The sequence below is a fragment of the Anabrus simplex genome, chromosome 1 (genome assembly GCF_040414725.1).
Source record: "Anabrus simplex isolate iqAnaSimp1 chromosome 1, ASM4041472v1, whole genome shotgun sequence".
Lineage (NCBI taxonomy): Eukaryota > Metazoa > Arthropoda > Insecta > Orthoptera > Tettigoniidae > Anabrus > Anabrus simplex.
The window spans coordinates 842,774,218-842,844,226 of NC_090265.1; the positions used below are offsets into that span (position 1 = coordinate 842,774,218).

General features: G+C 40.5%; 1 protein-coding gene across 1 annotated transcript; it reads left to right on the forward strand.

The window, feature by feature from the left end:
• Window positions 1–29,027: 29,027 nt before the first annotated feature.
• Window positions 29,028–42,737, forward strand: LOC136857227 (uncharacterized). The gene is made up of 5 exons (XM_067135708.2): window positions 29,028–29,111; window positions 32,970–33,172; window positions 34,220–34,409; window positions 35,325–35,508; window positions 40,015–42,737. Exons 1-5 carry the CDS (start codon window positions 29,028–29,030, stop codon window positions 40,560–40,562), a joined length of 1,209 nt encoding a protein of 402 aa, XP_066991809.2. The 3' UTR covers window positions 40,563–42,737.
• The last annotated feature ends 27,272 nt before the right edge of the window (window positions 42,738–70,009 follow it).

Genomic DNA, 70,009 nt, shown 5'->3' on the forward strand with positions numbered 1-70,009 from the left:
AAGGCCATGGCCGCTTCCTCCCACTCCTAGTCCTTTCCTACCCCATCGTCCCCATATACCTATCTGTATCGGTGCGACGCAAAACAGATTGTAACAAATATTATTATTAGTCTATTATTATTATATTTTTAAACTAACATTTAGGCATTTTTCGTGGGGTACATTGAATTTTTTTCCATGTGTAAGGGGAACAATCTCATAATAGTTTGAGAACCTCTGCGCTAGAGGATTGAGCAGCAACTTCCCCGTGACACACAGATGATTATAAAAAATGGCCGTTGTTATAAGGGGTCATCCATAAAATACATTTCGCTCAAACGGTGGCGGGGGCTTACAAGAATGTGACAAAAGTTTAAGACAATCTGGGGGAGGTGGGACTGTGCGAAAATAAGTACGTTCGTTAGATTTTCTTTTATCGTTATTACCCGATTTGCAAAATCCAAATGAACTCCCTTTTCGGCACTTTCCATGTACATTTTAATTCCGGCTAAACATAAACAAGTCTGCTTTCTTTCTCTCCTTTAGTTGTTCGCGTTCCTCTCTCTTGGAAAACATTATGACCAGTTTTGAGACAAGTCTACCAAATTCTAAGGCCGGGCGTATATTGAGAAGCAGTGGCTCAGACGGTTGAGGCTCTGGATGGCCTTCTGACCCCAATTTGGCAGGTTCGATCCTGGTTCAATCCGGTACCGAGCTCGATAGCTGCAGTCGCTTAAGTGCGGCCAGTATCCAGTATTCGGAAGATAATGGGTTCGAAACCCACGGTCGGCAGCCCTGAAGATGGTTTTCCGTGGTTTTCCATTTTCACACCAGGCAAATGCTGGGGCTGTACATTAATTAAGGCCACGGCGTTTCCTTCCCACTCCTATCCCTTTCCTGTCCATTCGTCACCATAAGACCTATCTGTGTCGGTGCGACGTAAAGCAACTTATAAAAAAAGAAGTTCAGTCCGGTGGTATTTGAAGGTGCTCAAATACGTCAGCTTCGTGTTGGTATATTTACTGGCACGTAAAAGAACTCCTGCGGGACTAAATGTCAGCACCTCGGCGTCTCTGAAAATCGTAAAAGTAGTTAGTGGGATGTGAAGCACATAACATTATCATTACATTGAGAAGCAGTTGACCGCAGAGCAGGGGCAGAGCAGAGAAGGACAGCGTGGGGCTAACGAAACTGCGAAGTGCATGCAAGCGCTCATTGCTACGCAGTGTCTCGTCGGTTTTCGAAAAGAAAGAACATGTTTTCCTCACACTCGGTGATATTGGGGCATTCAGTGTAAAGGTAATCCCTTAATGAATCCTTATTTTCTTATTCTTCAAGCGTTCGTGATCTTTCCTCACTTTGATAGTCATCTTCTCAATTTTTCTTGTGCTAATGACCGCGCGGTTTTTCACCTTAAGACAACCCCGATAAAAACCACCACCATCGCCAGTTTACAAGACGACACTATTTATATGTTAGCGATGTTCGGCGTTCATGTGGACTAAGCAACAAAAGTCTAAATTCATTAAATTTTTTCGGTTTTCTTTATGTCGCACCGACACAGATAGGTCTTATGACGACGATGGGATAGGAAGGGGCGAGGAGTGGGAAGGAAGCGACCGTTGCCTTAATTAAGGTATAGCCCCAGCATTTGCCTGGTGTGAAAATACGTAATCACGGGAAACCATTGTCAGGGCTGCCGACAATGGGGGTTCGAACCCACCATCTCCTGAATGCAAGCCCCATAGCATCGTGACCCTAACCGCACGGCCAGCTTGCTCGGTAAATTAATTAATACCTATCTCTGTAATCATAGACGGTATGATAAAACAGTAGGAGACATAAATGATCGGAAATTGTATTCTCTAACTTTTATTAATTGGATCAGAGAGCGCGACAGGGATAAAACATTTATTTACTAATGTTCTGCTAGATTTTCATCTAGTTGTCACAAGACACACAGTATACAAAAATCAATCAACACGGATAATGTGTTATGAACACGTTTTCATTAATATTTGACACGGCATGGTAAATTATTTTCCCTATTTATTTCTTCACATAAATGTGATCGTGGATGAGAGCCACGCAGTCGGCGATGATGCTTTCCATAATCAATATTAATCTTGGCGTGAAATACCCAATGTTGCGAGAACTTGGGCCACGGATTGTTACATAGATATTTTAAAACTTCCCCAAAACTACCATTTTACCCAGCGTGAATAAAAGTATTTATAGCCTAGAGCCCTAGACTGTAGTGCCTTATTCACCGAATTTACATACCGATTTTCATGAAATTCTGTTCCGCCATTTTTTCAGGATGCGTTTACATACATACATACATACTTACTGAACCCATGACCTTTGTGCCCTAAGAACATTATGCATAGTGTAACAAAATAATTAAAAGTTGGATTCTTGATAGCATGGATTTGACACGTGACGAGGGGGTGATTACCTTCGGTCCCACGCTCTGGGGTACGTGACGTCAACCACACGTGTCGACGGCGGAAGAATCTCAAGTAATTTTTATGAACTATTTCAAAGCGCGTGTACACGGCGTGACCACGCCAAGTCAAAAAAATATAGTGCCTATCAAAGGGGGTCAATCATCTCACAAATCGAACCCGTAAAAATTTTAAATGTCCATGAACACTACCGCCAGAAATGTAGCAAGCATGTAGTCACTTTCAAAACTCTTGAAATTGCAGTTTAGGTAAGTCAGAAAATTTATAGAAATTTTCTTGGCGGCAAAGGGAGAGATCCGAAGAGAGGGGGTAACTGCTATAAATATGAAGGGACGCCATGACGAAGCTTCCTTCTCCGGCATTTGTGATACAAAGCGGACGAAATTGTTGAGCTGTTCTGCGAAATCAAATCAACGAAAGTAGACTGAGTTCGACTGCAGATTTTAGCCAGTGTGGCTAAGTCTTGACTCCATGGGGAGATAGTTTTCTTGAGAGAAATAAGTGTATCAGATAGGACGGTCAAAGTACTGAAATATTCTAATGTGATTAAGTAATTCGTGTGCCGAAATAATTATAGTCCATCGTGTGCGCCCAGCAAACAAGTGAAGGGTATTTTCTTTTTTTTTTATGCTTTATTCCAGGAAACCTGAAGAAACACAATGATATGTACAGCCATGAATGTAAAAATGGCTAAATAAAATGCCAGGGTCGCAGGTGAGCCCTATGACGAACAATGGTGTGACTACATAAGGTAATGTGACTTTCCATCTTACTACCTCTTATATCTCATCTCGTGATTTCTAAAAGTGTATTTGCATGGGGATATACGACGCAGTGGTCGCCCTACTAAGTTTTGTAAATGTGAGAGTACGACTAAAAGAGTCATTTGTTTTATTTTCCACTTGGATAAATTTTTGAAGTCTTGCGAGTGCCATATAATGTTGTAAAAGGTTATTGAATAGGGTTCGGAAGTGATATCACGTCCAATGTAGATCGTCATCCGTGTGAGTGTACTGCCTATATTTTGTGATGTCAAAGTAAGATGTTCATTCGACGTAATATTCTTCTGTCTGCAATTTGACGTTAATAATAATAATCCATGGTTACTCATTTTCAATCGAGTGGAAGCGCGCTGTCGGATAAGAACCTAGGGTGATGAATTTGGTCACGGAGAGAAACGTTTTTATTTAATGCCCATTTTAAACTGTGTCTGACTGACAATAAAAGATCTAGTAGAATGTTTCAGTCATTTCTCGTAAAAATCAAGTTATTAAATACGATATCATTTATGCGAAGTTATTCATGAGTAATGCATTGTGCGATATTATACGTCGGTATTTCTAGTGAGGATTTTATTCCAGTTCTTTGTCGATGATAATTGTGGAGCTGGGAAACAGAGGTTAGTTTTGTGAATCAGGTTGGACCTGTCATTGAAGCCGGGATACAGAGCCCGAGGAGTGTTTTATATGAGTTGAGATGAGATGTGCGAATCAGGTTAGAGTCCTGTCATTGAAGCCGGGATATGATAACCCGAGGAATATTTTATAATGTTGAGAATGGAAAGAAATTCATAGAAATCCATAGCGGTATAATTGGCGACGCGTATAATTAGTGTGGGCATCTGGAAGCATATCTGTGCATTTTGTTGGTTAGAATATCGTATTTGTTTAATCATGTCGGCAGAGTTTAAAGGGAGCATTTTGAGAAGTCAGTCAGGTAGAACGAACCGGGTGGTTTATGTAACTCCCAAGCGAGCATGGGGTGAGAGACCTAGGCGGACAGCGGGGATAATAACGGGAATAGGAGTGGAGTTGAGATTGTACTGTATTCTCGGCCAGGGGATATGTTAAAATGCTGGATTTAGTTGAAAATTCATAGCCGGTAATGATCTAAGTATTGTGGAATACTGTAATTGGGGACGTAATGAACATTGGAAACCATGAACTTTGAGTATAAGGAACAGAGTAACCCAATTTTAGGGTTGTCCAAAATATAGAGCGATGGTCGTGATTGATCGGTTTGTCTGCGAGGGGTGTGCAAAATTCAGTGATGACGAGATATGACATCGTAATTATATGGCGAGTTGTTTGGTTTGTACGTAGATTATTAGGATATCCAAGTGTTAATAACGGTTAGGATTAGATTAGATTTTAAAGTGTGATATCACGATACGATATATAGCTGGACATGAATGATGTAACAAATTCTTTTCCAGCCAGATAAACATCGCAATATTGAATTCACATCACAGCTGCGTAGAAAGTTGTGAAGAAACCAGAGTCCGCGGAGATAAAATTTACTGTTCTTTAACATTTCGATAAATCATTTAAATTTATTAAATTATTAAATTCAGTGAAACCGCATTTTGAAATAACTTTAATCAAGCGAATAACTTGGAGATGCATTCTGGAAATTTTAGTTTGTTGTCTGGGGAATATTAAAAATAAAGTAAAGATAAAAGGGACATATCCGAAGGAAATGGATTTTACTGCCACAAAGTTTGTGAGCATTGCTATTGTTGTAATTATTGAACTTTGATTGATTGAGCAGTGAATGTGCTGGGGATAGTAAAGTGGAAACTTTGGTCATCAACCGATGTAACTTAATTGTGTTTAGCCTTCAGCCTAGAAACTTGGATGGTCAGGGGGTCATCAACCTCAGTGACTTAGATTAGGGCCATATGCCATTGTAGCATCATTTCCTTGCGGTCATCATCCACAATGACTTTAAAGTAACTTAAAAGATTAGAGGTCGGTCCATGACATAGACGCAGGTCACATCGATTCAATTAAGGGTCCATGCCGTAGAACCACTGTGTGGCACACACCGATTGGACGGCCTTAATTATACTCAGAGTCCAGAGTTCGTGTTACGAGGGCTGGACCATAACGAATCACTATGATGGTACATGTGATCTCACATGGAAGCCGAATTTAAGGATTTCCAGACTTTCCTTTCTTAAATGATTAATAATTGAGACAATGGTTTCTAGTAAGAATGCCCATCAGGCAGTTATGTTAAAGTCTCACACCAGTGTTCTGACATTTATGTAAAAATGATTGTGGTGTCCAGTGGACACAATTGACTATGACATCGTTGACATAGTAAATTACTTCATTTCCCTGAATAAATAGGAATCTTATAAATAGACCTTTCATTCCAGTAGATAGATTAGAATTAATGAACCCTACCTTTACCTCAGCAAGTGACGAAGAACCCGAAACGACCCAAGAGACAGATCTCATGAACTTTGCTGATAGGTAAGGAAGGTAGGTATCCCTCAATATGGACCTAAAGGGTTCAATACATACATACATACATAATCTTCTTAATCTGTTTACCCTCCAGGGTCGGTTTTTCCCTCGGACTCAGCGAGGGATCCCCTTCTACCGCCTCAAGGGCAGTGTCCTGGAGCTTCAGAGTCTGGGTCGGGGGATACAACTGGGGAGGATGACCAGTACCTCGCCCAGGTGGCCTCACCTGCAATGCTGAACAGGGGCCTTGTGGGGGATGGGAAGATTGGAAGGAATAGACAAGAAAGTGGGAAGGTAGCGGTCGTGATCTTAAGTTAGGTACCATCCCGGCATTTGCCTGGAGGAGAAGTGGGAAACCACGGAAAATCACTTCCAGGATGGCTGAGGTGGAAATCGAACCCACCTCTACTCAGCTGACCTCCCGAGGCTGAGTGGACCCCGTTCCAGCCCTCGTACCACTTTTCAAATTTCGTGGCAGAGCCAGGAATCGAACCCGGGCCTCCAGGGGTGGCAGCTAATCACACTAACCACTACACCACAGAGGCGGACACATACATACATAACATAAATTAAAATTAAAAATGGAATTATAGTCCACATGGTTCACATAGTAGAAAACATACTGACACCGAACGGCTGTGGTAATTTTCTCCTCTATTTCTCAAGAAACTTCGCGACACGTGCGCAGGAAACTTATGTTCCAAACACTGTTCAGGACAATGTTCTGTCCTGTTCTGCTCTCACCTGCCTATCAACGTGCGATGATGCAATGAATTGCCTGGATTACAAAAATCTGCTCCGCTCTCCGCTGTGTTAGCTGCTTCTCGTGAGTCCCAATGTGCGCCCGGCCTAGTATTACAGTGAATTAATAAAAATACAATGGATGTACATTTATCTTCACAACGCCCTTCATTAGGAAATTCGCACCACTTTCTCTTCTTTAGTTGTTCGCGTCCCTCTCTCTTGGAAAACATTATGACCAGTTTTGAGACAAGTCTACCAAATTCTAAGGTCGGGCGTATATTGAGAAGCAGTGGCTCAGACGTTTGAGGCGCTGGCTGGCCTTCTGACCCCAACTTGGCACACCCTCACAGTTCGGTAAGAAGCTTTCCGAACGCATATCGAAGTTGGCACTAACTCTAAGTCATATTTATTGGTTTTTTACGTTTTCTCAGATAAGTACTGAGTGGGGGGGGGGGGGTTAGAAATTCACTTCGGCATTGTTACAACGCGTTACAATGAAGAAAGAAGGGGGTTAAATTTGATGGCATTTCTGAGAACGTAGGGCCTATTTTATGGATAACCCCAATAATAATAATAATAATAATAATAATAATAATAATAATAATAATAATAATAATAATAATAATAATAATAATGTGTGTGCTTTCTCACCAAGATCCATATTTTTTTTTCTTTCTCTAAATCTACTGCCGGGATGAGTGGTTCAGACGGCTTTCTGAGCCCAAATTGGCAGGTTGGACCCTGCCTCAGTCCGCTTGTAAATGAAGATTTACTGGCACGTAAAAGCAGTCCTACTTAACTAATTTATGCCACCTCGGCGTTTCCGAAAACCGTAAAAGTAGTTGGTTATTATTATTATTATTATTATTATTACCGTGTTTTAGCGGTAGGTAGAGCTGTAAGAAGGTGCGGGCGTGAATGGGTTTTCAAACTACGGAATCAAAGTTAATGTAAAATTTAACGAGGTTATATTTTCTTTTCAATATTAAGTAATAACAAAGAACAGGTACTTAGTAGCCAAAACACAATTTGAAATGTACAATTACAGGGGTTACAGAGTTTGGGCTTCGAGCCCAGAGTTCACAATTCTTGAGCAACTAGCCCAACTTTCCGATATACAAATTGTAACAAAGGGGCAGAAGACCCCAATCAAACCCTGGAGCACTTGCTCCAAATTACACAGTTAAGCCTCCTCGAGGCACACAACACTCCGTTTCCAAAAGAGCCACCCGCTCTTTAATTTAAGCCTCTCCCAGGCCACACCAAACTCCACCTTCAAGTTGTCCACAACGGACACAAACCCAGGGGTAAAATACCCAATCTACTGAGGTCTATTAAATGAAAAGCAGGTTAATTAAATGACCTCTAAAACAATTTGAGAGGAGGCGAACTTGCACTCCTAATACACTTTGATTTTAAAACCTACCTTGGCACTAGGCCGTTATTACAAGGGCTAATCCCATACTACAGAGGTGACTTAATAGCAATTTACATTACATTACGGAAGAATAGGTTGAGAAACAATAAGTTCACCTCAAAACATTATGAGTGGGAGCTCGAGAGGGTTAGCACTCTCTATCCCAGTATGTAGCTTTTCAAGAGAATAGAAGAAAAGACTAGTTACATTTTAGGAAAAGGTTACATGGCGGAACGCTTCGCACCCGCCCCGAGAGTTAAACTGCTGAGCAAGAAAAGAAAGAATTTATTAATCGGCCATTACCTTATTGTTGACCGCTGCCGAAGAAAGAGGCGGCTCCCGCCTCCTGCTAGGTACTTAACACACTGAAAGATGGAACAGAAGTGGCCCAGAGACCCAAAAATCAGCAGTTTAAATACTCTCGCGGAAGTTTCTAGGCGTTAGGGGAAAGAAAACACCCGCCCACAATGTTTTTATTGGATAGGACCCCGCAACAGATACAAGTTGGGGGAAAATACACCAGATTGGTCAGAAATTACTAAAAGAAATTCGGGATTGGATAAATCTAAAACAAGGGGAAAAAGAGGGGTAAACAGCCAACTTAAACCATAACAGAAAGAAATTTAACAAGAAACAAACTTTTGAAATAAAAATTTCTCCAACAAAATAGTTCTTTGACTCCGCACTAGGGTGCACTATTGTTGATCTTCAGTAGTGTCCTCTAGAAGAGAAAGTTCACACTTCTTACTTCAAGCGAAACAAAAACACATCAAAAGTGACACAGTTCAAAAACTCAAAATTTTCCACGTGGTGACATCTTCTGAGAAAGTAGAGAATTAATAGAGTAGATAAAGTTCAACCTTCCTCCAGAAGAGGAGTTTCAACTGGCGCAACTTTTAAATAAACGGTGTAGAGGTGTACCGCCCGGTACAGACCTCCCCCCCCCCCCCCCCAAAAGTTCCTCCAAGGGGTAACACAGAAGAACATAAACTTTTGTTTGAAAATAAGTTCCAAGTTTTGATGTTGAGATTAAGATAACTTGCAGAAGTATTTGAGAAATTTCTTAAGTCGGTTCCAAAATTTTGTTGTTGCAGGTGAAGTAAAGTCTTTATGTTTATAGAAGTTGAATTTCTGAAGATAAGCTTTTAATACTTAAAAGTGAAGGAAAAATTTGCAATGTCCACCAAATATTGCTGTTGAATTCCCAAGTGTAGTTATCTCTTATAGTAACTGTCCATGTAGTTGATGTTGATGAAGTTGGATGGCCGGACCGGCCGTTGCAGCTTGCGTCCAAAAGGAGGCCGCTCGGACCCCTTAAGTACCCTGAGATACCGCTCGCCCGCACTATGAGGGGAGCAGAGGTGTTGAAGCACGCCGCGCCCGCGGTGAACATATACAGGCTGCGGGCAAGTAGCAGGTCGTGCGCCGCACATCAGCCTTGGCCGGGAGGAGAGCTCCGGCTCGCCGTGCACATGTCGTCCTCGCTGGAGAGGAGGGGGCCCATCCCCCTCCCCAGTTACTGCACGGCGCCGCGCGGCTGCGGGGGCACTGAAACATTAAAGCTAGGCGGCAGAATTGTGTTGGACCATCATGTTTCTTTTAAGGGCACAGGCATGTAAAGAGATTGAGGGGCCAGCGGCGTGCAGATATCCATGGCATTTCATCTAAGCCAGCCACTGAGTGTAGTGGAGCAGGAGACGGGAGCGTGGTAATGGCCGTGGAAAGGACAGAATGGCAGTTTAACGGGTCGGGACAGGTTTTACAAAAATGCTTACATCTGAAACAAAATATTATAGGTAGTGCAGAATGCCTTAAAAATGAAACTCAAAAAAAAATATAACCTTCATATCCTTTCAAAATAATATAAAGCAAGTTAACACAGAAATTACACCGGCTTCACCTGGGACAGGTGAACTCTAAATATCCTCTCGGTGGCTGGATTACTTAACAATAAGGTAACCGGCGTAAGAAAATCGAGAATGATACAAGGCCCCTGAAATCTGGGGGCAAGCTTGCCCGCGGGAACAAAATTTTTGACCATTACTTGGTCACCTACCTTTAAAGGGGTGGGTCTCCGTCCACGATCATACCTTTCCCTAACCTTTTCATGAGATACCTTAAGATTGGCTTTAGCCTTCTTCCAAAGATCTTTAATATTATCCGGATCTATTGTCTCGGGCAGAATGTCACTCAGAGACCAGAGGTTAGAGAGCGGCGTGTTGGGAACAAACTTAAACATCAAGGAAGCTGGAGTAAACTTGTGTGATTCATGAACCGCCAAATTCAAAGCAAAAGCTAACCAATGCAGGGACGTGTCCCACCTAGAATGATCTTCATGATGATAGGCAATAAGTGCGGACCTGAGATTACGGTTAACCCGTTCAGCCAGAGATGGTTGAGGGTAATAAGCAGAAGTGGTTACATGAGAGATGGACAAGTCAAAACAGAATTTACGAAAAAGATTTGATGTGAACGCCTTAGCATTATCAGATACAATATATTGGCACGGACCAAAAGAAGCAAAAATAGAATTTAGACAGGTAATGGTGGACTGAGCGGTAGCCAGCTTAGTCGGAAATAACCAAGAAAATCTGGTAAAACCATCTACACATACAAAGATGAATTTGTTGGCATTTCCCTTCGACTGGGGGAAGGGTCCTACATAATCAATATACAGGCGTTCCATGGGGCGCGACGCTTGATGAGAAGACAAAAGGCCTACTTTAGTGGATATGGTGGGTTTACTGATCAAACAAGATTTACAAGCTTTTACAAGTTCCCGAATTTCACCGTCCATACCTTTCCATATGAACATTTCACGAATCTTTTCACGAGTTTTAAAGATACCCAGATGCCCTCCTAATGGGGTCTCATGATAATACTTGAAGATCATTGGTACAAGAACTGCTGGAACAACAACTTTCATCATCTTATCATGCCTCGAAGGGCAACATAAAACACCATTCCTCAGAACATAAGGGACAACATGTTCCCCAGAAGAAAGGGTTTCCATTATCGGAGCCAGCGTCGGATCTTCACGTTGGTATTTCTCGATATCCCTAAAAAGCATGGGAGCATCTGTTAGGATGGCATTAACCTCAGATAGCATGGACTCGGAAGGTGATGAACTGTCGACCGGTTCGTGGGTCTCGACGTCGTTATGAAACATACGGCTGAGTCCATCAGCAACAACATTTTCGGTACCTCTGATATGTCTAACATCAAACTGGAAGGCGGAAATACGAATAGCCCAGCGGGCTATACGACCAGTACGACGCGGCCTACCTAAGACCCAGCTTAAGGCTTGATTATCTGTCTCCAGGTCGAATTTGACATGTTCCAGATAGAGACGGAACTTTTCTAAGGCAAATAAGACTGCCAAACCTTCGAGCTCATAGATGGAATACTTGGCTTCTTGAGCCGACAATGTCCTAGACGCATAGGCGATGGGTCGCCTCCCTAGTTCAGTCTCTTGAAGAAGGACTGCCGCTACTGCTGACGACGATGCGTCGGTTTGGACAATGAATTTCTTCGAGAAATCAGGCATAGCAAGGACAGGGGCATTACAGAGAGCTAATTTCAGATCTTCAAAAGCGGCTTGTTGAGAAGGTCCCCACTCGAATTTGATGCCTTTCCTACGAAGAAGGTTTAAGGGCGCCGCTCTATTAGCAAAGTTAGGAATGAACTTTCTGAAGAAATTCACCATACCAATGAACCTGGCGATACCTTTAATGTCCTTGGGAGGTTTAAAATCACGGATGGCCTGTGTTCTAGAATGATCGACTGCTACACCATCGGGTGACACAATATGCCCTAGGAATGACATAGAGGGCTTAGCAAAGGCAACCTTGGACAACTTAACAGTTAACCCAGCCTTACGAAGGCGATCAAGAACTTCTCGCAGATGATCTAGATGTTCTTCAAAAGTCTCTGAAAATACTACGACATCATCTAAGTAGTGATATAAGTACTCGAATTTGATGTCGGAGAAGACCCTATCTAGCAGCCTAGTGAGCACAGCTGCTCCCGTGGGGAGCCCGAAAGGCACGCGGTTGTATTCATATAAATTCCAGTCCGTGGCGAACGCTGTAAGGTGTTTAGACTCTTCGGCAAGGGGAATTTGATTATAGGCCTGATTTAAGTCCAAGATGGTGAAGAACTTGGCCTTACGAAACCATGAAAAACAAGAATGAAGGTCGGGAAGGGGCACAGATTGTAACACCACCTTCCGATTGAGAGCCCTGTAATCAATGACAGGCCTGAAGCCTCCTTGGGGTTTCGGTACTAGAAAAATAGGCGAAGAATACGCTGACTTAGAGGGCCTAATAATACCGTCCTTCAACATCTGATCGATGATTTCCTTCAGAGCCTTCATTTTAGGTGGAGATAGCCTATACGGTGGAAAACGGACAGGAATCGAATCCGTAACCTCAATTTTGTATTCAATAAGGTCAGTAACACCAAGAGTATCAGAGAACACCTCGGGAAACGACTGACACAGTTTGCGAATACTATCAGCCTGCTCCTCAGGTAGATGTCTAAGGTCTAACAACATCTCATCCTGGGTAGGCGAAATAGAAGAACATGACACAGAATTACACTTTAATAGTGGTATTTTACAACTAGAAGCAAATTTGAATGTGCACGACCTAGACTTGAGATCGAGCACAAGACCAGTGTGAGAGATAAAGTCAGCTCCCAATATAATGGGGCAAGACAATTGCTTGGCCACAAACAATTTAATTTTCCATGTAAACTTAAAAACACGAATTTTGACCAGTAAGGAACCTAGAATTTCTAATGGAGATGAATTAGCCGAAACGTATTGAACAGGAGAAGAGACATAGTCAGGAAGTTTACAAACCGATTTCAATTTAGAATACCATTCAGCCGCAATAATCGAACAAACACTACCTGAATCTAAGAGAGCTGTTATAGGCTCGTTATTTAACTCAATCTTAAGAAAAGGAACAGGTGCGGGGGTATCCGCCGCAATCCTAAGACATTCTTTAGGGCATTCAAAAGATGAATTTGAAGGCTGATCGTTCTCTGCATTTACAATCTGTTTACTAGGGGCTGAGTCTCGGGAAGATGGATTAGTCGACTCAACCGAAGCCACTAGTCACTTTTTATTATTGGCATAGGTGGAATTTGCACCAGAAGTTGAGCAGGAGGGGGTGCTATTTGAGTTCGGACAATTCTTGGCGATATGTGAGAAGGCCCCACATTTAAAACAGCCTTGTGCTGAACCAGCTCCATTATTTGCCCTACTACTTTTGACCAATGGACATTTATTGCGAAGATGGTCAGGCGACCCGCAAGCATAACATTTACGGGGTGTGACTGGTCGGCGAGGTGGAGGCCGAGTGTTACTAAAGGAAGGCGGGGGTTCTTTCGCTACACGCAAAGAATCGGCGTATCTAACTCCTTCCGCTGAGACGGCCAACGCTTCAAGTTCAGAAAAAGTTTGCGGGCACGCCGCAAAACACAAGTATGACCTATAAGATGGTGAAATGCCTTCCACAATAGCTTGTACAATTTGGTCCTCAGGGAAGTGAAGAGCAAACACCCTGGTATAAAACTTAATGTCTTGTATGAAATCAGCCAAGTTTTCATCCAACCTCTGTACTCGATAATAGTATTTCTGAATCAGAGATGACCTTGCGCGGGCAGGAATAAAGTTAGCAAGTAGATGTGCATGAAAATCTTCGATGGATGACTGTTCAGCTATGGCTCTTACTATTTTGTCGGAGAGAATACCAATAGCATACGGATAGATAATTTGCAAGATTTGACACGGAGACAGAGAAAAAACAAGGGCATGATCCTGAAATTCCACTAGAAATCTTAAAAATGAAATTACGTCACTGGTGGTATTAACAGAAAACTTGGATATACCTCTGAGCAACATTGCCAATGGATGAGGCAAGCTACTAAATCCGGGTGACATAGTAGGTAAAGGTTTCAATGGCAAGGAAGTCAATTCAGAACGGATGTTACTCAATGATGCACGACGTTCAGATTCGTTGTCCAATGGGGCAGGGATAGTTTGAGCAGCAACGGTTATCCTATTAACTTCTCCCTTGGGAGGCGCTTCCTCACTACCTGCATTCACTATGGTGGGTTGATCAGATTTGGGAGGAACTTCCCCAGTTAACAATTGAGTGACCTTACTAGATAATTCAGAAATATTTTCCAGGAGCGTACTAGCTTCCTTCCTCTGAACGTCATTCAGTTTTAGAGACAACAGATCGTTAACCCTATTCGAAAAATGATATAGCCTGCCTTGCACACGCTTAATTTGATTAGGAGACGGATCATTTTCATCAAAAAAACTAACTACAGAAGCTAGCCCAGTAATATTCTCCGTGATCGTGGAAAGAGAGTCGTCAATTTCTTTCTCTCCCAAATTGGGGATGGAAATGGGCAAATCAAGAGACTCTCTAAGCTTGTTAGTGTCTATTGCAACCGTGCCTCCAGATTGCACATTTCTGATAGTTAATTCATAGATCAACTCCTCCTTGCGCAAATAGTTAAGAAGGAGAACATCGCGAGGGCCGGGCATGGTGACAGAACAATTTTGAAAAACTCAAAAAATTCCAGCAACTGGGAAAATAGTTAGAGTTCGGAACAAACAATGTTTAGCCGTCAAAAGGGGCTAAATTGAGACCCATTCAACCACGCTCTGCTACCACTTGTTACCGTGTTTTAGCGGTAGGTAGAGGTGTAAGAAGGTGCGGGCGTGAATGGGTTTTCAAACTACGGAATCAAAGTTAATGTAAAATTTAACGAGGTTATATTTTCTTTTCAATATTAAGTAATAACAAAGAACAGGTACTTAGTAGCCAAAACACAATTTGAAATGTACAATTACAGGGGTTACAGAGTTTGGGCTTCGAGCCCAGAGTTCACAATTCTTGAGCAACTAGCCCAACTTTCCGATATACAAATTGTAACAAAGGGGCAGAAGACCCCAATCAAACCCTGGAGCACTTGCTCCAAATTACACAGTTAAGCCTCCTCGAGGCACACAACACTCCGTTTCCAAAAGAGCCACCCGCTCTTTAATTTAAGCCTCTCCCAGGCCACACCAAACTCCACCTTCAAGTTGTCCACAACGGACACAAACCCAGGGGTAAAATACCCAATCTACTGAGGTCTATTAAATGAAAAGCAGGTTAATTAAATGACCTCTAAAACAATTTGAGAGGAGGCGAACTTGCACTCCTAATACACTTTGATTTTAAAACCTACCTTGGCACTAGGCCGTTATTACAAGGGCTAATCCCATACTACAGAGGTGACTTAATAGCAATTTACATTACATTACGGAAGAATAGGTTGAGAAACAATAAGTTCACCTCAAAACATTATGAGTGGGAGCTCGAGAGGGTTAGCACTCTCTATCCCAGTATGTAGCTTTTCAAGAGAATAGAAGAAAAGACTAGTTACATTTTAGGAAAAGGTTACATGGTGGAACGCTTCGCACCCGCCCCGAGAGTTAAACTGCTGAGCAAGAAAAGAAAGAATTTATTAATCGGCCATTACCTTATTGTTGACCGCTGCCGAAGAAAGAGGCGGCTCCCGCCTCCTGCTAGGTACTTAACACACTGAAAGATGGAACAGAAGTGGCCCAGAGACCCAAAAATCAGCAGTTTAAATACTCTCGCGGAAGTTTCTAGGCGTTAGGGGAAAGAAAACACCCGCCCACAATGTTTTTATTGGATAGGACCCCGCAACAGATACAAGTTGGGGGAAAATACACCAGATTGGTCAGAAATTACTAAAAGAAATTCGGGATTGGATAAATCTAAAACAAGGGGAAAAAGAGGGGTAAACAGCCAACTTAAACCATAACAGAAAGAAATTTAACAAGAAACAAACTTTTGAAATAAAAATTTCTCCAACAAAATAGTTCTTTGACTCCGCACTAGGGTGCACTATTGTTGATCTTCAGTAGTGTCCTCTAGAAGAGAAAGTTCACACTTCTTACTTCAAGCGAAACAAAAACACATCAAAAGTGACACAGTTCAAAAACTCAAAATTTTCCACGTGGTGACATCTTCTGAGAAAGTAGAGAATTAATAGAGTAGATAAAGTTCAACCTTCCTCCAGAAGAGGAGTTTCAACTGGCGCAACTTTTAAATAAACGGTGTAGAGGTGTACCGCCCGGTACAATTATTATTATTATTATTATTATTATTATTATTATTATTATTATTAAATCTTCTCTCCTTGCGTTTCAAGCGAACTACAGAACAATATCATAAAACAAATGGTGTATGGCTTTTAGTGTCGGGAGCGTCCGAGGACAAGTTTGGCTCGCCAGGCGCGGGTCTTTTGAACTGACGCCCGTAGGCAACCTACGTGTCGTGATGAGGATGAAATTATGATGAAGACGTCACATACACATACAACCAGCCTCCGTGCCAGAGGAATTAACCAATTATTAACCAATCGAACCCGCGACCTCTGTGACAAAAGACCAGCAGCTAATCATTTACCCATGGAGCCGGACAATATCATAAAAGGGTGACGCCATAGAGGACTGAGGAAATCGTGACTTCCGCATTAAGCACGGAAATTTAGAACCAGACAGTAGCTTCCTCGGAAATGAAGAGGCACTGCACTCTCCAGGAAATCGTTAGGTAACACATCATGAAGCGAGAGGTGGGACGCTTTAAAGTCGTGCCAGGCAGGTCGCTGGACAATACCCATTATCAGCATTGCCACGAGATAGAAACCATTCCCATGTCCTTGTATACTGCTCACACGGTGAGACCCTGCGCTTATCTAAATACCATGTGACATGATACAAAGTACAATAAGGCCCGGTTTCGTCATGAAAGGTAAAGAAATATACTCTAAACCTGGGTTTGTTAACTTCGGGTTAATATTCTTGTGAGTCATGCGTTTCACCAAGCTATTTCGGCAGAGGGTTAACAACCCTCGCTAGAAACAGATACCGTACCGTACCAATCAAGAACGCTGTGACCGAAAATGGGAGGTTATGAACACTTCCAGTGCGGTTACTTCGCGTTATTATATTTCCTTCCACAGTTCCGTGGTAGCATGTATTATTCTTTCTTAATAGACCTGATCGCAGTGATCGGAAAAATGAAAGAGATTCGGAAGAGAGACAGAAGCACAATTTTTTCTCAAACACTGGGGTTGTACCTTAATTAAGGCCACGGTCGCTTACTTCCCATTCACAGCTCTTTCCTATCCCATCGTAATCATAGTACTTATCTGTGTCGGTGCGACGTACATAAAATTGTAAAAAACAAAAACAGTTGTTCCACTTTGGAAAAAAACATTACCCACTGAATTACTGAGTAGTCAGTAAGTATTAAATCGTTATAGAGTCCAAGAAGACTGTTTGTGTGAGATTAAAAGAAAAGGAGGACACGTGGAGAAAACATTACAGAGGAATTTAATAGCATTGCCCATGTGGCAGGGTGAACTAAAACAGTTCAACAAAAATATTAGTGTTATAGCTCCAGACACTTCTGCTGACCACAACTCTTGATATCCCAACGTTGTTTCCGAACATTATATGAAACAATCTTGTGGTGCAAAATCTTGATGCAATCAATACCTGCAGTAGGCCTACACGAGAGAGAGAGAGAGATTATTACTTTTTTTTCTTTTTTTGCTATTTGCTTTACGTCGCACCGACACAGATAGGTCTTATGGCGACGACGGGACAGGAAAGGGCTAGGACTGGGAAGGAAGCGGCCGTGGCCTTAAGGTTCAGCCCCAGCATTTGCCTGGTGTGAAAAATGGGGAAACCACGGAAAACCATCTTCAGGGCTGCTGACAGTGGGGTTCGAACCTACAATCTCCCGAATACTGGATACTGGCCGCACTTAAGCGACTGCAGCTATCGAGCTCGGTAAAAAAAATTGAATTGAATTGAATTGAATTGAATTGAATTGAATTGAACTGAACTGAATTGAATGTATTGTAAATTGACATACCACTGAGGCTGAAAAGCCCCTATTTGTAGCGTCTTCGTATAATACAATTCAGGTTTATAAACACACTAACTACATTTTATAATATTAAATTAAACATTAGACTAAGAAAAATAAAATACCGATACCGGTACCAGATTCAGTAGAATTAAAACATACATCATATAATAAGTAAGAAAGTAAAACATTCAGATCATTTTTTATTTTGGATTACAAGAACAAGACCCCTGTTCATCATAGCAGGTGAGGCCTCCTGGGCGAGGTACTGGTCATCCTCCCCAGATGTATCCCCGACCCAAAGTCTGGCACTCCAGGACACTGCCCTTGAGGCAGTAGAGGTGGGATCCCTCGCTGTATCCGAGGGAAAACCCGATCCTGGAGGGTAAACAGATTAAGAAAGAAAGAAAGAAAGATTACAGGAATCTGAAGCTAACATGGAGAAACAATTTTCTTAAAAATATACATATTTCTGATTGTTAGACACAAGAATGCCTGATCTCAGCCCCTTGCGTAATTCTCCAAGAAGATATATGTTAAGGACTGCTTTAGTTGAGTACAGTTAGTGTTATTTGTGAAACGGTGAAGATTAAAGACCTTAAAGATATGTGATGAAGTGCAAACAAAGGATTTGTTAAATTTAGTGATACGATGGAAGGGCATTTTAAGAGTAGTTTTTGTAAGCCTAGTATCTCTGTTATACACAGGTTTAAATGCATTATAAAGGTAGGATGGGGTCGTTAGTTTGAGAATGTTGTGCGTAGCAACAGCTACTGAGATTTCCCAATGTTCACGGAGTTTCAACCATTGCAGCTATACGTATGTAATAAGGTGTTACGTGTTCATCACCCCTGGCATTTGCCACGTAACTAACGCGTACGTTTTGTACCCTCTGTAGTTTTATGTTGAAAGTTTCAGATAAGTCGTTGTATACGACTGAACTATAGTCAATGATTGAGAATATAAGCCTTTGAACAAGTAGTTTTCGCATGAAAGTGATGTACATGATACGTTACGTTTCAAAATATGCGTGGATGACATAATTTTTCGGATCATATTTGACGTATGATCAGACCAGGATAAGGTTCTCTCGAAAATTAGACCTAGAGAGAGAGAGAGAGAGAGAGAGAGAGAGAGATGCTTCTGTCTGTTGTGTATTTTAACCTTTCGACAGTCTATACCTCTTCAGAAATTGTACCTCAGAAAGGTTTTGATTATAACTTTTAATAGGTCTATTTCTGTTAGGAACAGAAATTCCGGGCTTTATTTCTTTTACAGTTTGCTCTACATCGCACCGGCACAGATAAGTCTTATGACGACAATGGGATAGGAAAGGCCTAGGAGTGGGAAGGAAGCGGCCGTGACCTTAATTTAGGTGCAGCCCCAGCGTTTGCCCGGCGTGAAAATTGGAAACCACGGAAAACCATCTTCAGGGCTGCCGACAGTGGGGTTCGAACCCACTATCTCCCGGATGCAAGCTCACAGCTGCGCGCCCCTAACCGCACAGCCAGCTCGCCCGGTAATTCCGGTATATCTAGACAAAGCAACTCTGCAACCAACGCATGATTAACTTAAGCCCAACCTTAACCTAGAGTTAAAACTAACCCTCCTTAATGAAACTGAATTAATAGTCAAATTCAGAATTAACGTTGTGTAACAGGAGGTTAAGGTTCAACCCTCCTTGATGAAACCGGGCCTAACTGATACGAATTATACCGAATCCACGACTTGTCCCTCGGCGGTAGCATCCACGGAATAGACACGATTGCCTTCAGGGACAATACAGATTGGTATATCGTCGATCCAACAGTCCGGTTTGAATCTCACGCTATTCAACTTAGTGAGGTCAATGATTCGAATTTATAATCCGAACACCCCATTCTGTCGCCGAGAATATGGACATGCTCATCGGAGCAAGCGGAAAATGCCCACAACTATTCAGAAATTTCGTGTGAGATTCACACTCTCTGCATCATTGACAAAGAGTGCGGTTTTGTCAGCTGTGTATAGCAGTACAAAACTGTACTGATATACTTCGTCCTTTCGGCCAACTTCTTGATGAGGAAAGTGTTTATTCTAGTTTAAAATAAATTGTATACATATCAACAGAAAATCTGATCTCACAGGTCATGGGGAAGATGAGATGGTGAGACGCTCCCCCCATTTTTACAATCTGTTTTACGTCGCAACGATCTTACTGCGACGATGGCATAGGAAAGGGCTAGGAGTGGGAAGGAAGCGACCGACAGCCCCAGCATTTGCCTGGTGTGAAAATGGGAAACTACGGACAACCATCTTCAGGGCTGCCGACAGTGGGGTTCGAACCCACTATCTCCCGAATGCAAGCTGATAGCTACGTGACCCAAACCACACTTCCACTTGCTCGATGGTTATCTTATTGATATCCAACTCTTAAAAAAAATAGACTTCCCATATATATGTGTAGAATTGTAGTAAATAAATTCATACTAATACAACCGACTTTTGTCGGTTTTATGGTACAACTGCGTTGCTGGATCAGTGTTAGAGTGTCCTACTAACGACCACAAGTTCATGGGTTCGATCCCTGCTGAGGTAGGCTTTTTATAGTGAAAGATGGTAAAAAATCTTAGCAGTCTGTAATCTTTTTGGCATTTAACGACCTCCGGTGGCGCATCCGACAAAATAACATTACCGTAACTCAGCCATAGGAACCTTTCAGTAGAATTCCGCATTCCTAGTATACAGCAGCACAATCGGAATATCGAAATTGGCAGGCAGGCAGCCTAGTTGGCACTACTTCTGAAGAAGTACAACTCTGCAGTTCAGATCTCGCGATTATTATTTTTATTACTGTAGTAGTACAGTAAAACCTGCCTAAACAGAAAAGGGACAGTTACGGATTTTTGTTTGCCATTAACGGAGGTTTCGATCTAGAAAACGAAGAATAACGGCCAGGAGGATTCGTCGTGCTGACCACACGACACCTCATAATCTACAGGCCTTCGGGCTGAGCAGCGGTCGCTTGGTAGACCATGGCCCTTCGGGGCTGTTGTGCAATGGGGTTTGGTTTTCTTTTATTAACGGAGGTTTACAAAGAGTTGTATTTTAAAACAGTTCTATAATAGTCTGAGTCCTTGGCTGAATGGTCAGCGTTGAGGCCTTCGGCACAGAGCGTCCCGCGTTCGATTCTCGACCTGGTCTGGGATTTTAATCACGTCTGATTAATTTTTCTGGCTCGGGAACTGGGTATTTGTGATTTTCCCAAAACTCCCCTCTGCATATTCAGACAACACAGTTTACTACCACCATAGAAACAAGCAATACTGAATACATCCCACCACATAGGTTTGGCGTCAGGAAGGACATCCGGCCGTAAAACAGAGCCAAATCCATATGTTTGACACAGTTCGCACCTGCGGCCCCACAGGTGTGGGAAAAGGGGTAGCAGAAGAATAAGAAGAAGGAGGAGAATAAGAAGAGACCTATTACTGTAAAAAAAGAGAAAAATTAGTTGTATTCTCTGAATTCCCTTACATGATTACAGTCTCTCCCACTTTTGTTTCGGGCGTCTTAAGTTTAGAAAATATTTTTACTGTATCACAAAAATACAGTACGAAATTGCATTAAGAATTCACTACGGTTCACAGTTGTAATCCGCTGGCACTTTACTATTGTTTGCCAGCAGAAAACCGAGAGTGAACTGTAAGTCCCTACGATGTCTATTGCAAGAGAGGTGAAGGATTAACGGTACCGTACCCTATTTACTGCTCAGAAGGGCCAGGAACCTTTCGTAATCTTCTGTAGCACGAAAGAGAAAGTACTTGCCAAAAATACTGCGGAATCTTCCAGAGTTCTTGATGAAGGCAGACACCAAGGGTCCGTGTACACTCAGTCTAAAAAATAATGCCACACTTCCTTTCATCATTATACAAGTGCAAATTATTCAGTGGAGTTTAGTAGCAGTTATGCTTAAATTGTTCCGTTTTCATCAGGTTATTTACGCAAATGGTACCCAAAAATGGTTCCGTTTCCGCGTTGGGCAGTTTTGCGTTTTAAAATATTATTTAATATAGGAATTTCCTCCGCTCCGAAATTTATTTTCCGTTTTTGTAGGTTTCTGGTACACAGGTGGTCCGTAGGCAGGTCTAACTGTACTATGCTTCGGTTATTTCATTTTGAATGTCACCAGACATATGAGAGTCCATCGAATATCTTGCTGGGCAGTAGTTGGGTAGTCGTTCACATTCCTTGTTTAAGTTGGTGTGATCGAATCCAAGCACAGTTCGTGGTTATGTACGCGTGCCACAATGCACGAACCCCATTTGGAGAAGATATAGGCCTAAAGTAAAGGACCTCTTTTCTCGGGGCGAAATTCCAGCACTCAGACGTCTCTTAGAACCAGCACTAGTTGACGCGACATATTCACACAATTATTATTATTATTATTATTATTATTATTATTATTATTATTATTATTATTATTATTATTATTATTATTATTATTATTATTATTATTATTATTATTATTATTATTATTATTATTATTCCAACGGCCGTAGCCGTGTTGAAACACCGGATCCCGTGAGATCTCTGAAGTTAAGCAACATTGGGCGTGGTCAGGAGTTGGATGGGTTGCCACGCGCTGTTGGTGGGGTGGGGGGGGGGGGTAAGGGAACGGAGGAGCGGAAAGGAACTGCCCACCCTACCGCACGTAAACTCCGGCTCAGGAACACCTCTGCGGAGGTTCGGACCTGCCTTCGGGCAGATTAACCCATACCTTATTATTATTATTATTATTATTATTATTATTATTATTATTATTATTATTATTATTATTATTATTATTATTCCGCTCCTTTTCCCACACCCTGGTGGAGTAGCGGGTGTGAATTATGGACCTGGCCTTGTTTTACGGCCGGATACCCTTTCCGACTCCAACTCTATGTGAAGGAATGTAACACCATTGCGTGTTTCTTTGAGGCTGATAATGTGGTGTGTCGTGTATGTACGAAGAGGAGTGTTTTGGGACAAACGCAAACACCCAAATCCCGAGTCAGAGAAATTAACCAGATGCGGGTAAAATCCCCGACCTGGCCGGGAGTAGAACATGAATCCCTCTGAACTGAAGGCCGCGATACTGACCATTCAGGCAAGATGGCGAACTTTGTATGATAATTATTAGAGATGCGAATTATGGGCACTAAAAACAGTTAAAATAGGAAGGCATATAGGCTCTTAAAATAGCGAAAATATGCATGTAATTGCCGGCCCCGTGGTGTAGGGGAAGCGTGCCTGCTTCTTACCCGGAGGCCCCGGGTTCGATTCCCGGCCAGGTCAGGGATTTTTACCTGGACCTGAGGGCTGGTTCGAGGTCCACTCAGCCTACGTGATTAGAATTGAGGAGCTATCTGACGGTGAGATAGCGGCCCCGGTCTAGAAAGCCAAGAACAACGGCCGAGAGGATTCGTCGTGCTGACCACACGACACCTCGTAATCGGCAGGCCTTCGGGCTGAGCAGCGGTCGCTTGGTAGGCCAAGGCCCTTCAAGGGCTGTAGTGCCATGGGGTTTGGTTTAAATATGCATGTAATTAGGCACTAACGTATAAAATAGGAAACAATATAGGCATGAAAAAATTACTTATAATTTGATAACACACTCAATTACAACGAGCAACTTTTCAATGTTTTCTAGTAACAATCTTTTTCTCTCCTGTCATGCAGAACGACTTTGTACTGAGTGAAAAATCTCTCAACATTACATGAAGTGGTCGGACAAACCTTCAAAGAAGCCACTTCGTCTGGTCGTACCATCTACCTCACCTCGTAGGACCCTGGCTACTTTTACCATCCCTTTCCATCCTGGATTCTGCTGCAGGACCCTATCGAACTTTTCGCTGACAGCGGCTGCCTTCCCAGAGGTTCGGTCAAATCTTCCCGTGTATTTTCTTAAAAATTCTTTGTATGTTGAATGCTCCAATATATGCTTGGGGATGTTAGCTCCCACCATTGCAGTGAACAGGTCTGAAGACAATTATTGTTGTTGGACACCGTTCACAGTGGACTGGTAGAAAGTCTGCGTTGATACCGCTTTCTGTACTCGTGTCAGATGCATCGCAGTTTTTCTATAATAATTGTCTTCAGACCCATGCACTGCAATGGTGGGAGCTAACACCTCCCTGCATAAACTAGAGCATCCAACATTCAAAGAATTTAAAAAAAAATACATGGGAAGTTTTGACAGATATGGTATTTTTTACATCTGATCTGAAAAAAAAAATGACGTGAAACGATACCTGAGTAGCGTAGAGGAGAGATCTTTCCTTTATGCTTGCCAGGGACCCACCAAGCTGCCCCTAGCGGTATTCTTACTTTTAAAGAAGAATTAAAATGGAGGCACTATTTAATCTCAGATTTGTGAACAATTTATTTGTTGCTATTCGCCAGCTTTGGTCAGGTGGGTCAGCTGTCATGAATGCTATTTTCTGTTGCCTGCAATAGATCCTGCATCATATGTGCTCACAAGGCTGCTACCTTCATTGAAAATTAGGAAACCGCGAACTTTGAAATTATCGTGGCATGCGCCCGGAACCTTACTTTTTGTCACAATTTAGCAAGACTTGACCCTAACCTGGACAGAAACAAGAGATATTAGAAATATTCAAGAAGCAACATCACTTTCGGCCAAGGGGGAATGTCCGTATCCCTTAAAAATCTTCCCATTATGTCCATTGGTAATCACAGTACATCTAATTGTTTCTCTTCACTTATTTCGTATTAGTAAGCTCAGACGGGTGAGGTCAGATTGTTTCTTGTTCTCCTGATGGAGATTTCCCCGAGCATGACTTCCGAGAATTCCCGTTTTTGTTCATGTGGTAAACAGATGTTGAGAACTGAGTAGATAATTATGTCAAGCACACCAGGTACAACATAATGCACTGGAAGAAAACCTGCTTCTTTAAAAGACAGTCAAAAGGCATCAAACGGGCAATTATACTCGAAATAGACACAAATCCCTGAAATAGGCATTTATAAGCACAAAAGCAACGAAATCTAGCTAACAAGACCCTAAAACGGATTTATATCTCATAAGCCTACGTTTCTGAACACAGGAATAAAATAGGCAAATAGTCAAAATCCCATCTCTAATTATTATTATTATTATTATTATTATTATTATTATTATTATTATTATTGTATGGCCTCAGCTACCGTGTACAGGCATTTTTATAATAGGCTATCTACGCTGTCTGCGTGTCAATTTCGACATTCCGTTTCACTCTACCAGGTGGCAGAGAAAACGGATCTGTGCTGGATGATCTATGGGGGAGTTTTAAAGAATTTTGTCGGCGAAACACCGAATGTGTCACGAGAGATCTCTTATACATGCCGACATCGTACGACGTGAAATGTGGAATGAACACTTTTCCGCCCTTCAAAAATCCATCACTGCTATCTTGGGATCCAGTGATCCATAGAGAGAATTTTTCTTCTTCTTACCGAAGAATGGAAAGACAAGTTGAAGCCGAGGTGGAAGAAGATCAGTTTGGCTTTAGAAGAAATGTAAGAACACGTGAAGCAATCCTGACGTTACGTCTGATCTTAAAGGATCGAATTAAGAAAGACAAGCATACATGGCATTCGTAGATCCAGAACAGGTATTCGGAATGCTATTTGAGATTCGAAGAGTGATCGAGATCAAATACCGCGAAAGAAGTAGTATCTACAATATGTACAAAAATCAGTCTGCAATAATAAGAATATGAATAATAATGAATAATGAATAATAATAATATGAATAATAATAATATGAAAAAGCAGCAGCAATCCAGAAAGGAGTGAGGCAAGGCTGCAGTTTGTCCCCTCTCCTTTTCAATGTTTACATAGAACAGGCGATAAAAGAAATCAAAGAGGAATTTGGAAAAGGGATCACAATCCAGGGAGAGGAAATCAAAACTCTGAGATTTGCCGATGATATTGTCAGTCTGTCTGAGTCTGCAGAAGATCTGGTGAAATTGCTGAGTGGTATGGACACAGTGCTGGAGGAGTACAAGATGAACATAAATACATCCAAAATGAAAGTAATGGAGTGCAGTCGAATGAAGTCTGCTGTTGCAGGAAATGTTTGATTAGTTTTTTTTTCAATTTGTTCTACGTGGCACCAACACAAATAAGTCTAATGGCGACGATGAGATAGGAAAGGCCAGGGAGTGGGAAGGAAGCGGCCGTGGCCTTAATTAAGCTACAGCCCCAGCATTTGCCTGGTGTGAATATGGGAAACAGCGGAAAACCATATTCAGGGCTGCCGACAGTGGGATTCAAACCCATTATCTCCCGGATGCAAGCTCACAGCTGCACGTCCCTAACCGCACGGGCAACTCGCCCGGTGAAATGCAGTCTTAAAATGCATATTGTTACTTGGGTAGTAGTAAGGAGTAGTAGTGGCAGAAGTAAGGAGCACAAGCAAGGAAGGCCGTTCTTAAGACAAGAAATTTGCTCACTTCAAACATTGAGCCGGGCTGAGTGGCTCAGACGGTTAAGGCGCTGGCCTTCTAACCCCAACTTGGCAGGTTCGATCCTGGCTCAGTCCGGTGGTATTTGAAGGTGCTCAAATACGACAGCCCCGTGTCGGTAGATTTACTGGCACGTAAAAGAACTCCTGTGGGACTAAATTCCGGCACCTCGGCGTCTCCGAAGACCTTAAAAAGTAGTTAGTGGGACGTAAAACAAATAACATTATTATTATTATTCAAACATTGATACCGATATTAGAATTAGAAAGACGTTTTTGAAGACTTTTGTCTGGAGCGTGGCATTGCATGGACGTGAAACATAGACGATAACTAGCTCAGAAAGAAAAAGAATAGAAGCTTTTGAAATGTGGTGTTACAGAACGATGCTGAAGGTGAGAGGGGTAGATCGAATCACAAATGAAGAGATACTGAATCGAATTGGTGAGACGAGAACGATTTGGCGAAATTTTACCAGAAGAAGAGACAGAATGATAGGGCACATTTTAAGATACACAGGTCTTGTTCAGTTAGCTTTGACCGGGCGAGTTAGCCGTGCGGTTAAGGGCGCGCAGCTGTGAGCTTGCATCCGGGAGATAATGGGTTCGAATCCCACTGTCGGCAGCCCTGAAGATGGTTTTCTGTGGTTTCCCATTTTCACACCAAGCAAGTGCTGGGGCTGTACCATAATTAAGGCCACGGCCGCTTCCTTCCCATTCATAGGTCTTTGCTACCCCATTGTCGCCATAAGACTATCTGTGTCGGTGCGACGTAAAGCAAATAGGAAAAAAAAATTTTTTGAGGGAAGTGTAGAGGGTAAAATCGGTAGGGGTAGACCAACGTATGAATATGACAAAACCGATTAGAGTAGATGTAGTAGTTACGTAGAAATGAAAAGATTACCAGAGGGTAGCAAGGAGAGCTGCCTCAAACCAGTCTATGGACTGATGGTGCAAACAACGAACGGTTGGCCGTGCCACAAACGGCGTAAAACCCAAGGTTGGATCGCCCTTGTTTTACGCTATATTATGTCACGTGTAGCTTCACGTTGTGTAAGGCTTTCTCACAACTACTCAGCTCACGTTTATGAACAAGGAGAGAAACCGAAGTCCAGTTGATAATTTTTATTCTTTCGTGTTTAAATACCATTTGCAGAATAGCTGCTAGTCAAAGGTCAATTTCCATTTCTTTCCCCCCCTTTTTACTCTGCCTCAGATTGCGGAATGTTTAATTAGTTTGACGGTAAATATAATACTTTCATACATAAGGTAAGTAGGTTTGTGCCCTTCATAACGCCCCATACTCAGTTTCACTACAGTCCATTGAATAGTACCATAATTCTTGTTCCAAGAACGGACGTAATGATTACAGGAATTTCCTCGTGTTACGTCACTGGCGCCGTAGTGGGGAGGATCACGTGTTAAAAAGGCAAATATTGATCATGACGTCATGGCGTCGGCGTCGCCGTACTCATCAGTGTGGGAGACGCCTTTTACCACTAAAGTGTTCCACAAGGACGACGTATCGATAAAAAAAAAAGAAGCCATTTCATTACCTTCCTAAACAGCTGTGCACGATGCGGCAGCATTGTTGAACTTGTTGTGTGTTCGAGGGGGGGAAGGGGAAGTGTGTGTAATCTGGCTCGAGCCAGTCTAACAGCTATAAATACTTCTGCACGCGAGTGGATTTGGCTAGTTAGGAAGTATACTCGGAGTGATCGGAAGGACTTTTGGAAAGGGAGGTTGTTTCTACTGCATAGGTTGTTACCGTTGTATGGGTAAGTAGTATCTTCACCGTAATTTAGTATAATACTATACTGATCTTATTTTATTTTCACAATTCTTATGTTTTATTACAACGTTATAGATTACAACACAGGGTAGAAGCATACATTGTGGAGACGTAAGTCACTCTGCACGTGCCCTATATTGTTTTGGAAATCAGATTCTTTTGCGCATACAGATGGAAGTTTTAAATCAAAACATGGCTCCTATGGCGACCACGCAGCACACAGACACAACTATTGGCAAATTCTATTAATCACTACATTACGTCTTTCTTCTTTCAATATGTTTGACAAAATCGATGCACATCTGTTGTTCGTGGCACACTCATTAAAGGTGACGCAGGCATTAAGGACCATAATTGCCCCGTGACGTGGATAGGCTGTTCCGACGTATTATTCCCAGTACGGTACCTTCTGTATTCTAAATTTAATTCAGTATTATCCTTGGTTGGGACGAACACATTTGGTGTTTTATAGATTTGTAGAGATACATTAATATTTTTGTTTCGTTTAACATGCTCCCTTTTAAGAGGCATTTACTAATACTGATTAGTAAAGGAGATGTGATCTACCGTACTCTATTTTATTTTCATTTCGTTTTCTACAGCCTTATTGGTTACTGGGCCTTCTAATTCTTAAATTAGCGCAGATTTTCAGTGTTACTGATATCGCGATAAACTACACTGCAGTATAGGTCAATTTAAATAACTTTCAGGGCTTTAATTCTACGGAAGTGTGTAGGGGTTAGATTGGAGAGCTTCTTTCTTGAAGGAGAGCACCATTGTGTGTTTGGTATCGTACACGTTGTAGGTTGTAGCATTTATCAAGGTGGATTATCCGTATTTCTTTCTTAATCCATTTACCCTCCAGGGTAATGTACTGGAGCTTGAAATATTTGATCGGGGATACAACTGCGATGGATGACCAGTACCTCGTCCAGGCGGCCTCACCTGCTATAGCCAACCAAACAGGAGCCTTGCGGGAGATGGCATTAAGTTGGGTACTATCCCGGCATTTGCATGGAGAAGTGAGGAGCCACGGAAGACCATTTCGAGGATGGCTGAGGTGGAAATCGAATTCAGTTGACCTCGCGAGGCTGAGTGGACCTCGTATAATTTTTTAAATTCGTGGCAGAGCCGGGAATCGAACCCGGGCCTCCAGGGTTGGCAGCTAATCACACGAAAAAGTGGATTATTCATTCCATTAAGTTCACTCCGTCATTGGGAATTTTCTGACGTGACACCCATTGTGGGATATCTGTATATGGGCACAGAACAGGACCTTTAATGTCGAGGGATGTGTCGGGATAGAATATCGGTCCTCTCAGTTGCCGAAATGTACAATGGGGTTTACATTCAACACCAAACCCAAGATAATTCCTACAAATTCCAGACTACTGGATCGTAATAAAAATTAATAAATGTGTATCGCCATGACGCCATACGATGTAATACAGTTCAGATGTTCTTTTCTGTTGACACTGAGGGTAGATATAATATACAGTATCTTTCATTCCAGTAACTCTCTCCAATATAATTTCATCTGTCAGTTATTAATCATTGCCCAGAGTGCGACAGACTTCGGCAGCCGGCACAGTTTCTATCCTCGCCGCTAGATGGGGGCATTCCTGACCCGGTTGAAACTAGAAACAGTTGTAGGGCGGTGGCTCATACGGTAGATCGCTGGCCTTCTGACTTTTAGTTGGCGGGTTCGATTCTGGTTCAGTCCAGTAGCATTTGAAGGTGCTCAAATATGCCAGAACTCCTGGAGGACAAAATTCCAACAGAATGACATCTCCAATTAGTGACGTAAAACCAATATTATTAAAATATTTTTCTTAATTCACTCATTGTTAACTTGTAAATTGATTGCATGTGAGGGTATGGTCAGATTGGAGTTGCGTAGCACCAAAATGGGAAAGACAATTTGTTCACCACCCTGAACATCCCTCCCTCATAAACTGTGCCATATTTTATCTTGCTCCACAGCATGTACAAATTAGTGTAACTCTTGAATTAAACACTGTATCACTTGCCTTTGAACAGTTATATTCAGCCATCACAGTTTATATACTTTTTTATTGATTACCATTCTCTTTGTATTTTTCATTTCTCACTCTACATATAATTATCTTCTGTAGGCCCTGATTCAAATTATTTAGCAGTATGATCACTAAATGGCACAGTAATAATTATTGTACCTTTCATTGTTATATCTGTATTTTCTAGTACATTCTGACCTAAAACATTCCAAAATTTAATCTTGCTGATTTCATATCCCATTTTAAATTTTCCATTAAACTCCCTAACTAGTATAAGTCTATACTATTTGAAAATCTTTGCAGTCTTTTTTATTTCCTCTTGTCTTAAATGCCTTGCTTTTCTCCCCATTGTTCGGACTTTCTTGGAGTCTGGTTATCCCTAATACACATATCTTGCCTCTGTCCCCCTCTTTTCAATAGTATTTTATTCATTGCTGCTAATTTTGCTATTCTCGTGAAACATGAAGTTGTCCTTTGCTATTAAACAGTAAAAGTGATATACCAGTACTGTACAGTTAACAGTAATAGTTTGGTTTCAGTTTCAAACCACCCTGTTTTCCCCCTTTGCTTCCTGATGCAACTGTACCATTTGTGTTCCTTCGACCTTTTTTTCAAGAGCTATTTTGCATGGTTTTTTTTTTTTAAGGTTCACGAACTTCTGTGAGCACTGCTCTTTAGGCGAAGTCTTGAGGGATGACAAAAACAAAAGCAATAGTCTTAAGCATATTTGGAACATCAATTTTGTTGATTTAAAACTGTACAGTAATAATTATTGTACTGTAGGCTTTTCTTTCTGTTTAATGTTGCACATTGTGGTTATTTCTTGATTTTTTTTTTTTTTTTTTTTTTTTTTTTTCTTCCAAATAATCTACAGTAGGGACTATTTATTTATTTATTTATTTATTTGATGAGTGAGAGGTCACTGTGGGAAGAGAGAGGAGCAGAAAAAAGAGATATGGGCACTGTTTCTTCCTTTCCAGTACTTGCCATTGGAATCCTTTTTTCCTGTGTTTCCAGTTTTTTTTACCACCTGCATTCATGTTTATCCTATATCACTTCCCTTTATTTGTATGTATCCAGCTTTCTTCTTATACTAGAGTCGTGTAGCTATGAGCTTGCATTCGGAAGATGATGGGTTCAAACCCGACCTTGAAGATGGTTTTCCTGGGTTTCCCATTTTCACAACTAACTGGTAAATACTGAGGCATCAATCAATCAATCAATCAATCAATCAACACTGATCTGCATTTAGGGCAGTCGCTTCTTAGCCTTCCTTAAATGATTGCAAAGAATTTGGAAATTTAATGAACATCTCCTGTGGTAAATTATTCCAATCGCTAACTCCCTACCTATAAACGAATATTTGCCCAATTTGTCCTCTTGAATTCTAACTTTATCTTCATATTTTGATCTTTCCTACTTTTAAAAAACACCACTCAAACTTGCTCGTCTACTAATGTCACCATTCACACCATCTCTCCACTGACAACTTGGAACGTACCACTATCGAGCACCTCGTCTTCTTTCTCCCAGGTCTTCTCAGCCCAAACTTTGCAACCTTTTTGTAACACTACTCTTTTGTTGGAAATCACCCAGAACAAATTGACCTGCTTTTCTTTAGATGTTTTCCAGTACTCAAATCAAGTAATCCTGGTGAGGGACCCTCTAAATACCCTCATAACATCCTTGCAACGCTGAAAACTTTCAATATGTGAATGGGATGTTAAACCACTGGGGGGGGAGGAGGCTTATCCTACAATTCCTGCATTAAGACTTAAGGTCTGTCAGAATGGCTCCTGATTGAGCTGGAAAGTAAAAACAGGCTTATCAGAGCTGAGAAGGATGTAGAACTGGAACTGATGAGGAGAGAGCCAGTCTATTTGAAGACAGCAGTGAAGTTGTCTTTTTGTGTCTTTATTGTTGTGGTGCCCTTATCGAACTGAATGCCATGCGCCTACATATACATTCAACATGGCAGAGTGCAGCACTGGATAATGATGTCATGCCAATTTTCAGTGTAAATTGGCGTGCAGGGTGAGCTGCAACACATTGCTGTACGCCAACCTGTCTTTACCATACTCCAACCACGTAGGGTATCCCCTTTTTGAAAATGTGGTTTGGACAGGTGGACTGACACAGGTCATGAGGTTTCACCTTTGCATGCGCAAGTGTAACCTAGGAAGGAGCCATTCCCTTTCTCCCTCTCACTGTAGTCTTGTTGTCGAAGCATACTCGTGACATATTCCATCTCCTATTATATATTGTACAGAAGGACTTAATTCCTTACTCTTGATTTTGTGTTCTTTAAGATAGGGTTTCCCTTAATATTTGTGTTTTGGCACCGAGAATATTATTGTGACTTAAAGCACACTCAGGAACTGACGATAGTCATTCCCACTAATAAGTATCACTTTGTAAATAATGTACATAGTTAATTTTCATGGTCACAAGCGAGAACAACCTTTAGTTTCAGGCAATTTAAAGTGAATGAATACTTGTGAACTGGTGAATCAATAACAAATAAGTTCATGTTTGTATAACTGTTTGCACAACATCTGTATTTGTCCTTGTCTCTTATTTATGTTACTCTCTGTTCCCAAACTGACCTGCCATTGTCTTTTGTCATGTTGTATTTACATTTTCATGTTCTCATCTCTCTAATGGCATTTAACACGTGATATGATATTTTTTCCAGAGCGAGAGAAGAGTGTGTTGTTAACGGAACCCCCTGTGGAGCCCATTAGCAGCTGCAGGGATGAATCTGGGTACGTGCCCACGGTTGGCCGCTGGGGCAGCGAATGGCCAAGTTGACTCGAGACAGACTCATGGGCTAAGCTAACAACAAGGGCAGGTGCGTGGCCTCCGGGCCACCCCTTACCACTTCCTTTATGGGGCACTAATGCACCAGCATTTCACGTGCCCTCCGTGGAGCAGTATGAAGAGCTTGCCTCGAGTGTGGAATTGACAGTGCAGCAGCTGCTGCAAGCCCACAATTACAACAGTGTGGGCAACCTTATCAGGTATATATATACTTGTATCATATTAAAAACTATTAAACCGGGCGAGTTGGCTGTGCGGTTAGGGGCACGCAGCTGTGAGCTTGTATCTGGGAGATAGTGGGTTCGAATCCCACTGTCGGCAGCCCTGAAGGTGGTTTTCCGTGGTTTCCCATAATTAAGGCCAAGACCGCTTCCTTCCCAATCCTAGCCTTTTCCTATCCCATTGTCGCCATAAGACCTGTCTGTGTTGGTGCGACATAAAACCATTAGCAAACAAAAAAGTATTAATTTGAGGAAATTTTTAAAAATTTATATTTTGTATTAATCCACACATAAATGGAATAGTACTGAGTGTCTTGCAGCCAATTCTGATTCCTAATAAAGATTAATATAGGTATGTGTAGTCTATTTCAAATGGCAACAAAAAGTTAACATCTTTTATACTTTGATAGTTATACTAAAAGTTTAACTTTACATGGTCTGTGAGTAGTTGTAACTTCCAGATACTGGCTTGCAAAAGTAAGTAGGTACCTAAGTTTGTGTAAAAATCCTTTCATGATCATAAGAACAAATCTGATGAGCAACAGCTTTTATTTTTTGCTGCTCCCACATTTTTTGACAAGTTCTCTATCCTTTACACTGTGTGCTAAAACTCTGTACACACAACATACTAATTACAGTTGCCATTTTATAAAATTCTTCTCTTCTCTAGTATATATTTAAGAGTGCAATTCTGCCATACTTTTTGTTGCGGATTAGCATTCTACATTGAATTTAGCAGATAGATTTCAATTTCAAATTACAATACTGTAGCACATTTACAGTACTGTGTTTCAAACCAGGCTCAATAAAAGAAAACTGATGAGAGATTTATAAATACAAATGTATAAATAGTAAGTATAAACAAGGGCACACAACAATAAACATTCTCTTGATTTGTTGGACAGCCAGGATAAATGTTTACTTCAAAGTAGAGGCAATATGTGCTTATATGTGTGTGTGTGTCTCTCTCTCTTTTAAATATAGTAAGTACAAAGAGAATAACTGGACTATGTTATGTGTTTGCAGGTTCTACCAAGAGTTCCGTGCAAGTGGAGAGAGCAGTCTAGATCACTTCTTCCAGCAGTACTCTCCTCCCATCACTGCAGAGCATTACACATGCGTTGGACTTGCTCTCGAGTTACTGCGACGACTAGTCAGCTTGGAATCAAAGTTCCCTGGAATTTCCTGTTGCATGCACCTGGTCTCCTGTGAGGAGGTAAATTCATAAATGAGCTGTTGCTACCATAATAAAGATAATAATCTAAATGTTACACAATAGGCTACTTGAAGTAGACTTTCATATTATTAGGTCATGTTGAGTATATCTTGATGTTAAATACAAATCAAAATTGAATTCACAACCTTCAGATTACGCATCCGATGATCTCCCAATTGAGCTGCAGTGGTGTTGGTCATTCCTGTTCTCTTGGCAGGTTCCACTGAAATCCAGTTGGACATTTCTGTTCTATCCTTGACATCTTTTTTTGGTATACACCACACATATTTGATATGACTTAATAAACTGACATTCTGTTTCAAGTACAATGCAATCAAAAAGGCTGAAAGATGTTCAAGACATTAAATGAACTTCGCACAACAAAATGCTAATCCATAGAGGCTCTCTTTCATTTTGATATCATTGTGAATATCATTGACAAAGACAGGAGTGAATTAGTTAAAGTATTCCTAGATCATTTTATAAATAACTGGTAAGTAGGATAGGTATGGTAAGAATAAAATAAATACCATTGCAGGAAGGTGAAATTTGGGAAAAGATGAGCAAGACCAAAATTTCTAAGCAAAAACAAAATTACTGTAGTAATATCTTATCTGTAACAGTAAAATAATTGTACTGCAAGTCTTTGTGTTTCCTGGATTTACAATAAACCAATTGATGTAGCTGAGATCTCTTTGAAATGGTTTATAAAAATTTCAAGAAGGGATCTCAAGTTTTATTTCATTCAGGGAAATGTAGAGAGATGGAGCATCTTGATTCAGATAGGTAACTATTAACCTGAGCTGAACTGCAGCCTCACTATTTATTTTATGGCGTTTTATAGGTCATTGCATATAATAAGGGAACAACAAAGGTTGCTAAAAACACTAACCAGTGCCCATCTTATGTTTCTAGTCCATTGAAGATGTGGAGAACTACGTGTGCGACGAACCAAGTCCATCATTCACGGAGAAGGAACATGTCCTTGTTGCAATGAAGGTTGTGATAGCAGGAAGATGGGGCATCTTGTTACTGGATCCAGGCTATCATGTGGCTCGAGTAGTAACTGTCATGGCAGATTGTCTCTACCCACATACAGGTAAATACATTTTCTATATTGTTGCTTAAACAAACTGTAGTGGACATTGAGCCTTAAGTATTTTGATTAGCAGCCAGTAGCCAAGCGAGTAGCTTGCGTTGTTGTCAAGGCTGTTTCATGAGTGACTCCTGACCTCTGCCAGTTCCAGTTCTTCAGTTCGATGGTAGCCTAAGGCTTAAAGTTCAACTTTCTGGTTAAAGAGACAGAACGCTTACTCCGGTTTGATTGTCAGGATCTTAACCTCCTCGTACTCATTAATTCCCCTAGCCCGATGATTGGGTATTTGTGACATCTTTGTAAATAATTTCATCCACATTTGGTCACCACCACGCATCATTACAAAACAAAAAGAAATTATCAAATTAAAATTAGAATTTTACAGCATTACCAGTTGTCGTACCTGTCATTCACTGGTTTATTATCTTACTCGGTATATCGGTGGCAGTGTGTCCCATGTTTTACCCTTGATCATGGGTGCAATTCCCAACAATAAACAACAAGAGAAAACAGTAAAGCTAAACATTTGCATTTCATTTCAGCAGATCCTTGTATAGAAAGAAAACTACTGTATTACTCCTATAACAGCAGCCCTGGAGGGTCTTCCTACATTGATGTTTAAATATAGATGAGAGTGAATTACTAGCTGTTTTCTAAATAATTAAGTCAGAGGTGAGGTATTATATACAGGGTGACACATGCCCTATTTATAAATCTTGTAAGGCTGACTGGAGAAACATGACATGTGTCTTAAAGGGATCTTATGATTTAACATTAAATCAAAAACTGCTCCAGTCACTTTGTAGAACTGTCCTCCTCCTGTTGTCGTTAAGCTCTCTGAGCAGCAATGGTTTTCCAAATTATGCTTCACTGCGAGCGTGTGGAGTATTTCTAACTAGGCAACCATGTTTTGATGACTAGGTGACACCTGTGGGTCAGGCTTTTTTTTTTTTAGGACGAAGTACTTTTACTGATACATTTTTACCAATAATATTAATGGAATGCATATTAACCATTAACCTCACTGCCCAATACGGGGTCGGGGATGAGGTGAGATGATATTTTAGAGCATGTTTTTACGGCTCGATACCCTTCCTGATGATGCCAACCTCAGTTGAGAAAATAATGAAGATGACCTGGAGATGAATGAAACTCGGTAAAGAAGTGGATGAAATTGGCTGTAGCCTATAAATACAAACTGTCCCGCATTTGCTTGGGAGTGAAAAAGGGAAACCACAGAAAACCATTCTCAGGACAGTTGACGACGGGGTTCAAACACTCTCTCCTCCTGAATGCAGAGCTTGGCTCCCATAGCCATAGCATATTAACACGCACTACTACTCCAGTCAGTGATACTATTACTGAAATATAATATAAAATTGGTGATCCGATTGCTGGTATCAAAATTATTACCATTTGGGGGGAAAAAGCATCTGTGGAGGGGTTGACACTTCCACATCAGATTCATCACTACTACTTTGTCTGGCACTTTAGTGTAGTTCAGTATCATCCCTTAATATATCTTCCATCCTCCTCATCAAAATATTTCTTTCCGGAATCACTATTTATGGGGAAACATTCAATTTATTCGTTAATAAGAGATGAATATACTTAGACATCATGATGGCTATACAATGGCAGGAAAGATGTTTCACTCCAGCAAAGCCGAAATACACCAGATTGCTTTCAAAACGCAAAATGGAGTGGTATATCTGCCTTGCAGAACTTCTTTGAGCATTTCAACGGAAATTCAAAGCATGACACTATTTCTTGTACATATGTGAGCTTGGTGAAGACACTGCACCAAAACATACATGTACAGGTTTAGTGGACGAGGTACGGTGTTCAATAATGTGTGTATATATACAGGTTCGGCATTGAATGGGTTAAAGGGCATGCGCTGTGGCTCACTGCTGAGAGATTTTGCCTAAATATGGTACTTAAGCCCTTTTTTTAAATTGGTAAGTTTGTGCTATTTAAAAGTAATGAAAAATACACATAACTAAAATTACTTTTGTATTACATACCTACATGAGAGAGCTGGTTTGAGGTCCTTTCAGCCTACATTAGTTATGACAGTGAAATAGCAGCTGTGATCTTAGAAAGCCAAGAATAACGGCTGAGAGGATTCACACTGACCACACGTTGCCTCATAATCTGCAGAGCAGTGGTCAGTTGGTAGGCCGAGGGCCCTCAGGACTGTAGTGCCATGGGGTTGGTTAATGTTTCTACTTTCTTTTCTAATTATTTGAGATAAGCCACTGGACAGTTAAACATAGTTTCAGTTTAATTTGGGTTATAATCTTGTTTTCATAATATCTAAAGGGGCCCATAGACATGAAATATTATTGCTCAGTATCGGGGTTTGTGCAATATATTTTATGAAATCAAGAAAGTTTGAAATGTATTGTGCAAATCACAAAATACTGTGCTGTTTGTTGGCAATATTGTGCAATATCCCGTCCTCCCGCCAGTTGGTATCAACGAGCGTTGGAGAAGGTATCGTGATGGCAGGCAAAAAGGAGGAGAGAAAGTTTATTTTGGAGTTTATCGAAGTGTACCATGGCCTTCCGGCTCTGTGGGACGTTAAGAGCAAGGTGAGGAGTTCATCATACAATTCACCATTCATGCACAGAAAGTTTCAAAATTCATTTGGTTCCCATTTTCTCAGTTCATTGAGTAAATTTTCATGAGTGTACTTTTCTCTGTCTAGAAACCACTGTTTGGCCCTTATGCTTCTCTTCCGTTTCTGCTTCTTTTTAGCACTTATGCCCACGGCGATAAAAACGCAGCATTGCAACGCATATTGTACGTCTATGACTGCTTTGCACAATATATTGCAGAACTATCAATATTATCTCCACACGATTCTATCTATAGCACACTCTATTTTTGTGCAATAATATTATACGTCTATAGGCAGCTAACAATATATTGTACAATCCATTTTGCGGAATAATATTGCAAGTCTATGGGCCCGTTAAGAGTATTTCATGAATACAAACTGCAGAAAGTACAAAGACAAACTCAGTATTAGGCTGAAGCTTTGTTCAGGGAGTTTTGCTAAATTACCAAAACGTACTTTTGACCCAGAAAGTTTAAAATCTAGTCATCCTTACAAAAGACTAAGAGTAAATGATTCCTTTTGGGGATCATTGTAAGTATCTAGATATTAATATAAGGAAAGATCTTCATCAATCAATCAGTCAATCAATCAATACTGATCTGCATTTAGGGCAGTCGCCCAGGTGGCAGATCCCCTCTGTTGTTTTCCTAGCCTTTTCTTAAATGATGTTCAATCAATTTCCAATGTCATTGACATCTCCCTTGGTTATTCCAGTCCCTAACTCCCTTTCCTATAAATGAATATTTGCCCCAATTTGTCTTCTTGTATTCCAACTTTATCTTCATATTGTGATCTTTCCTACTTTTAAAGACACCACTCAAACTTATTTATCTACTAATGTCATTCCACCGACAGCTCTGAACATACCACTCATTACATGTTATAATTCTCATATTTTCTCATATTTTGTACCGTATTGAAATGTACAATGAAGTCAAATAAATAATCAAGTTTAATTATTTATTTGACTTCACATACCAATGTTGAGCAGCTAGTCTCCTTTCTCCCAGTTCTTCCCAGCCCAAACTGTGCAACATTTTTGTAACGCTACTCTTTTGTCAGAAATCACCCAGAACAAATCAAGCTGCTTTTTCTTTGGATTTTTTCCAGTTCTTGAATCAAGTAATCCGGGTGAGGGTCCCATACACTGGAACCACACTCTAGTTGGAGTCTTGCCAGAAACTTATAAGCCCTCTCCTTTACATCCTTACTACAACACCTAAACACTCTCATAACCATGTGTAGAGATCTGTATCCTTTATTTACAATCCCATTTATGTGATTACCCCAATGAAGATCTTTCCTTATTAACACCCAGATACTTACATTGATCCCCAAAAGGAACTTTCACCCCATCAACACAGTAATTAAAACTCATATGGGGGTAATCGCATAAATGGGGTTGTAAATAAAGGGTACAGATCACTGCACGTGGTTATGAGGGTATTTAGGAGTAGTAAGGATGTAAAAGGGAGGGCATGTAAGTTTCTGGTAAGACCCCCAACTAGAGTAAGGTTCCAGTGTATGGGAACCTCGCCAGAATTATGTGATTCAAGAACTGGAAAAAAAAACAATACAAAGAAAAGCGGCTTGATTTGCGGAATATCTTTACAGCAATTTAAGAAAAGGCTAGGAAAACAGATGGGGAATTTGCTACCTGGGCGACTGCCTTAAACGCAGATCAGTAGTAATTGATTTATTGACAAAATGGATAATATTTACAGGAAATGTCGTCAAAATGGAATGACAGATTAAATTGGTAGCTTAAAGTAATTGTTGGGAGAAAAGAAGTTATTAGCTTGCTCTGGAAATTTAGTACCATCAAATCTTGAATTTGATATCAACACAGTATAGGCTGATTATATGTTTTTGTTTGTCCACAGGTTGGTTTATTCAGTCTGATGAACCTCATTGTCGGAAGGAATACAATTACATTCTGTCAGAAAACTGCAAATACATTGTCTGGTCGGAACGAGAAACACGCGGTGGGTTAGAGAAGACATCGCTGGCGGTAGTGTATGTCGGAAACCCTTTCCTTAATCCAGTTGATGTGACAGAACGACGTAATCTGGTATACAACTTCCGAAGTTTGCTTGCACGGGATACAAAAGGCCACCTTATCTCTGGGCTGTATTTCAAAGTAGATTATGCTGAAGGAAAAACTGAAAAACCATCAGAATTTACCATCTTTCATCAAGCAGAAGGCGCTACGAAACGCCTGAGAGTAGCCTTCAGTCAGTTCTTGACTTCGTCATGGAGGACATCAGAACTGAGTAATATGGTCAAAGAATGTGGCCAACAATTGGGGATGATACCAGGCAAGCTTGAATTGCTATTGGCAAACCTTGCTATTATAATGGCAGATTTAGATTTCAAACAACAGCTTCTAAGAATGAATAAGGCCATTGGAGAGATATCGCAGGACAACTAGGTAGAGCTTCCCCGACGCCACCTACATCAGGAGTGCCGCCGGGGAACTGTCATCGCGACATCAGGATCGCCACGGAAGAATATAATTTACTTCATATCTGCCCTTTTGTTAGCATCGTTACTTATTTTCATGCTTTTGTATAATTTGCTCTAACATTCTGCATATTCATATGATTAATTATATAGCTGATCTATAAGACTTGTTTCTGTTTTATAATTTTTTACTTGATCATTAATTGTACACTTCAATTGTTTTAAGTATTGCAATTTAAAGGGTTATGATGCCTCTTGTTAGTTATGGTTTAGTTTGCAAGTTGTGGGTTATCTGTGGCAGTGGAGGAAATTGTGCTGACGTTTAACACCTCCATTTCATCGCACAAGGGAACTGTTTAGGTTGGCCCATGCAGACGTCTGCGAGACGTGGGTGAACGATCAATTAATACATTAGAAGCTCCGGGGAGGGAGATGCACATGCTTTACCCCATGTTATAGCTTAACAGTGGTAAATGGATATTGACCTATAGGATTACAGAAGACTGGGGAAAGAAATAGTTGGCTACAAGAAAACACAATTTTAAGAAAAAGACACTGTACCTAAAATACACACATGCAACATTCCATTCTTCACATGATCGATTATGTTCAATTTATCATTCACCGAGTATGCTTTTTTTAATGATGTCACAATGCCTGCACCAAACTCAAGATTTAACTAGGAGATGTCTGACAAAAGCTAAAAACCAACACGGTACTCGTTTTTTTTTTTTAAAGTGTAGGTGCAGGCAAACAAGTTCAAATTGTGAAGGGGTTGCAGAAGGTCATCTTAAGTTTCCCCTGAGAACACAAAAGCTTGGGCAATTGTTCATGCCCCGTTATTCTGTGAAGTTCAGTTTAGTGCGAAATCGGTAACAGTTACAGGTTGTAATGCAGTAACCCTCTAATGCAGTTTGTTACTATATTTTTAAAGAATAAGAATTTTATTGATTTTTAAATAGCTGGGTGTCTCGAAGCAGTTCACTGATGACTTATATGCTGTAGAAATACAATACCGATATTTCTATTTTTAAAGTTGCACAAAACACATACAAAAACAGAGTTGACAGGAATTTATCAGTACCGTGTTCTTCCCAGACATTCTCATCAGCTGAGTAGCAGAAATGAGTAGCCGGGCAGGGAATACTACGTAAAAAATTGAATATGATAACATTTCAATCTATTCCCCTCAGGACATTAACAATAATACCGGAGAGATAAACTTTTAACTGCAAAAATTAATACATAAGAGTATTGTGAACTTCATATGTTGTGACGTCATGTGGTGTGCTCACATACACCAGTCGTGCACGACACTACATGATAGTCGAGCTAAACATTTAAACTCCAATGTAACTGATGCAGTTATGCTGACAATGAATTTTTTCATTTAAATAAACAGTTTTACGGTATTTACGCATTTTAATTTTGAACACCCAGCGACTCAAATATGTACATCTAGGTTATGTAAGCCACGCGGCCTGTAAAAATTAAAAGGTCCTGAGGAGAACGCTGAATGCTATGAATTTATCAAAATATTAAGAGTTTTAATACTTCTATAACATTAATAATTGAAACTAAAATATTATATTATTGGTCATCTGTAAAAATGCTTCTATGAATATAATTTTAATCACGCAAATGAGGAAACTGCTAGATTCCCTTTTAGTATTGCATATTTTGTCAAGTCGTGGGCAGCCTGTGGAACAACAGCAGGCATGCAGCGATGTTCTTGATGTCTTAATTGATTATTGTACTAAGTTTAATTGCAATTGTTGCCTTCACTAAATCACTTAAAACTGCAGCAAGAAGTTACTCTTTGCTTTAGGTACATAGATATTATTTTATGCCAGAATGACTGTTAACTTAATGTTAACTATATGATTTGTCAAGTTGCATTGCAGTGGATCTGGTCCAACCCAGACAGTTCCCTACTTTGAGGGAGATTTATTTAACAAGTTCATTCAGTCATATCTTTTGTTAATAATTGTTTTTGTTTTTTTTGTAATTTTCCTCAAACAAAAGATTGATTTGTCCTTTGTTTGAATTATAGCCTCTTTCGTAGTTGGAATTTTTTAACAAAAGGTTCTTGCATGTTTTGTTGAGGTAATTTAATTCTGGAATAAAATGGAATGAATGAGTTTATGAAGTGTTTTATTGAAACCATCTTTAAGAATTACCTACTCACAATATCCTCTGTATAAATACAACTGTAACCTACTTACACTTGAACCAAATACATAATATACTGACCCTGTTCTATCCTTCCATCTTCAAACTATTTCTTGTGAACTTGCATTCAGGAGATAGTGGGTTCGAACTCCACTGTCGGTGTGGTTTTCTGTGGTTTCTCATTTTCAGACCAGGAAAATGCTGGGGCTGTACCTTAATTAAGGCCATGGATGCTTCTTTCCCATTCCTAGCCTTTCCTATCCCATCATTGCCGTACGACCTATCGGTATCAGTGAAACGTAAAGCAACTTGTAAAACTATTTCTTATGTCCCTACGAATTTCTATTACTAGTAGATCTAGAATGATTTGATGAGGTGGGGAAATAATTGTTATATCAGTAATACTTTTTAAAATGATTTAAACAGCCTCACTCAACCAAATTATTAACTGTTCTATTGTACACTTATGTTTTGTTTCCTTGCTAGGTCAGTTACCTCAATGGGGCTGACATCTAATTTGTTCTGATCCATCATAGCTCTTGAACCTATTTTCATGCTGAAAGTGACCCAATATAAGTTCAGCATCCTCTGTCTCTGACCAAGTGGCTACGTGGTCACATAGCTATCAACTTGCATTTGGGAGATAGTGGGTTCGAACCCCACTATCGGCAGCCCTGAAGGTGGGTTTTCTATTTTTTTCTCATTTTCACACCAGGCAAATGCTGGTGTTGTACCTTTATTAAGGTCAAGGTTGCTTTCAGCCCATTCCTAGCCCTTTCCTATCCCATCATTACCATAAGACCTATCTGTTTTGGAGCGACGTAAATCACATTATATATTTTAAAAAAAATTGGTTCTTAGTCTTTATCTGCGGATACATGCAAACTCTACAACTGTGTATGTACAGTCCATCAACAATGCTTATATTTCTGTAAAAGTCCTTTCAAACATAAAGTTCCTAATCAAGAATCATAGGAATAGAACTTGGATAACTTCCAACATTAAGTCTCTCGTAAGCTTTCATTGGAACAGTCAGGTCTTGCATGGAGTGCTGGTAATCGTATATGTGATCCATATACAGTAGAGTCTCGCTCAACCGACCTTCGCTTATCCGACATTCCATGTTATCTGACACTGGTAGGCTTCATTTGAACTTTAGGTGGAGGCAATTCTGGGACACCCGGTGTGGAGGGTGCGACCGTGGGACAAGCACTGGCAGCCATGCGGTAGGATCGAGTTTTTCTCAAGGACAGGTGCAGCGAGTTTTCAGTCATTGTTCAGTGTAGTATTGGTTGGGTGCAGATGTTATAGTTTTCATATCCTCTGTGGGTATGGCGAATAAACGGAAGAAAGTGATTTTTGTAGAAGTCAAGTTGAGTGGGTTAATGAGACTAGACACAGGGGAAACTGTTCAAAAACTGGCTTCAGATTGTAGTGTTGGGCGTGTTACAGTGAGAGACTTGGAAACATAAGAGGGGAGAAATTGAAAAGTGGTGCTCTACCAGAGCAACAAGTGATGCACTGAAAATTAGAAAAACAATGAAAAATGTGAGTACGAAAAAGTAAGTGAAGCACTATTTCTTCGGTTCACTCAAAACCAGGAAAAAGGCCTGCCAATATCTGGCCCCATCCTGCAATAATTTTACTGCCAGTGCTGGGTGGCTTGATCGGTGGTAAAAACGATACAGCATTGGGCAACTTAATATTTGTGGAGAAAAACTGTTAGCTAAATCCGATGAGGTTGTGAAATTTAAAAGGGAATTTCAAGAAATAATTCTTGCTGAAGGATTAACCGGTGATCAGATTTTTAATTGTGACTGGGCTGAATTTGAATATGCTGCAATCAAAACTCTCGCAGCCCAAGCCAAGACGTATGCGCCTGGCTACAAGCGTAGTAAGGAAAGAGTTATTGTTCTTGCCTGTAGTAATATTACTGGGAACTTAAAAGCAAAACTGCTTATGATCGGTAAAGCAAAGAAGCCTAGGACATTTAAAATCATTTCTGTTAATGTTCCTATTCATGTTCATCTTCCTCCCTCCTAATGTGACGTCATTATGCCGCCAATGGACCAATGTGTGGGAGAAACAGTGAAGAGGAAATATCGGCGGAAACTCTTTCCATCCATGATAGAGAAAATGGACAATGACAACGACATGATAGGAAAGTTAAAACTAAACAACATGAAAGACATGGCATACTGGATAACGCAGTCTTGGGAAGAAGTTGAAACGACATTAGAAAGTCTTGGAACATATTGTTGAGTGAGGTTGAACATTGAGAGGAGGTGGTACAAGAAGACATGGAAAACATTGTTCCCTTACTGAATTGCATTCCTGGCTATAAGGATGCTATGACCCAAGATGTAAGTGGTGTGCACAAGATCAGCCGTTTGAACTAACTGACCCTGATATTATTGGTTTTGTGAATGCTACCGAAAATGAGGATGATAAAAGAAGAAGAACGAGGCATTGCAGAACAAAAGGAGAAAACGATGACCCACAGTGAAGGATTACCGTCGATGGCGGGATCTCGCACCAAGAAAACGTGAATCAGCAGGCAAGCAGACATTGTTGACAAGTTTCGTAAGACATTTGGAATGTTCCTCTTTGTTTTAGTTTATTTTCGAAGTTATTCTGTATTATCCGACATTTTCGGTGACCTGACGTACTCCAGGTCCCATTTAGGTCGGATAATCGAGACTACTGTAGCTAGTAGAGATTTTTATCCTTCATAATTTTGAAGTACCGTATTTATTTATTTATTTATTTATTTATTTATTTACCATTCCGCTACAACTGAAGTAGTTTAGATTAGATTGTATTATAACATAGGAGTAAGACATGGCTTCCAAGAGTGGTGGAGGATAGGAGCATAAACACTGGATCTTCTATGTGATCTATACAGGGAGAAGGAAATAAAGTGGAAATGGAAGTGATGTCACTGTTGAATCTACTTGTGCAAATGGTTGGCTTTTGGAAAATTATTCTATGAACACAAAATTCCAGATATAAAATCAATCAAACCAAAGCAAAAATAGGGTAGAAGTTGTTTTCCATTCAGGAAAAGCTGCCAGTTCCTTTCTAAAAACTTATCATTCTTTGAGAAAGGGAATTGAAAGCTTTCGTTCCTTCCTGCATAGAATTGGTATAGTGCATGGCACTCCCAGAGGAGGAGATCAAGAAATTTGTAAATTTATCCTGTCCAGGAATAGACTTACAGAGATTGAAGAGGTAAAGAACACTGGAGGGAAATAGAGAATAAGGAAAAGAGAGCCATAAATGATATATGCAAATTTTTCTGCTACACAGAAAAGCATAGAATGATATAGATGTTGATTCCCATAGGGAACCCTGAATATTTGTCCCGAACGCGTAAATTTATAATACCAATATAAATGATCCGTTATTGGACATTATAAATTTTCTAGCTAACTCGCTCCTGGTTGCCAGCGTTCGATTATTGAAATCTAAAATCTAGCACACTCAGTAATAATAAATAAGTAATAATATTAATTTTTCATTTTATTTTGCATTTATTTAATTACTCTATACAGATGCAACTCTCGACTCTCCACAGATTGAAATAATGTCATATTTTGATGGGTGACCAGAAAGAATTACAATAGCAAATTAAATACATTTTAAAGTTTTTAAATAAGGACGATCTATTTTCACGCAACATTGACTTGTAACGGGAAAAAGACCGCTCAACATTGGGGCACATGTGAAATACATCAACTCATTAAGAGTTCAATTGAGGCTTACTATTCTGTTGCGCTATACGCATCTGTCTCTTTCTATACAGCTTTACCCTCCTAATTCACATACATATATATTTCTAAGAAAGATAATTGTAAAAGATTAGAGACAACAATCAGGCAATGTGAAAAATCTGTCTTTGGGACAACTGCAAGCAAGTATGCAAAAATAGAATTTAAAAAAAAATGACACAAATACAAAAATTTATGGGAAAATATGACCATACAATGAAACATTAATGGAAAATGACAAAAAACATTAAGAAAACCCAAAATATGACTGTGAAATTTGCATAATTTTAGTCACCGCAGATAAAATTATGCTTAAGTTGTACTTTCCATGGAGAGAATATAAAGAAAACAACATGACATGTCATAAACATCCGGGCCCTAGCCATAAATATTCACAAAATAAGTACTATGAGAAAAAATATGCTGCCTTCAGTGACATTACTGTGTGAAAGGGGCTTGTGACCTAGACAAAATGTTAATTAAAGACAGTGGAAACGCACTTAAAACAAGGTGCCATTTGTACCTACTATATGTGGAAGACGTGCCGGCCCCGTGGTGTAGGGGTAGCATGCCTGCCTCTTACCCGGAGGCCCCGGGTTTGATTCCCGGCCAGGTCAGGGATTATTACCTGGACCTGAGGGCTGGTTCGAGATCCACTCAGCCTACGTGATTAGAATTGAGGAGCTATCGGACGGGGAGATTGCGGCCCCGGTCTAGAAAGCCAAGAATAGTGGCCAAGAGGATTCGTCGTGCTCACCACATGACACCTCATAATCTGCAGGCCTTCGGGCTGAGCAGCGGTCACTTGGTAGGCCAAGGCCCTTCAAGGGCTGTAGTGATGTGGAGTTTGGTTTGGTTTGGTTTGGTTTGGTTTGGTTTGGTTTGGTTTGGTTTGGTTTGGTTTGGTTTGGTTTGGTTTGGTTTGGTTTGGTTTGTTTTGTTTTGTTTTGTTTTGTTTTGTTTTGTTTTGTTTTGTTTTGTTTTGTATGTGGAAGACAGTTCTGTCTCACAGTAATAACATGAGGAAGAAGACGAAGATTTAGTATAGGCAGATTACGAACACTGGTTGCCTGGTTACCACAGTGTCGGTTTCCTGTCCACCCCCAGCCGAAAAACCTATCCATGGTAAAAACTTCCAACAGATACAATTAAAATTAATTTTGGGGCGGGCCTCTTAGACAGTGATGTCATCTCTCAGGCCAGGAGATTTATGGTGCTGAAGGAAATGCTTGTTGAAGGTGAGAGGGTTGGCGGCCGTGGCCTAACTAGGAATTGTCCCGGCATTCACCTTTATGCAGGAGAATGGGAAATCACAGAAACTATTCTCAGGACAGGCGATTGTTGGGACCAGCCATGAGGTCCAGCCCTGTTTGGGACACATACATACATTACAAGATTTCATTCATCTCCCTGAAGGGGAGGAGCAGGCCACCTAGTAGGTTATGCCTACTCTCTGGCCAGGAGAGTTGCGGGGGTTCCAGAGAGGTGAGGATTATGGGAGATGGTTAAAGGTTGTGTTGAGATTGATGGTGGGATGATCGGGCGCTTGGCATGCTTTTTTTTTTTTTTCAAGGGTAGCATATACATAATTAGACATGTTGATAAGTACAAACATAAATGTCTCTGGATAGCATTATAAGAGAAACTAGAAGAACAAAATTATATCTTGCTATCTTCGTAACAGCTTGGTAGATGTGGATTAGAACTACTTTTGTTTTACTCTTTTTTTATTATTATTTTTTAAATTTTTTTAAATTTTTTTTGTGTGTAAATGAATGAAAATTCACAGCCTGTTTCCAGTCATTTGACCAGGTCAGGGATGGACTGAATGAAGCCCCCATCTAGCGGCGAGGATAGGAAATGTGCCGGCTGCCGAAGCCTGTCGCACTCCTCTGGGGCAATGATAAATGACTGATAGATGAAATGAAATGTTAATGGAGAGTGTTTCTGGAATTATATATGACAGGGAAAACCGGAGTACCTGGAGAAAAACCTGTCCTGCCTCCGCTTTGTCCAGCAAAAATCCCACATGGAATGACCGGGATTTGAACCACAGTATCCAGCGGTGAGAGGCCAGCGCGCTGCCACCTGAGTCACGGATGCTACGGGTTTTTTTGTTTTTGTATTTGTTTAAAATAATTTAGAAAAAAAACAAAAACAAACACTAGGTGATGGCAGAATGGTCATGCACTTTTTCTGCACTTACCAAGATGAGATGAACTTGAACCTAAGAAAATTTCTGTTAAGAAGTATGCTGAACTTTACAATATATAATGTAGAATATATAAGTTACAATATTTACTTATATACATTTTTTTGAAGACTTGATGGATTCATTATCGTCCATCATTAATGGTTAGCCGAGCTGTGAGATAGCCAAATTAATCCTGTTAGCATCCGAGGTGGTAGCGTTGAGAGGAATCAACTTTGTTATATAGACACAATGGCATAGTATACTTAAATCTATGACTACAGACAGGGGTGACTATATACATAGATACAGGAATTTTTGTTCTAGTGCTGCTTACTATAAATATATTGACTAGTATTTATAGATAGATATAGTTCTGAGATAGGGTGACAATGGGCACATGTTTCAGATACATCATCATGGTCAATGGTGAAAAATACATGATGTTGTGATTGGACTTTCAGCAGTATTTATATTAGGCTGCGGCTAGACTACCGGAGGTAAGAGGAGGGGATGGGAAGGGAATGGGGTGTGGGGAGGAGGTTACCCAGGTTCAATCCTGAAGTGGCAGGGGTTGGTCTGTGGGTTGGATGAGGCTGTGGTAATAGTGAAGCGGGGATAAGGTATGTCGAGGGGTTGTATAGGGTAGTGACCAGAAGGGAGATGTGATAGGGTTGTTGGGGGTCAAGACTTTTTCTAGGAATCTTTGGAACAGGAGGGAGATGTGGGTGTCCATCTTGGGGAAGGGGAATATGTCATAAAGGTCTTTAGTATAATAGTATAATAGGTGGGAGACGGAGACCAATGTGAATCAGGCGACGTTCCATGGATAGGAGAGGGTTGTAAAGGATGGGACGGGAATGGGCAATGGCTGCCCAGGCAGGGTGACTGTAAGTGACAGCGGTTCTGATAAAGGTTTTATTGGTAAGGAGGAGTAGTTTTGTGTTGAGACCCCAGCTGGTAGTACCAATATAAATGGTCCGTTATTGGACATTATAAATTTTCCAGCTAACTCATTCCTGGTTGCCAGCGTTTCGCCCTAGTGTGCTAAGTTGGGCTCATCAGTTGGTAAATAGCACACCCACCAAGACGTATGGCTAGTGCATACCGTGGAGGCCACTGCGTAGGATACTTGGAGCCACGAGCAGTGCCAATGCACTATGAGAGACTTACCACCGGTTTCACTAAGCTTCGTCCTAATATGCTTGGCGCCTGTCAAAAATGAAGACCTGTTTCCTTTTGACGCTTCGTCAAAACCTTTTACATTTCATCATCACTAGTGAGCTGGAATAGACGCTCCATTTATTTTGACACAATCTCGCATTTCAAAACAACGTTATATCGCGATATATCGAGTAGTTTTATCGTACGTTCTGATTGCCATTTCTCGATTAATAATTGAAGTACTGAGCCGTGGTTGAAAATAGACTTGGTTTGTAATTCAATTTTCTGTTATAAGAGTGGTCTCAAAAATGGAAGATGATAATAATAATAATAATAATAACAACAACAATAATAATATTATTATTACAGACGAGAATTATAGGCACTAAAAACAGTTGAAATAGGCAGGCATATAGGCTCTTAAATTAGCCAAAATAGGCATGTAAATAGGCACTAACATGTAAAATAGGCAACCAAATAGGCATGAAAAAATACTTATAATTTAATAACACACTCAATAACTATAAAAGGAATTTATAACAAGCAACTTTTCAATGTTTTCCAGTAACAATCTTGTTCTCCTTTCAGGCAGAATGTTTTCTACTGAGAGAAAGATCTCTCAGCACCACAGGAAGTAATTGGACAAAACTTCAATGAAGCCACTTCATCTGGTTTTATTTCAGCTGCTTCATCTGCCTCACCTCGTAGCACCCTGGCTACTTTTACCGCCGCTTTTCATAATGGATTCTGCTGTAGGACTCTTACGTAACTTTTTGCTGACAGCGGCTACCTTCCCAGAGGTTCGGTCAAAAACTTCTCCTGTCTTCTTCCACAACCATAAATGACTCAACCAGGGAAAGCCACTCTTATCCAACTCGGTGATTGCTCCCGGAAGCTTGTTGAAGTTTGAAGATGCTCCAGGTTATGCAGGCGGATATTAGCTACCACCATTGCAGTGCACAGGTCTATAGAAAATTGATCCAATAATCGGGAGATAGTGGGTTCGAATCCCACTGTCGGCAGCCCTGAAGATGGTTTTCCGTGGTTTCCCATTTTCACACCAGGCAAATGCTGGGGCTGTACCTTAATTAAGGCCATGGCCGCTTCCTTCCAATTCCTAGGCCTTTCCTATCCCATCGTCGCCATAAGACCTATCTGTGTCAGCACGACGTAAATCAAATAGCAAAAAATATTTGTTGTTGGTCGCTGTTCACAGTGGACTGGTAGAAAAGCTGGGATGACAACGCTTTCTGTACTCGTGTCAAATACATCGCGGTATTTAAATGTTGATCTATATAGTATCTTTTCACATTTGATCTGAAAAATAATAAAATTTACTTAAATTACAATGTTCTTATATCTTAAATTTCTACAGCTAGGCTAATTGGCAACTCTGCTTAATATATAACATGCATTTGTTTCATTAAAAAAAAATAGGACTGTTAGAGGTGATGTTTCTAGAAGTACAAAACTTTAAAGTAGTAACAAGAGAATTCGTAATTAAGCGGAAATATGTCCTCAGAAATGTTCAGTTGTAATCTGACGTTTTCCTGTCGAGTTCACCGGGTTAAAAAATAATAAAAATGACGTGAAACGATACCTGAGTAGCGGAGAAGAGAGATCCTTCCTATATGCTTGTCAGGGACTCACCAACTCTCCCTAGCAGTATTCTTACTTATATAGAAGATTTAAAACAGAGGCACTATAAATCTCCGATTTGTGAACATTTCTTATGTTACTATTCGCCGGCTTTGGTCAGCCGGGTCAGCTGTCATGAAAACTATTTTCTGTTGCCTCCAATAGATCCTGCATCATGTGTGTCCATTAGGCTGTCACCTTCGTCGAAAATTAGAAAACCGCGTGATTTGAAATTGTGGTGACATGCGCCCATAACCTTAATTTTTGTCACAATTTAGCAAGATTCAAATGGGATGCTAGAGCTTACGCACCCCAGACTCTCTTTGCTTGCCCCCCTCCCCACAGCACAACGGTTACTAACCGGACATCACCAATCAAGATCAACAGTCTTTTCCCTGGCCTGGTCTTGTAAAGATAGTCTTTGGAGCCTTGCAAAACATGCTGTGACATCGTCCTAGCTGCACCACATTTGATCTTCAACCTATGTTTCGGGAAGGCTTAGCGGAAGCGTAATAGAGTTCACTAGAGCCTACACGTAGCGCTGGTGAAAGTTACTCAAAATTTTTAAAATGCCATTTCAGTTGTAGTCCGCTTCCGTGGTGTAGTAGTTAGTGTGATTAGCCACCACCCACGGAGGCACGGGTTTGATTCACGACTCTGGCTTAAATTTGTAAAGTGGTGCAAGGGCTGGAACGGGGTCCACTCAGCCTTGGGAGGACAACTGAGTGGAGGTGGGTTCGATTCCCACCTCAGCTATCCTCAAAGTGGTTTTCTGTGGTTTCCCACTTCTCCAGGAAAATGCCGGGATGGTACCTAACTTAAGGACGCGGCCACTTCCTTCCCTCTTCTTTGCCTGTCCCTTCCGATCTTCCTATGCCTTCATAAGGCCCCTTTTCAGCAGAGAAGGTGACGCTGTCTGGGCGAGGTACTAGTCCTCCTACTCAGTTTTATTCCCCGACCCAAAGTCCAGGACACTGCCCTTGAGACCGTAGAGGTGGGATCCTTCGCTGAGTCTGAGGGAAAAACCTACCCTGGAGGGTAAAGAGATTAAGAAAGAAAGAAAGGAAGAAAATATTTCAGTTGTAAATCTCTATTTTCAGAGGAAATGAATCGGAGTTCAAAATACTGATTTTTCATTCTCATCCACTCTGTGACAAGAGACCACCGGCGTTCTAACTCCTCGTTCAGTAATTAAATGATTATTTACATTTTAGCAATATAAATTATTGAAAATTCACGCCTAATACAGCATTGCAACAAAACAACTTTCCACGATACGTAAATTAATAGGCCTATAAATGCCACAATGAAATGCAGTCGTAGTTCAGTCACAAAAAAAAAAATATAGAAACAAACCAACTTACGTCCTTACAGCAAGCTTGACAGAAGACTGCCCTTCCATCCGTAGTGAAACTGGGATCCCATGTGACCCACCGCTTCAGCCAATAGGACGATGATTTTTCTTTGCAATACCGAGCTCGATAGCTGCAGTCGCTTAAGTGCGGCCAGTATCCAATAATCGGGAGATAGTGGGTTCGAGTCCCACTGTCGGCAGCCTTGAAGATGATTTTCCGTGGTTTCCCATTTTCACACCAGGCAAATGCAGGGGCTGTACCATAATTAAGGCCACGGCTGCTCCCTTCCAACTTCTAGGCCTTTCCTATCCCATCGTCGCCATAAGACCTATCTGTGTCAGTGCGACATAAAGCAAATTGCAAAAAAAAAAAAAAAAAAAAAAAATCTTTGCAATAACATTTTTTTTACGTCACATTGCCATTGTGTCATTGCCACAGACAAACTTCTTCACAATAAATCGCAACATGTCCTGAAGATAAAGCGTACGCGTACAACAGTTCACATCGAGAAAGAGATATAAGGGATATGGGTAGTGCAACGTACTTCGTAGTACTCGCATATGTCTTAGAAGGTTGGAGGGGTTGAAGGCTTCCAGGTCATATTGTTCCTTGTTTCTCCTGACGGAAATCTTCTGGTGACTTCTGAGAATTTCCATTTTTGTTCATGGGGTAAACAGGTCTTGAGAAATTAGAAGATAATACCGTCGAGCACTTCAGTTACAATATAATGCCGTGGAAGAAAATCGACTTCTTTAAATTAGATTCAAAAGGCATCAAATAGGCAATTATACTCCAAATAGGCACAAACCCCTGAAATAGGCATTTATAGGCACAATAAAACCAACGAAATCTAGCTTAAAGAACCCTAAAACGGATTTATGTCTCAAAAGCCTACGTATTTGAACATAGGAATAAAATAGGCAAATAGGCAAATTCCTGTCTCTAATTATTATTTTGTCAAAGAAGGGAGGATCCAAATTCTCTGAAGACGAGAAGGGTTTGTTCGTGAGTCCTTTTGCCAAAAGGAAAGAGGCAATCGAGAACAAGAAAACTGATGGCATAATGTTGCGTGATAAAGAGAAAGCATGGATAGAACTTGCAAATTGTTTTAATTCTCATGAATTTGTTTGTAAGAGGTCAGTGAAACAATTGAAAATGTTTTATGATAACTTCAAAAGAAGGGCTAAGCAAAAAAGATGCCAGGATAAGGTTAATATATTTAAAACTGGAGGTGGAGTTGCTGTAACCCCTTCATTAGACCAAACATCATCGCAATTGCTAGAAATAATCAGGGACCAAGTAGAGCCTCTTCCCAACAACTTGGATAGCAATTCTGCATACATAGGCCTAACCGCATCCAGTAGCAACACTATTGAACCATGCAATGTACTGGTGACGTTTGGAGAAGAACCAAGTACAGAGATCCTTATCCCTACCAGTGAAGAAACAGTGCCGAATACAATCCATGACCTTCCACCATCAACTAACGGTAGCAAGGTATCGTGGGCGTCAAGAAACCTGCCTTCTTTTAAGAAGATAAAGAAATCAGAAGCATTGAAAGCTCGTGAAAAAGTCATTGAGTTGTCAGAAGCAAGAAGGGATCTTTGCAAGCAAGAAGTAGACATGCTGCAGTTAAGGCATAACAAAGAACTAGCCTTAATACACATGAAAAAAGAAACTGAAAAGGTTAAGCAAGAAAATTAAAAATGGAGAGGTGCAGTGCTAGAGGCAAAACTTTCCTTTTATTTGAAGAAACAATAGACTAAATTTAATAATAATAATAATAATAATAATAATAATAATAATAATGTAATAATGATCTACGAATTTATTAACCTATAAACTTAAGTAACATTAATCAATGAACTATTACAGTAGTAACAAACATTTAGTCACATTAGTATTGCCTATTGTGTGCTATAGAAAAAAATAAAGTGTGTGCTTGTTTATATAATATTAGTGGTACAGAACTGGTGTGTTTTAAAATTATTCCACTTTTAAAGCAGTGTCTTAATGGAAACGGTTTTCAACGATTCTGTTCTAATTAACAACTGGAGGACCATCTTGATCAGCTAAGACAGGTAGGCCTACATTAATTTCCTCGAAGACTAAATAATTCCTCACCGAGCTTGATAGCTGCAGTCGCTTAAGTGCGGCCAGTACAGTATCCAGTAATCGGGAGATAGTGGGTTTGAGCCCCACTGTCGGCAGCCCTGAAGATGGTTTTCCGTGGTTTCCCATTTTCACACCAGGCAAATGCCGGGGCTGTACCTTAATTAAGGCCATGGCCGCTTCCTTCCAATTCCTAGGCCTTTCCTATCCCATCGTTGCCATAAGACCTATCTGTGTTGGTGCAATGTAAAGCAAATAGCCAAAAAAAAAAAATTTTTTTAATCCCATTAAGTTGTCTTTTTTCTTCTAGGTAGTGGTGGAGTACTTCATCTTCGGGTCATCTTCCTTTGTTTGCATAGCAATATTATGTAGCACAGTGGTAGCCAGACAGACAGACAAAGATGTTACTGTTGTTTTAAAACCCAGTGATAAGGCCAGAAATCTCCTTTTCCATACTCCATATTGTCGTTCAACAGTGTTTCTTGTCTTAATATGGGCTCTGTTGTAGTTTTCTTTGCCTTGATTTCGTGGATTTAAGAATGGCATAAGAAGAAAATGTGTAAGTCGTTATCCATTATCCCCTAGGAGATGTCCGTCTTGGATTCTTCCCGTCTCAAATTTCATTCTTATTTCAGAATTATCAAAAATAAAACTGTCATGACCCGATCCAGGCCATCTAGCAACAATATGCCTTATTAGTAAATTAACATCATAAATAGTCTGTACATTAATTGAGAAATAGGACTTTCTGTTGCGGAAAACTTCTGCATTATGTCCACCAGGAGACAGTATAGGTATATGCGTACAGTCGGTGGCACCTATTACTCCAGGGAAGTTGCTTATCATATAAAAATCGTGAATAACTGAACGAGCTTCATCACCTTCAGGAAAATTCACACACAGGGGTCTCAAGGAACCAATTGCTTCAGAAACTTTCCTATTATAGCAACAAATTGTTGATTTAGATAGGTACACTATTTACATCTGCTAGTACCAATTGAAAAGCACTAGTAGCATAAAAACATAGAGTTAAAAGTAGTTGTTGTATTGGTGTTAATGGACGGTTTCGATTAGTGAGATATTCCAGTCTATTTTCAATTTGCTCTGAAAGTTTCAGTATGGTACTACCCTCTTGGAAAGTCTGCACCTAGTTACAAAATTGAAGTCATCCATTGAGAAGAAATGATCATTATGGTCAGGAATTGCACGTTCAGGCCTCAGATTTTCCAATAATTCTATATACAGTAATTCAGCATCAAAGTTGTCCCCCACATTCATGATCTTCTAAATAACATTCTGTGAAATGGTTTAACACTTCCTGTAAAATGCCAAAACGCTTAAAACACTTTAAAAGAGATCTGTAATTTCCAACTACTACTGAACACTGCAGTGTTTACAACACAGATACACCATTTTAAATGAATCGTCATGTTTGAAGGTCGAAAATCGGCGTGTCAAAATTCATTTGACGATCGTCAAAGTGAACAGATATTGAAAAAACAAAAAATGGACGATAAATGAATCGTCAAAGTTAAACAGTCGTCAAATTCATAAATGAAGCTTGGTGAAACCGGCCATAAGGCTTTCATAGTGCATTGGTACTACCGGTGGCTCCAAGTAGCCTACACAGTGGCCTCCATGGTATCCACTAGCCATGCATCTTGGTGGGTGTACTATTTACCAACTGATGAGCCCAACTTAGCACACTAGGGTGAAACACTGGCAACCAGGAATGAGTTAGCTGGAAAATTTATAATGTCCAATAACGGACCATTTATATTGGTATTATAAATTTACTCATTCAACACAAGTATTTCAGGTTCCCTGTGGGAATCAACAGCTATATCACCCCAGCTGGTGCCGGCCAGTTGGCAGAGAAGTTGGGATCTGCAGGATGTTTTGGATTTGACATTAAGGAAGTAAGGGCGAAACGACAGGTGTTGGTCAATGGTGATGCCTAGATATTTCAAAGTAGGTTGGGGATGAATGGGGTTCTTATGGATTTTGAGGCGGAGGAGTTTGGGATTTTGGGTGGCGAAGAGGCATCCATGACGGGATCAGAGTATGATGGATTGTGTTTTGGAGGGGTTGATATGCAGATGCCAACGCTTACAGCAAGTGGTAAAGGACTTCAGGTAGGCTTGAAGGATTCGGTTCATGGCTTGGACTGATGGGAAGGGGTAAGGACTGCTGTATCATCGGTGAATTAGAGGAGCTGTACTGAGGAGGGTGGTTGGGATATATCAGTGAGGAAGAGAATAAAAAGCAATGGAGAAAGCGGCTAGCCTTGAGGGATTCCTGGAGACATTGGGAAGGGTTGAGAGAGGTGGCCTTGGATGGATATGCAGGTGGTTCTGTTGTGTAGATAAGGACAAAGAAGCGGATTAGAGAGTGAGGGAGGGTGAAGAGATGAAGCTTATAAGTTAGAGCAGGATGCCAAACGGAATGAAAGGTTTTATTAAAATCAAAGGTAATGAGGAGTCTAGGGCGGGCTAAGTTGAAATTATCGGCAATGAAGTGGGTGAGGCAGAGGAGCTAGTGTGAAGTGGAAAGTTCGTACGAAAACCACATTGGGAGGGTGGTAGGAGGTGGTGTAACTTAAGGTAGGGGTAAATACGGTGAGTTAGGATCTTGTCCAGTATTTTGGTGAGGATGGTTATAAGACAAATGGGACGGTACGAACTGGGGTCTGACAGGTCTTTTCCAGGTTTAGGGAAGAGGAGCATGGTGGATCGTTTCCAACTGGTGGGATAAAAACCGGAGGTGAAAATAAATGTATATACAGTGGCTAGTAGTGAGAGGAGTGCAGGTGGAGCTTGGCAGATGTGTTAGTAATTGATGCGATTGGGGCCTTGAGTGGTGCCTCGAGTTCGGGATGTCAGTGGCCGTTATTGGGGTGTTTAGGGCATGGGGTGTGAGGAAATGGCTTGAGGATGTCTGTAAGTAGGGTGAGGATAAAAGGTTTCGATAAAAGGTGGGGTCGGTTAGGGAATGATGGATTGTGGGGTAAAGCATTTATGAAAGTGAGTGGAGAAAATCTCTAGTTTTTCCTCGATATGTTTTGGAGACCAACAATTATGAAGGATAGGTTGGAGTATGATGTTGGCCTAGATGGGAAGAGAGCTTACGCCAGAATTCGAAAGGAGAGGCATGTTGAGTGTTTAGGGAAGTGCAGGTGTTTGACCAAGATCAGCAATGATGGGCATGGAGGTAGTTGGTTTCTCTATGTCTGGTTTGATGATGGAAGTGGGTTTGTGAGAATGTGGAGAGGTAGTATTGGGAAAGTTTCTGTAGGTGGCAGAATTTAGGCAGGAGTCTTGGTTTATGGGGTGTGTAAAGAGAGGTGGGAATATGGGCTTCAGAGGCTGAAGTTATTGTGGTATGGATGCACTATGCTATTGCTTCTAAGGATTGGGCATCTGTGGGAGGGATTGGCTGATATGGGTACGGTATGTTGGCTTTGGAAAAAATTGTGATGATGCGTGGGGGAGGGGGTTTGGTTTTGGGCCATGGGTTGGGATTTGGAGTAGTATAAGCAGGTGGTCACTACCTATACTGGGAAGGAAAGAGACTTGTAAAAGGTTTATAAAGGGATTATGATGATAACGGTGTCGGGGGTGGTGTTTGAGAAAGGACGTGATGGTCCTGAGAGGGGAATAATTGTTGAATGTATGCTGTGTAAGAAGGTGTCAAAGTTATTAAGTTCGGTGGCTGTTCTACCATGAAGGTTCAGATCTGCGAGGACGATAAAGTGTCGGAATGAGTTGTGAAGGTAGGTGAGGAAATCCGTTGGGAGAGGGGGGTGAGATCAGGTGTTAAATACGTCAGTTTGGTGTCAATAGATTTACTGGCATGTAACAGAACTCCTGCAGGACAAAATTCTGGCACCTCAGCATCTCTGAAAACTGAAAAAATAATTAGTGGGATGTACAAATAATAACATTATTAATAACTTTTGAAGAGTACGAGAATCTAGTTCATTTGACAAGGGAAAATTACTTTCATTTTGGATCTAACAGTGTGAGAAAAATTTACTTGGAAGGTACTGGCATTATAGTGAACCATATGACATGTTTGCAGCAGTGTCCATTCTCATGATTTTGATAACAATAATAATATGACATGTGGACAATTCATATAATTAGTCTGAGTGTGTTTTCGCATTCTTATGTTGGAGTATTCAGTGAAATAAAATTGCTTTTATGTTTCAGCTATCATAATATTTGTGATGACTGATTCAATTTGTATGATAGAAAAACTCTTGGTCAAAGCATTTCACTTTAGGAGCATATGTGAAAAACTAGAAATCATTCAATTTGGAAAACCTTCCCCAGAAATGTCGAACCTTAAAGGGATGCTTGAAACCAAAATCAAGAGCACATTATTTTCAAACTTCGCAGTACAGTAAAACAGAAAATGGATTGCTGGAAGTTAAAAACTTATTCAACTGTTTTGCAGGTCATGTTTACTCTTTGTAAAATAACAAACTGTTTGGTCCAATACTGGTTATGATAAACTGAGTGACTTTCACAATGCTGTTCAAAAACACAAGAAATCACAGTCACACATTTCTTCACTGTTACAGCTGAGAACATTTGGAAAATCTAAAATTGATGATGATGATGATTATGCTTGTTGTTTAAAGGGACCTAATGTCTAGGTCATTGGCCCCTAATGGTACTGAATGAGACAAAATGTAATGACAATTTAAAATTCCAAAATTCATCCACTGACCAGAATTCAAAACTTGATGATGAAGAATGAATGGATGAATATGAATTTAAAATAATCAGTGGATCCAACTCACAATATTGAAAGTTAAAAAAAAATTCCAAAATTGATCCACTGACTAGAATTCAAAACAATTTTGGAATTATTTTTAACTCTCAATATTGTGAGTTGGATCTGCTGATTATTTTAAATTCATATTTGTCCATTCATTCTTCATGATTATGAAATTAAAACAATCAGTGGATCCAACCCGCAATGCCCCACCTTCCCAGAAACTAACTTAAAACAATGGTATATACTGATCTAAGGCTGCTTCCAAAGCACAATCCTCAATCGATGATGCTTGTTGCCTACAGAGGTCCAAAATCCAGGTCAATGGACCCTGATAATAGTACTTATCGCTAGTAAAGTTGGACCATGGTATTTCATATGTAGCAGTACTAATCACAAGTAATGTATATTCACAGTGTTCCTCACATTATGGTACCACTCACAGGTAATGTACTACACACAGGTAATGCAGACCTATGGTGTTCCTCACACAATGGTGCCACTCATAGGCAACTCAAACCCATGGTGTTCTTTACATAGTGGTACTAATCACAGAGTCCTATACTATCCTGTGATGTTCCACATATAGTGGTACTGATCACAGGCATTCAGACATTAGGAATTTATCTCAACTATCAATCACTCTGAGGTATGTAAATTGTGAAAGCGGTAAGGTTCACAAAAGGTTCTGTCACTGATATCATGCAGTTCAAACAGCCATGGTTTGCTTCAACATGCGAAAAACATTCTTACTGAATTTGACTTAAATAAAAAGTTGATTGCGCAAGTGTCCGATGGAGCAGCTGTAATGACTGGCCACAAAAATGGACTAAGCCATGAGGTTAGGAGCGTGCAGCTGTGAGCTCACATTCAGGAGATAGTGGGTTCAAACAGTGTTGCCAACCTATATTTTCAAGATCCGCTAAATACTTCTAAAATTCCGCCAAGAAATACGATCTCAAATAATGAGCAATAATAATAATAATAATAATGCTGTGCGCATAGAGGCGTGCGGCTGTGAGCTTGCATCCGGGAGATAGTGGGTTTGAATCCCACTGTCGGCAGCCCTGAAGATGGTTTACCGTGGTTTTTCCCATTTTCACACCAGGCAAATGCTGAGGCTGTACCTTAATTAAGGCCACGGCCCCTTCCTTCCAACTCCTAGGCCTTTCCTATCCCATCGTCGCCATAAGACCTATCTGTGTCGGTACGACGTAAAGCCCCTAGCAATAATAATAATAAAAGTAAATGTCTGCACTCACCTGATCTGTGAGTTTCACTGGCTTTAACCCCCTGCCGGCGAGCTAAAACTTGTAGGTGTTTTACTGCCGGGTGCAAACTAGGTGAATCCCCTACCTCAAGGGCCGCACAGAGAACAGGCCAGCTCATTAAACGGTCTTCCTTCATACATAAATATAAATGCTACTCTCTGAGTTTCATTATCAGTCGTCATTCGTCAACTAAGAGATAAGTACACATTACAAATTATGATATCACGATCTCATAACATCAAATCCAAATAACATGTTTTCCTTCTATGACTGCTAGCTCCTGACAAGAAATACGGAATAGTTCGGAGACAGACTGGAGTACAAATTAAAAAAAAACCTAAAATGGATAAAACACTAAATTCTGCTATAATAAATCTAGAATTCTGCCAAAAATTCCGCTGTCTGCTAAATGATATATTTCTCCATGACAGTCTTCTAATTCCGCCAAATTTAGCGGAAAATCCGCTGAGTTGGCAACACGGTTCAAACCCCACTGTTGGCAGCCCTGAAGATGGTTTTCTGTGTTTTCCCATTTTCACACCAGGCAAATGTTGGGGCTGTACCTTAATTGAGGCCACGGCTGCTTCCTTCCCATTCCTAGGCCTTTCCTGTCCCATTGTCACCATAAGACCTATCTGTGTCGGTGCAACATAAAGCAACTAGCAAGGAAAAAAAGGGCCTAAGAACCAAAGTACAAGGACTCTTTCTGAAGGCCATATTTTTTCCACTGCTTTAGCCACAAGCTTAACCAACCTGATTTTGTTGCAGTCATTTTCATATAGCAAGGAATGTAGAATATTTTTTTAGAACTTAATGGGATTTGAGTAATTTTTTCACAAGACCTCTAAACAATTTCATGAATAGAAAGAATTTACAGCAAGGAAGATGCCTAGAAATGCTCCAAAATGGTGAAATATTTCATTTCATTCTTTGAATTTTTTCAGAGTGTTTTAGATGAAAGCTCAAACTGGGATAGTGGAGCAGTAGCAGTGGTACAAGATTTCATGAAATTTCTAACCAGCTTTGAAACTTTCTTTTTGTTATTGATTTTTAGCAAACGTTTTACCTACACTGATTTCCTTTCCAATATCCTTCAATCCAAGAATTCAGCATCTTAGCAATAATTTCTTATTTGTCATGTCTGATCATTCAATCTGCTCTCACCAATATCAAGTACCAACTTTGCAAATTCACCTGTCCTGTGATCCCCCATAAGGCAGAATCTCTTATCAGTTGTTAATGAAATTCTGTCAGCTCTTGTGCATCTCAGAACAACAGGGAGTGTTTGTCTGAAAGCTCCTACAAACAATACAGTGATTCCTCCCATTAAGTTGGTCTATAAGGCTATCAACAGTGTTTACCAAAAAGCAGAGTCTACCCGGAATACCTATCACATTGTTCTGATCATTCAAACTGCTCTCACCAATACCAAGCAACATCTTTGCAAATTCACCTTCCCCGTGATCTCTTCTAAGGTGGAGCGTGATCGAAAGCTTCAATGCCTGCCTTATAATGCATGGTGCTTTTGTCCCAAACAGAACAAAAAAATCAATCAATATGTTATTTCATTCCTGCCTTTCTGCTGAACGGGTAGGTGGGCCATCAGCTAAACAAAGTAGCTCTTAGGTCATAGAATATGAGAGGATTAATTTAATTATTATACAATATTCCTGCAACAGCTGCAGGTTTCCCAAGGGCAAAGAGTATCTGAACAACAATAATGGATACACGAGATAGTATGAGGTTAAGAGTAGGCAAAAGAGTGAGGCACATCAAACATTTATCCGAGATCCGCACATACGTTATGAGATTGTCTTATGTTGTTTCACTAGTACAGAGGTCACCGAACACAAGACAGGCCCCATGGCAAGTAGAACCCCCCTCCCTCCCCGCCCCTCAAATAATCTGACCATCTTTCAACTAGTGATGAGCAATGCTCTCGCTCAAGACTCTCGATGCTGACATCACAGATCTCGAGACTCTGGCGAGAATCACAAGATCGATTCTCATGTGGTGCGATCTGTGCGACGTCCCAGTGACTATGAACATAAGCTGGATCTTTTCATTTCTTAAAGTGAAATAAGGTGTCAATACAATAAATGTTGTCAAAAGCCTGGTAAAGTACTCCAAATGCAACTATGAGCCCCTTAATACCATTAACGAAAGTGAAACAGAGCGTCAGTGTTCAGGAGTTTTTTGAGGTGGGCATCTTAGCTGAACAACCCTGTATAATTTGTTAATATTAATAACTATAAAGAGGATCAGTAGCGGTTTGTGACATTTTACTCTGGCAGGGCTCTGTCGCCATCTCCTCCCCCTTCCCAATTAGTCCAGATTTCACTGAGCAGCACCATGATACTTTTAGATGAATAATAATAATAATAATAATAATCTGATGACACTGGCTGAATAGAAATCTGCTTGCACTACAACACTCATTAATTACACTACAGTGGCATTTATGCACACACATTAACAGACTAACAGCTAATGCAATCCCAACTACTATGGCACTGCACTATTTCACTGATCACAATCATAAGTGATAATAACAACATTCATGAATAAACAGTGCACTCCCGAATTTCTGTCTCCTTACTCAAATTGCAAAGCATGAAAACGTATTTAAAAATTTGACCACCCTACAAATATCGCTGTCATGTTATGGCTACATTTTGAATCTTTGTTCTAGCTTCTTTATAGAACTGAATTGTTTAAATAGTCAGTATAATGAAATTTACTGTTTTGTAAAATGTTTTGGAATTAATTTCTAACAACAATTAATGTAAGACATGGGGGGAAAAGCTTAGATATGTTGTAAAGTGGTTAGCAATGTTGTTGAGGGCTCCACCATTCAGCACTTATACCCGCCTGCACCCTTTCTCCCCCTGACAGGTTCATATTGTCCTTCCAGGCACCTCCCACACCCCGCACACTTGCTAACTCCAGGGACCTACTGAGAGCTCTGCCGGACAGACCATACACGAGTATAACTGAATAGCACACTACATAAGTTCGACTTTGCTACATTTATACATCTCTTTATGTAATCAATTACAGAGTAAAATAACGTTAAATGTTCTTGGAAAGGCGGCAGGGCGGCGCCCAAAAACCCTTCATGCACGAACTCCCACTGGAGAGTATATGCACCTACTTGGATACATCGCAATTGTTGCCGACAGGGTAGCTTCTTGTTGCAGACCTGGCCGGAGGTATTCTCTGTGATGATTCCCCTTCAGTGATATTGTGTGATATTAAATGCCAGATCATCCCAGAAGTATTTCTGCTGATGTATTTTACTTCTTTTGAACAAACAACACAGCAGACTGTGCTATGTGGCATCTCTTCAAATAATAATCCCACATCCACAACTTAGATTGCATTTCAGACATCATCTTACTATCTGTGTCTGATGAGAAGTCATGACAGCTTGTAGGTACGGCATGCGTAACAGATACTACACTCAGCTACAAACATTACTCGTGATAAACTGTGCGAGCTCTCTGAAACAGATGCCTGGTTCATTATGTAGTAATTAAAGTAAACATCACAACAGCACCACAATTCGAAAGAGGCACCACGGACGGAATAGATGTTAATTGCCAGGTCTTAAGACTTGGGACTGGCACATGCGCTTAACTCTTGCAACTCTTACCCCGCATCCATGTTACTTCCCGTCAGCTGACCATGGTAAAGTTGTCGCGTTCAATTAGCCACAATTACACATTGCACTGTCATATACCGAAGTACCTCATTATGACGCAAATACTCTATAACATTGTAAGGAATTATTTCCTTTGTCACCAAAATGTCAGTAAATACAGGCATTGGTCAAATGGATATTGAATGTGGGGGAATCTGATCAATTATGGGCGATAATGATGTACCTACAGTAGCCATCAGTTTCTGTACTTAGCCTACTTATTGGTGTACTTACTGCTGCATACAATGTCAGAATGCGTATCCTTTATAATCATGTTATAATAGACCTCAGTAGAAATGAACAGTCTAGTCACTTGTTGATACATATTTATGGAATGAAGAAGGCCCTTGGATGGCTATTCACATACTTGGCACAAACAACATTCAGCTCCGTCTACTAGCGCTGTGAAAAGAAGGTTGTATCTAAAAGAAGGTTGATTGAATCAGATAATACTACTACAGCGCTCCTCCAGTGATCTCCGGTACTACTGACGGAGGCAAAGCAGTCACAGAGCTTCAGTGGTTAACTGGAGGGCCATCTCCTGTTCGCAGTACTAGTTCCGACTCTATGGACGTACTGGGCTGCAATTTCAAATTTATGCCCATGAATGTAGGCACCCTATAACAAGGGTTTCCTACATACACAGAAATTGATCTATATCACTGATTTTTCCATACAATACCCCTTAACAAATAATGTATAGTCATTCAGAAGAATGAATACATCTACGCATTAAAATCTTTTATCAAAAAAATTCATTATCATCGACATATAATTCATATCTCGTTTAGATACAAGCCCTGTGAATACTCACAATAAACATTATATCTTCATAGATTCAATTGTTTCTCAGAAAAGTGTAGGCCCTACCTGAGAAGATTTTATATAATAGCCTGCATTAATAATAATAATAATTATTATTATTATTATTGTTAAGGAAATATTGTGGATCACAGAGGTGTAAGAAGGGTGAACGGGTGGACACGAAATTAACTACAGCATAACATAACACAACAAATTTTGAATTTTATTTCTTTCCTTCTTTTTTCTAATTTAAAACTGATAAATAGAAAATCTGAATAAATAACAACCACATGATGATTTTGTCAGCTCCAACAATAACAATGATATAAAGTCCAAAAATCAGGTACAAAACTTGAGAGAATTACAAATGCTAATTTACACAGAAAAGAGCTGGATTGCTCTTGGCAGTTACAAGATTTGCTCCTATCCTTTACACTACAGGGGAGTCTGCGCTCCAACTATATCAGAGTCCAGCCTGCAGAGGCATCAGTTTCTAATAGCGCACTTACAACCTATCAGTTGTTCTTAATTAGTTACACAAGATAGCCCCGAGGTGGGCTTATCTATTGCTCAACAGTTTATAACTTTCTGTCCCTCAAGGGAACTTCACACCAGACAAAATTCTACACACCACAATAGATTTACAGGGGCAATTTGCCCATACTAAATGGCCTTAATGACAAAAGAAAAGGTTGGTTGTAACCGGCCATAAACAAAATGCAAGGAGACAAAACACCTGCACTCCTTCTAGAAATGCTTAAAACCCTAAGTGGGCCTTCGGTTGATGATACAGAGGCTAGGCCTATTCTACACCGGGGTGACTAAATGAGAAACATTAAAAACCAAATAAGTGTTGAGAATTTTAGAGGTTTAGAAACTTTAGTCTCTCCATGTCAAGTTGAATGGGAATCAACAGAGGGTGATCACTTTGTGTTCCATTATGTTACATACAAGAAATAAAAATAATAATTATATAGAGGATTTTTAGGCTGTGACAGGTTAGAATGCAAATGAATTTGGTTATTATGAAGTGTCATCTAGCCTGTTCTTCCATTATGTAGCGAGAGTAACATACATTCTAGGAGTTCTGATGGGCCGTACCCCTCACGTTTATGCAAAATTCATACCATAACTGTTGTGCAGGATAGACTATACTTGTTATGCATTCAAAGAGTTTGCATTCTATGAGAGGCTTTCAAATGAAAAGGTACGAAACGTCTTAAAAACCAAACCGGTTAAAATTTGAACACGCCGCTTTGAGATAACGTAGTGTGACATCTAGGGAAGTGAATGTAGTATCCAGTATGGAGGTGCAGGTTGCGCAGGGTTCTCACATGATGCAAGGTGATGGTCACCGTCTTTTTCGATGTCAGAGGTCCGAAACTCACGAATTTTCGAGCACGGAAAAAACATTAACGATGACGTGTACTGTGAGACACTCTGTAGCCTACACAAGTCCATCAAGAGCAAACGGCCTGGGCTGCTTATGGAGGGAGTGATTCTGCACCGTGATAACACTAATCCACAGTCTTCCAAGGTCATACAAAGTGTATGACGATGGGAGCAGCTTGAGCATCTGCCCTACAGTCCAGACATGTCGCCCTGCGACTTCCATCTGTTTGGTCCACTAAAAAAACATCTCAAAGTAAAGCGCTTCCACTCAGACGACGAACTGAAGAACACCGGGAAGGGCTGGGTCCTGTCATAGCCACAGGAATTGTGCGAGCAAGGAATCCTGCTTGTGAAACAGTGGGATAGTTGTGCTCAGCCTTATGGTGATTACTTTTGAATAAAGACGTAGATTATACCCACAGTGTCATTTTGTACCTTTTCATTTGAACACCTCTTGTAACCTATTAGAGCCCAAAAATCCTTTACTTATATAAATGTTCATAGTATACTACCATGGCTTTCAGCGTTCAGTCTTCAACTCCCAATGAATAAAGCAAGCGCTTTCACAATCCTCTGTTTGCACCTGTCTCCACAGTATCCTTTAGATCACCACCTCTTACTTTTACATCATTAAAAGCTGAGTTGGAACATCGAAACCGTGGTTTCCCTCTGCTTTTCTTACCCTCCATGAACAGGGCCTTTATTCTCCTACACAATCTACCTTCCTCTATTTGCCTGATATGATTCCACCGACGATGACGGCTCATAACACACAGCTTTATCTGTCGCGTTCATCCTTGAATTAGCCTTTATTTCTTAATTGTGAGTATCTTCTTGCCATTGTTTCCACATTCTTGTGCCTTCATGTCCGTTACTTCCAACTTACAAGGTGAGGGATCCACTCATGTATAGCAAAGAAAGCCTGAACAAAAAAAAAAGTGAAAACCTTCAGCCTGATTCCAGTCCTTTGACCGGATCAGGAATGGAATGAATGAAGCTCCCATCTAGTGCCGAGGATAGGAATTGTGCCGGCTGCGGAAGCCTGTCGCACTCCTCTGAGGCAATGATTGAAGAATGACAGGTGAAATTAAATTATATTGGAGAGTGTCGCTGGAATGAGAGATGACTGGAGTGCCCAGAGAAAAGCCTGTCCCGCCTCCACTTTTTCCAGCACAAATCTCACATGAAGTGGCCGGGATTTGAACCACGGAACCCAGCGGCGAGAGGCTGGTGCACTGCCACGGAGACTCACAGCCTGAACTGATGTAAATATACTTACGTCCGACAGCTGAGTTTCTTCATTCCGTTGATTGCAGCTGCAAGCTCACTGCATTGACTTTGCTACACTTTGAACCAATTTCACTTAGTATACTGCCATCTTGGAAAAATATATCTTGACATCAGAGTTAAACTATTGTAAATGCAAAAATAATGATTTTGAGTTTTTTATCGTATGTGACTTGTTTTGATCATGCCTACTTATGGTTGCACTATTGTATGTTTTTCAGGATATTTTGTGATATTTCCCAGTAGGGAATAGAAGAGATTCCTTAGACTTGCCGAAAGTTCTACAATAAAACCACCAACTTAGAAATTTAAATGAAATAAAAGAGGTTGACACCTTCCCCTCAAGCTATCCGCAGGAGCAATCACATGTTTATGGAAATTCTGCCATTACCTTGTGTTGCTGGGCCTTCTTAATGCTGCCCATGGCCTCTGCCTCCCTTAGGAAACGCCGCACTCAAGTAACTGGAACGAGAAGACAGTACGGCCCTAAAGCGTTCGGCTTTTGTAGTATTTTTGAGGAGAAGCTTCCAGAACTCTTTACTGATAGGCTGGATTCCTGTACACACCCCCAGTTTTAGTTGACTAGAGAAAATATTTTCAAATTTGTGGTAGGTTGATTACTATTGAAGAAAGAACCAGCAGAAGTGTAGAGATTGTTGATACATTTTTTAAAAATTCTAAGAACCAGGTTGAAAACCTCCAAATTAAAAATTTCTTAATGATATAATTGTAGTTTAGCCCACAAGATGGAGCAATTAAAGCTATGGTAGAGACATCTAACAGTTGAAAATCAAAATATCTAGTAATACATCAGTTCAAGGTAGATTAGCTAGATGGCCTTATAGAAGGCGCGTAGTTTAATTGGCCAGAGAAGATGTACCCCCGGTACAATTATTATACTATTTGGAACTTCCATAGCTTAAGCGGCAGCACGCTAGCCTTGCACCATTGGGTTCCATGGTTCAAATCCTGGTCACTCCATGTGAGATTTGTGCTGGACAAAGCGGAACGGGGACAGGTTTTTCTGCGAGAACTCTGGTTTTCCCTGTCGTTTTTCATTCCAGCAACACTCTCCAATTTCATTTCATCTGTCAATCATTTATCATTGCCCCAGAGTAGTGCGATAAGCTTTGTCAGCCGGCACAATTCCTATCCTCGCCGCTATACTGGGCTTCATTCATTCCATTCCTGACCCAGTCGAATGACTAGCAACAAGCTGAGGATTTTCATTATTATAATATTTCTCTCTTCTTTTCTGCAGTATAATATATAACTAGAGCCCAGATTTCCATGTAAATGCATGTTCCTAAATAAGCTGGTTACACTTTTGAAACTTTGCAAATATTAGTTTTATGACTAATCAATTCCAAACAACTGTACTTTTTCAGTGCATGTTTGCATGTTTTGGCCTTTTTGGGAGAAAATTTGTGCATAATGCATATTTTGAAAATTTTGGATTTAATAGCAAATAATTGGACATTTATATTGGATTATATGACTTTTCTTCTCAATTTGATGCATATATTATATTAACTTGCATGATAGTGCCTTTTTTTGAACATGGGTTTGCAGAATTTGGGACCGTACATCCATGTTATTTGTCTATTATTGACAGAGAAAGAAAATGTATTCCTAGTATATTACTTGACAACCAAAGTTAGATGCATAGAGGTCCTATAATCCAGTTAGCCAAGCACTTTCTTATCTGTTGCTTGTGTAAACATTGACATAAGCGGGAAGACCCTGCGTCAACTGCTTTAATCCGAAATAAGGA

Bases quoted from the DNA above. Each gene is read 5' to 3' on its own strand.
- LOC136857227 (XM_067135708.2), top strand. From the start codon at position 29,028: ATGGATGACCAGTACCTCGTCCAGGCGGCCTCACCTGCTATAGCCAAC. The intron at 34,410-35,324 runs GTAAATTCATAA...TTATGTTTCTAG, and splicing joins ACCTGGTCTCCTGTGAGGAG to TCCATTGAAGATGTGGAGAA. The intron at 35,509-40,014 runs GTAAATACATTT...GTTTGTCCACAG, and splicing joins TTGTCTCTACCCACATACAG to GTTGGTTTATTCAGTCTGAT.